Raw genomic sequence first — 72,089 nt, forward strand, 5'->3', positions numbered from 1 at the left:
GAAAAGGTTTGTAAACTTTTGAGTCCAAGTGTTTAGCTCAAGCTTTGTTCATTTGGGTCCATGAGGTCACTGTCACGAATCACATCGAGTAGGAATAGTTAAACTGAAAGCTAAGTCAAAACAAGAACGAGACAGTTTTACGAAAATTGTCAAAAGGGTATTTTTGTCTTTTTGGACATAGGACGAAAAGAATGTCAATAATTTTTTTTGACATTGTCATATGATGACAAATGAAATAAATATTACTCAGCCATATTAGTGTAATTGGGCCTTGAGGATTAATTTCATTTTATAGAATTTTACTTGAAAATTCTTAATGGGCTTTTCTTATGTTGTCATGAACAAATGAAGAAACATCTAGAAGCTCCTTCTAGAAGCTCAAATTTCGTCCAACCCAAGGAAAATAAGGCTGAATTTCGTTCATGCCACAGTGGGAAAGAGAGTTTATTTTGTGCATTGATGTATGAAGATACTTGCCAAAAGAAAAAGGGGAAACAAATTTCCTTAAGAAGGAAAGTGCATTTTCGGCCAACTAAGAGGAAATCAAATGAGGAAACAAATCCTAAGCCTTCATGAGGCATGTTGGACGTGCAAGGCAATAGGAAAAGAGGAAACTACCTTTTGAAGGTAATCCTCCTCCTATAAATAGGAGCCTCATTCCTCACATTTCATTCATCCAAGTTTAAGAGATTTGAGAGACTCTCTCTCTAGAACTTGTGGCCGAAAATCCTCTCTCTCTCTCTCTAGTTTATTTTCGATTTTTCTTGTCTTGGCACCTAGGTCATCACTCGACCTAGTGTTTAGCTCTGCGACTTCAAGACTTGTTCTTAAGTCGTAGTGTTTAAAAGTGCCCACTCACTGATTCCTTTTATTTCGAGTGATTTAGTGATAGAAACTATCGTGGTTGCTCGAGGTGCTGAGGAAAGAAAGAGAGACGTGCTGCGAGGGGAGACGAGCGTTGCAAACTTTCCAAAAGCTTCTTCAAAGTTCAAGCTTCAAGAAAGGTTAGTAAACTTCTAGCTCATATTAGTTTTTAATTACATGTACTTGCTCTTTGTCTAGGTTAGTAAAAACTGTTTTTACTTGTAAAGAAATTTTTTAAAATTCCGCCGCTTCCCGAAGCGTTTAATCTTTTTCTTAAATCCTAGATCAATTCCAACAGATGGCTTCTCTTCTTTCCATTCCCATTCCATTGGGGTCGTGCCTTGGAGCCTTGACTACTGTAATTAGGCAGAGGATTTCCTGATTGGTTTGGTTTTTTGTTGTCAGGTCCTCGGTTCTGGCCTTTCTCCTCTTTTCGAGCCTTGTAAAATTGGGCTTGTTCCTCCTTTACTTGGATCAAGTGATACTCTGCTCGCATGACACGTTCGAGGCAGTCTGCGACTGTGGTAGGTGGTTGACTTCAACTATCAATGGCTAATGCCAATTCTGGTCGGAACATTCCCATCATCCTCCTAACTCTTTCTGTCTCTGTTGGAACCAAGTGAGGACACAGTCTGGCCAATTGGTTGAACTTTCTAACAGCTTCAGTCACAATCATCGTCCTTTGCTTTAGCTCCGCGAATTCCTTCTGCTGAGTATTCATCGCTCGCATGTTTAAATACTTACTGTTGAACTCCTCGATGAAGTCTTCCCAAGACATAGCGCGTGTGTCTCTTCTAGCCGCTACTGTCTCCCACCAGTATCGTGCATCCTTCTTCAAAACAAAAGAGGCGCATATGGCCCTCTCAAATTCCGAGATATTCATGAAGTTGAAGATCTTCTTCATCTCTGACATCCACTCATCAGCCACTAAAGGATCAGTCGTACCTTCAAAATCTGGAGCTCTCATCCTCCTGAACCTTTCGAAAAGATCCTCAGCCACAACAACTTGCCCCATCTGAGGTACGCCCTGAGGAGGTGCTGGTGGTGCTTGTTGATCCTCTTCCATATTTCCATTTACATGGGGAAGGTGGTTCCTCAACTCTTGTATCTCCACTTCTTGGGCTTCGATACGTTGCAGCAATGCAGTAACGAGTACCGCAAGATCTGGTTGGGTCGCTGGCTGAGGTCCGGGGGCTGGACCGTTGGGATTCTCTGCTGCTCCCTGATGTTCGGGAAACGCATCGTCATGATGAGTATCTTGCATTAGGACATCAGCGGCAACTCTGCCTCTTCCTCTACCTCGGCCTCGTGGCCTTCCTCTACCTCGTCCACGAGCAGACTGAACGTTTTCCATCTAAGTAAAAAAAATACGACTAAGATATAAACAAAAAAAAAGTACTAACTTACTTGAGTAGGGGGAAGTCGTACAATCGCTAGCGAAGGGGGTCATAGGTTCGTTGCTCTGATACCAATTGTGACGACCCGACTTTTCGGACCGTCTTACTTATCTTACTTTTTAAAAACTTAAGAAAATTTGAGGTAATTTTTTTTTAAACATAACTTGAAATATAAAGTTTGAAAAACTCATGAGCTAAAAATAAATTTGTCATTTAAAAACTTGATGAACGAAAACAACCAAAAATCAAAGTTGCGTGATCAATATATAAAACCAAAAATACCATTGTAAATAAATACCATAAATAAAGTCGTAACCCTTAACGGAATTGAAAAGCATAACTTAAACCAGGAAAAATAAAACCTTGGGTTTGGATTATTGAAAAAACTGAAAGCAAAGCGGAAGTCTTTTATTTTCGAAAGCGACAACCATAACCCAACCCTCTCGCCATCATTGCCGCTGATCCACCCTCCTCACTTGCTCATAGGTTGTTTACCTACAACACGGACGGATATACATAGGTGAGCTAACGCTCAGCGAGAACAACTATACTCACAAAACAAGAGCAATAAATATGCATAACCAGTTATTAGTATTTCACCTGCTAAAAGGTGACACATTATATTAAAAAGTAAATTCTGACATATTTTAATTCGGGGTCCCCTAGAGTAGTCGTACCAATTTAAGTGTACACTTTGGTAACGAACTATAGGGCTGCAACCTCCTATAGAACGTCTCATCTGTCTGATAAACTTGTGAGGAAATTCTCTAGGTGACCCCTTGATTCGGCTCGAGAAGATCCTCTAGTTATCTCCTTGGATCGAGACGGTACGACCCTCTTATTTACTTGTTAATCTTATTACTTGATTATGTCAAATGCAAAAATAACATAAGTTATTGACATACTTGATAACATGCTTAGAATAAGGACATATTGTAGATAACATGCCTAATTGAATCATAACACATCATAAACACATGAATCATAACATATCAACATATCACACATATCAAAACAATCAACATATAAAGTCACCTAACACAACTAAAACAGATCGCATAGTCACTAATTTTTATTTTCGAACAAATCCGTGTTGTAGTGAGATTATTCTCACCTAGATAACGGAAGTTACGATCGTAGACCGTCGAAGGAATTGGACGCTCTAAAAGGCTTGGAATGTAAACGGGATAAAAGACTACTGGGATCAGCTGAGAAAGGGATTCAAGACATACTTTTGGTTCTGGAAATTTTCATAAACGACTTTTAAAGTGAAATTACCAAAATACCTTTGGCTATTAGGGTTTCAGTGAAAAACTAAAACTCTGAGAAAACTTCTGTAAAAATTCTAGTACATATAAAACATAATTTTGATCACTTTTTGTAAAGGCACCATGGCCAAAATTATTTTTTAACTATTTACTAAAAATAAAAGAAGTGCTAAAATCTAACTTTAAAATTTTTACCAAAAAGTGTCTACGCACCGTTTATAAAATAATTAGAAAATATTCTGTATTTCATAAAAATATTTTTAAATTAAAGGTTTAGATAAAAGACATTTAAACCTAAGTTTTCCAAAAAGAATCAACACAAAACCAAAAGTTTTTGAATCCAGAGTAAACGTTTAAAGTCTGAAAATCGGAAATAGGTCTCAGGTTTGCACACTGATTTGAAAATAATCGGAAAATATTCTGTATTTCATACTTGTTTTGACTTAGCTTCTAGTTTAAGCTTAAAATTTGGGATTTCACACTTGTTTTGACTTAGCTTCTAGTTTAACTATTCCTACTCGATATGATTTGTGATAGTGACCTCATGGATCCAAATGAACAAAGCTTGAGTTAAAATACTTGGACTCAAAAGTTCACAAACCTTTTCCAAGTTTAGCTTAATGTCAATTGACTCCACTAAAGAGTTGACACTGAAAATCTCTCGGTTCAAATGAATTTATTTTCTACTCAAGAATTCAACTTAATTGTGATGAGTGGATCCACTGAATATTATCTATGTTCACCCTTCATGAATATAATCAGCTAGTCGGGATTTACAAAATTACCATTTTACCCTTCTAGCTGTTATTTCCTCAACTATTTTGTCGCTTGTGAATAAGTTAGAAACAATGTATTGACGAGGAGCTAACAAGTCACATTGTTTCATCCAAAAGAGTCATGACTCAATTTGGACACTGGCCAGTTCATTTTTCACATTCCAAGGAACAAAGCATGAGGTGATATACATTGCATTTCAGCAATCTTGTACATGAATTCCATATCTATGAGATCATCACAAAGTTACTCATGACATCTTCATAACTTAGTACTTCACCAATAGGTATTGTTAAAAATCACATAGTGAATCCGAACTCTAACTTTCTCAAATGAGAATACGTAAGCTATGAAATTACATGTCTTATTTCAGGATTGAGGTAAGCATGATGCAATTCATACGTGGTGACTTCGAGACATAAGAGGTTAAATGGTTTGTTCTTATCTTGTCTCTAGAAGTGCACTGGTCAATTCAGTACCTTCGGAAGATAACTAGAAGAACTATAGAGTCTCCAACTCTCAATGTCCTATAACCAGACGTATTGAGATCAATAGTCCTTTGATCCTTAGATTGCGAATATATTGTTTTAAGCAAACCATGAAGAGTTTGTTCATGCAAATCTACATTTGTCTCTTCATATGTCGTTATGTTTGTTTACAAACTAAAGACTAAGGTTTTATCATAAAGCTTCAAATAGACAAGGTAGAATGAATGAACGTTTCAACTTTTATTAATAAATAAGTAGTTACAAGCAAGAGTCTTCGTGAGACTTTATTACATCGGCACCATTGACAACAATGTCAGGGTCGAATGTGCAGAATGCTCTCCCAAATTGGTCAACCTTTCACTTGTGATCCACATATGTGATATTTTAGGTCAAGCTATCAAGGCCTGCCGCCATGGTTTTCTACGACTAAGCCACTGCTAGACTCGTCCCACGCGGCTCGAATATGTCATCATACGAAATCTTATCGATGGCATATTTGAACGAGATTGCGCCAAAAATTGACATAATGCGATGCACACCGTCCCGCGGTGCACCGCGGGCATCCAAGTCGGACACTATGCAACGTGCCATCTTCCTTTGTGTCGCATCCATCTGTGCCACATGTGCCTCGCGCTGCGCTCCGTCAATTCAATGATCACGCGTGACGTGCCCTCTTTTGGCATGCCCGCGTCTCTCAGTGTCGTGGACCAAGCATGGTGCGCTCGCATCCTGCGCGTCGTGCACATTCGATGCGAATGCATCCTCTGGCCCTGAGGCACACGCAAAGATCACATCTGTCCTCGCCTTGCCCTTGCAAAGCCATTGCTCCACGCAACTCGGGTCTTCCTCCACATATAGAGGGATCTGTAATAGTGCGAATAACAAACCGGTCCAGGAAGGGTCATTATCAAAAAGCTCAAGATTTTGAAGCAAGTAAGAGAAATCCACCTCGAGATCAGTGGTCGAGAGGGAGAATTGATTTTTCATTTTGCTCACGTGATGTGAGAGATACAAAATATAGGAGAAAGAGCACGTGTGAATGATGGGAAACAAAGGCGTTGAGCTCTTATTTATAGACACAAAAGGGGCAATAATAGGATTGGCAAAGGTAAAAATCCTACTCCTATTCCCAATAGGAAAAGGATAAAAAAATTAAAAAAAAAAAAAAGAGGAAGAAGCCAAATCAGGCCCCTTCGCCCGCTTACGAACACACGCCTTGGAAAAAAAACCTTCGCGACACCGCGAAGACCGAAAGGAATTCTTTTTTTTCTCGAACCTCCGGCATTGAGGATTTTGAAGTTCATAGCCCGGAGTCTCCCAAACGACGAACTTGGTGGGCTAATATTGCTGGTCGTTCTCAAAAATCTTGAACCATTAAACTCGTCGCGAATTGCGATGAATTATGCATCGAAAATTACAATGGGATGGGTCTGGAAGAAGCCAATTAAAGGCCCAAAGGAGTCGAAAGTCTGTCCGAAACGGGGCCTAACTGAGCGTAGGCTAACATGCGCTGCGGGCGCAATCGAAGTGGCTGTCCGCGATAAGGAGACCATGCCATGCCACACGCACAGCAAGCGGCGCACTACGCAGGCGCAATGCGGCTTGCCCCTCGCGCACGCCTCATATCACGAGGCGAATAGATGGCGCGTTGCGCCCATCACATGCGCGAGCGAGCACTCTCTCTCGCATGCACCGAGGCTCCCCGCCCGCGCTTTGCCTCCGACCAGGAGGGCTTTTTCAGCCATTCTCCTCACTAATATCCCTCCACTCAGAGGGATCCAATAAACTTTTTCTAAACACTCTTAACTCTATTCCAGAGTTTTGAAATGTTGCCGAGAACTCTCCGCACACAATTTGCTCTAATCAAACCACAAATCTCTTATCGGTGCCCCCACCTCAAGCATAGCAATTATACCAATATTGAGCATCGGAGCACGCGTCATATACGTTGCCTCTACGCCCTTCTAGCTTATTTTATGCTTCTTATTATTTTCAAATCTTTGAACGAAGGACTTCTTGATCTAGATGAGTGACACTCATAACTTTGGAGTTCCGCATACTCGGCTCGGGCTCGGTCACTTGGTCCGACCTTGGGTCGAACTGCCAAAGTCTTAAATAGTTGTTTCATTTACTCTTAACTCATTTATAGGTTTTTTTCCGCTTTTTGTTGCTGTTTCTGTTTCTTTTCCAAATCTCTAGGGTTTTGAATCGATCTAATCTATCACTGTATTTTGATTCATAAATTCTTGGTCTATATTGGATTAAATTTTCAAATCTTTAACCATCGAGCTTAGCCATGGAAGTGATCACTTGTCTAAATAGATGCGTCCACCGGCGTCGCTACTCACGGTCGAGGGCGTTGACAAGAATAATAATCCACACGCTTCGTCGAGATGCAATTATACTTTTCTTACACTCATTGCTCACCTATTTTTGTGTTTAGTTTTATGAGTTTGGGGTTTTCACGTCGTTGTTTAAGTTTTGGATATTGTGTTTATTTGTGTTTACGTCTATCTAAATTTGTGTTAATTTCACTAAATTTGTGTTAATGTCGGTAAATTTGTTACGTAAATGTAGACTGAATAAATCTGCAGTCTTTGAGCGTCACCGTGAAGTCTCTTGATCGGTTAGATCGGCAATGAAGATCTCAATATTATTTTCAAAGTTTTAGAGATTTTTGTAATCTATAACAAGAAGAGTTATTTGTTGTCATGCTTTATTATTTTTGTCATTTATTTTTTTTATTTTTGTTAATTATTTTATAGTTAGTAACTATTTATTTAATGAATGGTAGTTTGTCTTTTAATGTTCGTTTATTTTGGTTAATGACTATTATGCAATATAAATCAAAGGTTTGCTATTTATGAAATTTTAAGTATTGCAATTGCTAAATAACTACTATATAAAAAAAATAGCAACACGTTAGTTTGCAAATCTGTGTGGTTTTTATTGAAAAATTTAAAGAATAATATTTTAAACTAGTAACAATTCTAATATAACAATTTATTTAATTTTTTTTTCAAACGATAATAATAGTTAAATGAAGTCTAAATAATCATTATTATTTTTTAAAAATTATATATATATATATATATATATATATATATTATTACTTATGACATTATAGTAATATTTTCATGATAGATATTTTAGATACACAATTCTTACCTCATAAATTTTTGGGAAATTTGCGTCAATGTCACAAATTCGACGGATTTTTGCATTTGTGTCACAAAGTTGTCAAAATTGCATTTGTGTCACGTATTTACATTCGTGTCACATGTATAAATTTGAAATTACTCTCTTTCATCATTTAATTTTTTTATTAATTACTTCATGTCTTCTGAATTTTTACAATATCTCATTAAAAATCACTTCATCTTCTTTTAAAACTTTCTAAAATTTTTGCGTGTGACTTATTTGCAATTGGATTGCCAATTTGTGACATAAGATGCAAATATCACTAAATTATTTATTTTTTTTAATTTTTTTTTTTTAAGATGGGAAAATATGATGGACCGTGAGCTCTATGACCCAATCCATTCACAATACCAAATACAGTTCCTTCTTCGGCACTCTCACTTTTCCCGCCATTTCTTACGATTCTCTCTCTCTCTCTCTCTCTCTCTCTCTCTCTCTCTCTCTATCTATTACTCAATAGGAAAAACCCAAGCTCATTAATTTTCTCTCCGATCAGAAATCTCAAGCTCCTCGATATTAAGCTCTCAATGAAGCTGAAGATTAACAAGGCATCGGATCTCAACTCCATCTCGGTCCTCCCTCCTCACACAAGGTTCGTTTCTCTTGCTTGATTGGTTCATGAGATAAAAATAACACCGATGAGGACTATTTCGAATTTCTTCGTGTACGGTTTACAATTTCTTATGAGAAATTTCGGGATGAATTCAAAGTCAGTGTCTAGGTATTAATTATTCAGATCCGCTCCGTCAGATTTTGACTGAGCTCGTTTTCTTTGTTCAACCGATTGAACTCTCAAAAATGTTTAGGAATGGTTGCTCTTTTACCAACGACGTTTCCTTATCTCGAGAATTTATGATTCAGGACGCTTGAATTTTTTATAATGATGATCAGATTTCGGTGAAGCTAATTTTAATACTTCACCAATTGTTTCTTGGAATTCTTGAAGGAGATCAAATGGTGCATCATATGCTTCCGGCCCAAGAACTTCCCAGCTGAGATCACAAACATCGCAACAATCAATTTCTCAGGGAATCTCCTCTCAACACGGCGGCGCATTTTCTCAGATCTCCCAGAGCTCACTCGACGAGGCTCTGACCAATGATCAGGTCATATATCATTTTCATCTCCTCTTTTAGTTATCAGAGTATATCATTTATTGTGATATCATTTTGAGCTATATTATTTCGAATAGATTATCTGTAGGTTGTTAAATTTTTTTTTTCCTTAATATCTGTCAGGGTAATTACAATTTATGTTTTAATCAATAAAGTAACAAAGAAACACGAACGAGTCACACATATGTAATTGAAAACCATTCTGGTTGTTTGTTCAAACTCACTCACTTGGGAAAATATGTTTTACCCGTCTTATTCTGTGGCCATCACCAGAATCTGTTAGGCTATCTTGAAACAACAGAAAGTATTCGATACATGTTACAGTCTTAATAATTCATAATAAGTCCTGACAGCTAATTTATAATTCTGTTATTTTGTATATTTTTATCTGTAGAGATTTTTTTCTCAAGAACAAGAAAACCCTGCAAAAAAGTCCCTATTCTTGCCCCCGACTAATCATTGCCGCGATGAAAGTCCAAAGCAAATCTCGAGATCTTCCAGCCTAACACGCAAATGGAATTCGGCTTCTCATTCAGATCAAAGATGTAATTTTCATTTCTCTGTGTGAAAAAATAAAATTAGTTTGAATAGTGTCTCTTAGTTCTTGTTAGTGGATTCCTAAAGCAAAATTGCTTCTTACTTCCTTGAGCAGGCCAGGTTAGTGAAGAAATGGAACACCGTATCAGATTGATGGAAACTTCATTAAGTAGGTTTGGAATGGTTCTGGATTCTATCCAGAGCGATGTTATGCAAGTGAACAAAGGCTCAAAGGAAGTTTCAATGGAGGGTGAGTAGTTTTTTTTTTAAATTCTTTATGCCGTATACTTAAAAGGTTAAGAAGCTCGTGATGAAAAGAACAAATGAACATAAAACACGAAAATCAGGTTAAAAGCGTGGCTGGGTAACAAAATTTGAAAGATTGATGCAATGTTTTTTACTAATTTGAATTAGGTTCAGAACATTTCTGGAAAGCATATCTTGTATGTGAATGTCGGAAACAGTTACCCCTCTATTTCAAGAGAAATCAATATCCAATTTTTTTTTCTTTTCTTTTTTTGAAGAAATCAATATCCAAGTTAGTAATGTTGTATTGATTTATTTCATAAAAATTCAGCTGAAGTATTACGCCAAAAATTGACAGTCCAGGAGAACACGTTGCACTTAATGGTAATGTTTTCTGTATAGATTCAGTTTTAGTTCTTTAAAGCTACAACTTCCTTTTGACACGGACTAAAATGGAAATTAGATCAAGGGACAGGAAGAGTTCAAAGCCAGTATTAGTGGAGGCTTTAAATCTTTATCCGAACAAGTGAGCAAGTCCGTACACGCGGACAAGTTACATGAGATTAGTTCAGGGCTATTAGCATTACCAGAGAAGTTACAAGCATTTATACAGAAATCACAGAACGAGTTCTGTAATTCTTTGATCAAGGAAATGCAGGTACGATGATTCTGTGCGGAGTAGCTCAAAGAAAATTCTAATTCTTTAGTTTATACAAGGGATCAACTGCATTGATTTTATAACTATATCAGCATAACAGGGAAAAAAGACAACCTTTGATATTTCCACTCTTGTAACTTGAAATTCAAGTATAATGATTTTTTATACAGTGTTTACTCGTCAAACCTTAACTTTTCCTCTGTAAATGCAGCTACAACAGGCAAAATTATATATACCGAGCATATCCCCTGATCGGAAAAACGAAGTGCTCCACATTCCTCCACCAAGGGTACTTCATTTAATAAACTTGGAACCATTTAGCTTCATTGCAGGTCCTTGTTTTGATATATACTGTCCAAGTAAATTATTTCCCCTGAAATTTGTAGGATACTACTCTCAGTGCTGCTTTGCCAGAAAAAGCATAGCCAATTATGACGTAAGTGAAATTTATATTTTGCAATGGTTACATATTCTCTTTCAGAGGCCCAAAATAATGAGGCAATTCCACGAAGATCTTAAGACCGAGCAAAATTTGTAGTGTAGGTTTCATGTATTCAGTTCTTTTCTGTACCCTGAATCTTGAAATAATTCAGGTAATAGAAAGTGCCCAATGCCCGTATATGTTTTTATATTTATCCAGAGGCATATATAAACACCACATACCTTGGCTTATAATTCTCCAGAATATTTAGGAGAGGTTTTAATTTAAATACTTTTTACTGGTTTCAGTGCGGCAGTGCCTCCAAAGCGTTGTGTTCAACCAGGCATGTTTCCAAAGATAGAAACAGGAGGTTGGAAATCAGTAAAAGTAGAAAAAAATGCTCTCTCTACTAACACAAACACGGTGTCAAACAAGGCGCGCAAACAAAATAGAATTCAGAAAGTAAGTGTTAGTTTTATAGCTCTTCTTTTCCGTTTATGCGTTTCATTCATTTTTATTGCCTTCTGCTTGCTTATTTGGGTTAGTGAAGTTAATTATATACTCTCATCCAAACCACACTCGTTCTTGTGCAGAACACAGAATGCAAAATTCTGATAGACTCTGATGAGGAAAGTGACGAAGGTTTTTCCTTCTTGCTTAAAGGCAATAAAACAGGTACTTGGTTATTGCATCGTCTTTTTCCCCTTGATAACTTCCATTTGAAAGTTGAAATCCTTATTTAAGAAACCTAACTATGGGGGTATTTATGCTATAAGAGCACTAGTTCAAAATTATGCCAAAAGCACGTCTAAGCAGAAATTGTACTATAGACGCTAAGTAAGCCATCTGAATAAGTATCTGTTAGGACTAAATATGAGAGTTGTAATAATTAGTAGATAAGTAAGGGGTGAATATAGAATATATACGGGCTATATTATCTTATTAAAAGGAGGAATTAGTAGGGAATAGCATAAGAAAAATGGAGAAGAAATTCTGATCCTTGGGAGTGTTTGCGGGAATTAGGGATGTTAAAGCGGAACTTCATTACGGAATTGTGTGAGATTGAAATGTATAGTTCTCACAGGAAGGTATGTACTCTTAAATGAGAGTATTATGGCGAAATAGGGAGCCATTTTATTAGTGGAGCGAGTAAAGGAAGACTTTCTATTTGGCACGCACTTTACATTACGATATATGCAGATTTATAGAAGTTTCAAACGTTTCCTTGAAAGGCACAGGGAACTGCTTCGTGGCAGAAGTAAAGGAAGAAACAGAAAGGATTATGAGGAAAGCAAGGAGGCGAAAGAGACAATGCCGTAAGACCATAATTATAAATTGAAGGTAACAATTCCCGGATTTCGTCGGAATCAAAGAGTTAATGCAAAACCTATGTGGAAATAATATGGTAAACTGCCCCAAGTTGTATTTCTTATGTTTTACTTCTGTACGACACGGAAACCATAGTAAATCTCCAATCTTGAGAAAGTCACTTCCGTGCATAATCGTCACTTTCAGGAGATCTATGCTATACCTTATCTTAAATAGTATTGTCCACCTTAATGAGAGAGAGAGAGAGAGAGAGAGAGAGAGAGAGAGAGAGAGAGAGCTATGTCATCTCTTTGGTGCCAAATTAGGTGTGGGATCTCATAATACAAGATAACTTAAGTTTGAAGAGAAAGATATGATGAGTTGTCCCATCCCATCTAATAGAGATTTTTCCAACGAGTTTGCCTGATAATTTGCATACAAGAATAATAATTCAAAAGGTCCTGATTTTACACATCTCAACCTAGTTGTATTGTATGTGTGTGAAATATGTCATATAAAGACCTTTTTTTTTCTCTTTCCTTTCCTGCAACAGTTCCTTCGTTATCACGTTTACCTGTCTGATAATATTGACATTTTGACATCCAAACTTTTGAGAGACGATCCTTTTGCCATGCATACAGGTGCAAATATCTCATTAAAGCATCCGTTGGGCACTTGGGTATACCTCGGTAATGTCCTTAGTATGTTCCATATAGCTCGCACACTGATTCAATACTTTTTAAATTCATTCACCTACTACTTCTGTACGGTTCAAACTAGGAAACAAAAATTTAAATTTAAATAGAATTAATGACATTTTTGCCCCCTCAACTATGTCGTCTTTAACAGGTTGCTCCCTGAACAAAAAAAACTGAATTTTCACCCCTTCGTGATAGTATCAAATTGATCTTTAGTCCTTCTGGTACTTTTTTCGTTAAAATAGACGGAATTTGACCATGTGCCCATCACGTGTTGACTGAAATAAGGGTATCAGTCAAAATTACAAAATAATAAATTAATAAAATTATCAGGAATAATAAATTACAAAATTTTAAGAGTCGGCGATGGTGACTTCAACCTCGACGCAGGGCTCGATGGTGATGGAAGTGATTTGCTTCACAACGTCCGGCGAGCTGAAGAGATCGATCACACGCTTGTGAACTCGGAGCTCAAACACGTCCCACATGTTTGTACCTTCGAAAACGAATACGAATTCAAAAGATTGAACAACAATATTATGTACTTGGAATTATCAAATTGATAATCGATCAATACCTTCACCGCAAGGAATTTTCTGGTGGTGATGTTCAAAACCTTGGTCGGCATTCTCACCGGTCCCTTGACCTTGAGCCTCTTGTCCTTCGCTCCCCGAACCAAATCGCCGTAAACTATCCACACGATACACACTAATTATAACCTAAATCTCAAATGGCCTATTCGATCCGCTATGTTTGATTTGAAGAGGACAAAAATGAGTGTGTGAGAGAGAGAGACCTTTATCGAGATTCTTGACGTTTTTGGAGGAGAGAGTGATTCTGATCCTGTGGACGAGCTCTTGGGGGTCCTCAAGACCTGGCTTCGTCGGCTTCATCGCAGCGTACGCCATGGTTGGACCTTCTGTGCTTTATTTGGCGGCTGAGGGAAGGAAGAGGACGATGAAGAAGCTTTAATACTCGAAGTCGTGATGGGCACGTGGTGGGCACGTGGTCAAATTCCGTCTATTTTAACGAAAAAAGTAACAGAAGGACTAAAGATCAATTTGATACTATCACGAAGGGGTGAAAATGCGGTTTTTTTTTTCAGAGAGCAACATGTTAAAGGCGACATAGTTGAGGGGGCAAAAATGTCATTAATTCATTTAAATATATACAACAAGGTGTTACGTAAATAATTTTTCAATCCTGGCACAGAAATGAAAGTGACATCCGAGCTCACTACACTGATCTCTAGTATCTTCATGTGATAATTTTCCTTCTCACAGTAATTATTTCTTAACAATTTCCACCGGTTGAAAAAGTCTCTAATATTGAAATTATATTAAAGATTCATATTTGCTATTTGTGTTTAAAATTTAAATGTTCCATATAATCAATTACACAAAATATTATGTAAGAACGAAATAAAAAGAAAAGGTTGAATACATGTTTCCAACATCTACGTAAAAAAATAAAAATAAATAAATAAATAAATAAAAAACACACACACACACACACTTTTAGAAGTCTAAAAAGATTGGATGAGATCCGTGGAAAAAAAGTTAGAAGGAAAAATTTATAGATAGTGTTTTAAAATTGTAATATTTCATAAATGGCGGTTTTTTAAACTTTTTCAATAATAGTGTTTTTTTTTTTTTGTGATATTTATTATCCGTATAAATGACAATGTAAAAAAAAAAAAAAAAAAAGTTTAATAATTTTAAACACGGTGTTTTGTGACTAATTGCACAAATAGCCAAAGTTTTAAGTATTCATTACAATAGCAAAAGTCACATAGTAAAAAAAAAATGGCATAGTCATTAAAAATTTTGATTTGTATATAAGAAATTTACCATATTAAAAAAATTTACTTAAACTGAAAAAAAATTATTGAAACACTTAGCATATTATTGTAAATTCTAGCTATATATTTCATTAATTTTAAAAAGATTTTGGCTATTGTAAAAATCTTTTAATTTCAATAGGCTATTTAGCTAAAACCATGGACATCATTCAACTAATCAAGAAAATAGGGTTTCTAAAATTTTTATCGTGAATAATTGTGTTTTTAAAATTGTAAACAATGATTTATTTTGATGTTTAGAGATTTTTTAAGCTAACTTTGTTTACTGTTTGACCTTTATTTAAATTTCTTTTTTCTTTATCATTTTATTTATAAGAAAAACGATTTCAAATAATGGTTTACGATAAAAATAAAAAAAAATAAAAAAATTGTAAGAATTTTAAATACTATTACATTTTAAAATATTATGTTTGTTATTTATGTAGAAGGGATTATTCCTATTCTATGACTTGTACTAAAATCTACTAAACCCAAATAAATCCTAAACTATGACTACATATTTTCACTAACTACAAAAATACCCTTACTTTTAATAACATTTGATTTTCTTTCTTATTTAATTATTTGACTTTCTTTTTTATTTTTGGATTAATGGGTTGGGTTATTCACGTCCCTCTCTCTTCCCTCTCTTTTCCTGCGCATTTCATGTCTATGTGTCTTCTCTCACGTCTCTCTCTTTGCTTCAACTCAAGGAAATAAGGTTTGGGTTCAGCTCTCTTCCACTCTCTATTTTCTTTTTTCAGTTCGTCATCTTTATTTGGGTTCATCTTTGTTTTTTCAGTTTGTCTTTTCAGTTTAGGGTTAGAGATTTTCATGAAAAAAAATTGGTCCTATTAAAAGTGTTTAAGTCGTTGAATTTATGTGGTTTTTGAAGTTAAAAAACAAAGAAAAAAAGATTCTCGGGATTTTGGAAAATTTTGAAATGTTTCTGAAAATTTCTAGGTTTTCGTTAAGATTTATTGACATTGATGTCAATAAATATGCATTTTTATTGACATTAATGTTAATAAATCTTCATCGTTTCTGGGTTTTCGTTGAAGATTTATTGACATTGATGTCAATAAATATGCACTTTTATTGACATTAATGTGAATAAATCTTCAACGTTTCTGGGTTTTCGTTGAAGATTTATTGACATTGATGTCAATAAATATGCATTTTTATTGACATTAATGTAAATAAATCTTCAACGTTTCTGGGTTTTCGTTGAAAATTTATTGACATTGATGTCAATAAATATACATTTTTATTGACATTAATGTCAATAAATCTTCAACGTTTCTGGGTTTTCGTTGAAGATTTATTGAACTTGATGTCAATAAATATGCATTTTTATTGACATTAATGTAAATAAATCTTCAACGTTTCTGGGTTTTCGTTGAAGATTTATTGACATTGATATCAATAAATATGCATTTTTATTGACATTAATGTTAATAAATCTTCAACGATATTGGGAAATTCCTTTGAAGATTCAATGTCAATAAATATGCATTTTTATTGACATTAATGTTAATAAATCTTCAATGATTCTGGGAAATTCCTTTGAAGATTTATTGACATTGATGTCAATAAATATGCATTTTGAAATTGACTGTGAACCTCGGCCATTCACGGAGGAGATTTTTGCGGTAATTATAATGTCAATAAACTGTCTTTCTCGTCGGTCTCAATAAACTATCTTGTTTATTGAAATTGATCTCAATAAATTGTCTTGTTTATTGACACCAATCTCAATAAAACTCACTGATTTATTGAGATCAATGTCAATAAACCAGACATTTTATTGACATCAATGTCAATAAACTGTCTTGTTTATTGAGATTAATCTCAATAAATCAGAGAGTTTATTGAGATTGATGTCAATAAACCAGACAGTTTATTGATATCGATGTCAATAAACCAGACAGTTTATTGATATCGATGTCAATAAACCAGACAGTTTATTGACATTGTTGGTAAATTTATCATGTTCTAAGTTCAATGTCAATAAAATGTCTTGTTTATTGAGATTGATCTCAATAAATCAGAGAGTTTATTGAGATTGATGTCAATAAACCAGAACGTTTATTGATATTGATGTCAATAAACCAGACAGTTTATTGACATTGTTGGTAAATTTATCATGTTCTAAATATTTTTTGTCATTTAGGGATGGAGCCGATAGTAATAAATGTGTACTTTTAGATAGTAATTATATTAGTATATTGAAATATAATATTGTGTATTATGTTAACAGCGGAGACTGTGGGATGTTTATCATTAAGACCGCAGAGTTCTTGATGCACAGGTTTCCGTTGATGGATTTGAAGCAAGAGAACATGGCCATGTACCGCCAGAAGCTAGTCATCGACCTTTATAGGTACGGCAGATTGAAGCAAGAGCATAGATGCACGTCCGATATTGATGACTGACATTATGAGATGTTTAGTTTTTATTGACATTATGAGATGTTTAGTTTTTATTGACATTATGAGATGTTTAGTTTTTATTGACATTATGTCGTACTATGAGATGTTTAGTTTTTATTGACATTATGTGGTACTATGAGATGTTTAGTTTTAGTGACATTATGTGATACTAGTCTTTATTGACATTATGAGATGTTTAGTTTTTACTGACATTATGTGGTTCTATGAGATGTTTAGTTTTTATTGAGGATTTCTTTCGGCTTACAATTCATTTGCCGATGGTTTATTGACTTTAAAGTCAATAAATCAAAGTATTTTTTGACATCATAGTCAATAAAACCCAGGGATTATTGACATTAAAGTCAATAAATCACAGTGTTTATTGACATTAAAGTCAACACATACTCTGATTTTAGGTACTTGAATATAACTAAAATTTGATTTAAAATAAGTGAAAAGTTGGGAGAAACACATACCTCCTGATTTGAAAAACCTCGGTATTCTTTAATATCAATAAAAATGCATATTTATTGACATCAATGTCAATAAATCTTCAAAGCAATTTCCCAGAATCGTTGAAGATTTATTGACATTAATGTAAAAAAAATGCATATTTATTGACATCAATGTCAATAAATCTTCAACGAAAACCCAGAAACGTTGAAGATTTATTGACATTAATGTAAAAAAAATGCATATTTATTGACATCAATGTCAATAAATCTTCAACGATTCTGGGAAATTCCTTTGAAGATTTATTGACATTGATGTCAATAAATATGCATTTTTATTGACATCAATGTTAATAAATCTTCAACGAAAACCCAGAAATTTTCAAAAACTTTTCAAAATTCTCTAGAATCCCGAGAATCGTTTTTTCTTTGTTTTTTAACTTTAAAAACCACAGAAATTCTACGCGGAATCCATGGCGGGCTGTTACAACGGACACTTCGAGGTCGCCGCCACCGGGATGGCCATGGGCCGCTCTCCGGCGGCCATGACCGTCGTTCCCAGGAGCTTCAGCGTCAGAGATTCCGATGACCGTCGTTCGTAGGAGCTTCAACGTCATTCCCAGGAGCTTCAGCGTCGGAGATCCCCAGGAACTTCAGCGTCGGAGATTCCGATGACCGTCGTTCCCAGGAGCTTCAACGGTGGACTAATTTTGTAATGATGTTTGTTTTCATAATATAAACTAAATAATTGTTTTTGTTTTATTAATTAACTAATAAAAATAAACTAAATATGAAGGATAAATACGTAATTACTCATTTCATTAAGTCATAGTTTAAGATTTATTTGGGTTTAGTAGATTTTGGTCCAAAATCATGGTACAAGTCATAGAATAGCAATAATTCCAACCATAACAACATCTTGGGACCGTTGGCTCCGTATATTGGGCCCAAACCTGTTTGTGGGTGCCCATTTTTTTGCTTTTCAAGCAAAATGGGTCCGGAGTGGAGGCCCATTTGTTATTTACTGAAATGGCCATGGGTAGGAGTAAATTTATGAGTTTGGACAGATTACTTTCTTTTTTAAAAAATGGCACATCTAAGACTTTGACTTTGATGTTGACTTAGTAAAAGTCTTTAATGCCCTTTTTTATACTTTCTCCTAATTTTTTTTTCTCTCTCTCTCTCTCTTTCTTTCTCTCCTCCTCGTTCTCTCTCTTCATTATTATTCGCTGATTCTCTTCCCAGATCTGAAAAAAAAATGGTTTTGTTAACACCATCGCCCTATCTTTCTGAATCTCCACTAGGTGGACCTCACCGACGTTGACTTCGAGAAGACCGCGAGGAGAACGATCCCGGCGAGGTCGGGCCGGGCTGTGATGGCGCTAACGCGGGACCGGTGACTCTTGATGAATCGATCGCAGATGACAATGGGATTTGTGTCGGCAAATCCCATCGTCGATGGTGTCGGGATCGGTCGAGTTTGGGGTCGAAGGGGATTTTTATTTTGGTGGTGGTGTCGAAAGGGGTGGTGAGAGAGAAACTGTCGAGCAAGGATGAAGCGCGGGATTTCATCATAGGTATTGTATTAACGCTCGTCTTTTCGAAAAATGACTTAAACTTGGTGGGGGAGTGATCAAGTGTGTATGAATTGCAGGATATTCCGGTGCTCAAGCGGACGTCGTCGATCTGTGCTTGTGACCAACCTCAAAACTGGCAAAAGGAGAGGCGACTAGGAAAGAGCAGAGGTATTACATTATTTAGAAGAAGAAAAAAAGAATAGTGGTCAAAGATTCACTCCTGAACAGTTTTTAGTCAACTTTTTTTTTTTTCAATTCAGGATTTTGTAGTGTAACGTGTGCAGGTTTATTTCCATGACATACCCGACGAAGTTATCAATAGCCTGGTGAGTTTCGGAATGAAGTTCCCTAACAGCTCTTAATTTATGTATCTATACATATAGTGAATTTTCATATTGAAGAGGCGATCACGCTGAATGTCGTCGGAGGTTTAATGCTCGAACATCCATTCACACAAATCCCCTTCACGCTGAATTTCTAGATTGTGATGGAAAGGCTATGGCTTTTGGTTTCGAGGAGTTTTGCCAACTCCAGTGTCGCGGGAAGATGGCCTCTAGCAGCGCAGGGGACCAGCTCTGCTTTCATTTTTTTTGGGATTTGGTCTTTGCTGTACGTAGGTGTTGTTTAAAGAGGAAGAAAAGTGTAAAAAGAAATTGGTATTTCTTGCTGAACACAGAGAACGGATGATGGTATTTCCACTTTTTCTATTTTTTCATGTTTATGTCGAAACGAAAATACTGGAAATAGTTACACAAGGTTCTTGAGACTTACTGCATTTTTCTTGAAATAGTTACACATATTTGTTGTGACATAATATATTATCCTGAAAATAGTTACACATATTTGTTGAGTTAATATATTTTTCTAGAAATAGTTACAGATACTTGTCCTTAAATAAAAACTATAGTAACACATATTTGTCCCGAAATAGTTACCTAATTACAAATACTTGTCCCAAAATACAAACTATAATATAGTCTCGGCTTTCACCAACGGCCTTTTTGCTCTATTCCGGGGTCTTTCAACCAGGATTTGCTCAACCAAGGCACGTCGCCTAGTCCAATCGTAATCATCTTTTTCTTGCAGTTGATCCCACTCTTTGTATGTTTTTTTCGACTAGCTGACAAAAGTGACTATCCGCAATTGTGTATCTATACTTCACCAGTATTGCTTTTTTCCTCAGGTAGTAGAAAGCCATATTCAAGTGCTGCAAAAGAACGTAAGTAACAAAAACAATGTCATTACTTATTCATAGGTCACTAAATCAATGTAATTAGTTATTCATAGGTAATTAAATCAATGTATTTAGTTATTCATCGGTGTCAAGTAATCTCCGAAGCCTTTGTTCTTGGCGATAGCATCGCCAACGACGAGAACCTGATGGCTGGTGTTCGAAGTGAAGAGCGTCGCCGAATCCACGACGGCATGCGGCAGGTCTCTTCTTCCGAAACCTATTCGCTCTTGCCTAGCCATGGCGGGGGGTCTCACGGCCGCCGCAGTGGCATCGAAGAGTGAGTCGGGTCTCGGAGCTCATTTGTATGACTATGTTTGAAATTGAACTAATGAAGTGTGTGCATATATACAGGTTGGTATGGAATTCTGGGAAACATGAGCTCATAGAGCTACAAGTGAGTAACTAATTCAGTGAAATTAACTACGTAATTATAACATTAGTCACAAACTTGTAATTATTTCATAGAATTATTATAAAATTGTGTTCTACAAGATTTGGACATCGGTCGAGTGGCTTACTAGTTTTGTAAGTTTAAAAGCTGTAACTAAATTCGAATAATTATCCATTATATTATGCTTCACCTAAAATAGTTAAAACTGAGTAGTTAATTTAGAGTAGTTACACGTCAGTAACTAGTTCACATAGTTTAGTTACTAATTCAGCCTTACATCATGCTTATATCCTAACAATTTTGTTACGTACGCGTGCAACATATGAATCTGGTTTTTCTAGTATCTCAAGATAATAAAAAAGAAGGTTTTTTTGCACATCGTTTCACAATGGCGGACTCTTACGAATATAGAAAAGAAAAAGATGAAGGTGAGTTAGTTACTTACTAGTCACATAGTTGTAACTAAAGATTGTTAATTAGTTACAAGTGTGTAACTAATTAAGGTGAATTAGTTACGTACTAGTCACTAAATAAAGTGAATTAGTTACTTTAAAGTCACTAAATAAGATGAATTAGTAATGTACTAGTCACTAAATCAGGTAATTAGTTACTTAATAGTCACTAAATAAGGTAAATTAGTTACATGTCATTCAAGGCTTGTATGCAATATATGGGGAAATATATTAATAATATGAAGAAACATTCCTACCTTGTAACTTGACTGGTCTTTTATAATTAGCTTCCAATGATCAGATAAAAAGAAATAGTCTGATTATGCAAGGAATTATTGATTCTAGAGTCTGATTATGCAGATAAAAAGAAATAGTCTGATTATGCAGCCAAATTATTGATTCTAGAGTTAGTCTGCACTAAATAAGTATAAACATTATGTCTACTATAACCTATTGTTGTCGCACGAAAATGAACAACTATTTAAAACCTCGGGCGGTTCGATCCAAGGCCGGACCAAGTGATCGCACCCGGGCCAAGAGTGTGAACTCGAAAGTCTCGAGCTAGGTTTTCTCCGATCAACCCGCCTCTCGGGAGAGGTAGGGGGTGAGGAGGAGGAGTGACCGTGCCTTGGGTGTCGGCTGCCTACGTACCCGTGTGTGGGATCAGGTCAGAACGTAGTTCAAGCGTGTGAGACGCAGTATGAGGCGCGGAGCCTTGGTGGAGAGGCGTGCTCAACGAAGGAGACGAGGCGCGGAGGAGTCCTCGGCGACGTCTCAGAACTTCGGAGATCGCGTATGCGAGAGAGAATGTGTGGTTTCTCTCTTTTGGAGACGTGGAAGACTCTAAGTCAAGAGTTCCTTGTTGTGGCGGAGATTCCGGACGTGTAGGCGATTCCTAGTTGGAAATGCCGGACGCGTAGGCGATTTTTCGTCAGAAATGGTGGACGCGTCTAGGGTGCTAGACGCGTAGGCGATTTTCAGTCGAAAACCGTTAGAGCGCTCGTGGGCTAAAGATTAATCGTTCGATCAAGAGAGGCGGCACTCGGGAGTCCCCGGAAACCGCTTCAGAATCTCTGAGAACGAGAAATCGAGGAGAATCCGCTTCAGGCCAAGGATGGCATCCAGAGAAGCAGAGAGAAGTCTCAAGTTCCTTGAGAAAAAATGGGATGGGATTTCCCCTCAATGAGAGAGGGTATTTATAGGTGTTTGGGGGCCTTAGAAGGCTTCTTTTTCGTCCATGTGAGACTAGGAACGCATGTGGCATCAAGCGGAGGCGCACGGTGCGCGCGGCGCACAAAGAGCGGCGCACAACGCGCGGCGCGCGGGTCATCTGGCGCGGCGCGCGGGTGCGCGGCGCATGGAGCGCGCGGCGCGGGCGCGTCTTGGCACGGCGCGCGCTTGCCTGGCGCGGCGCGCTGCCTTGATGGCGCGGCGCGCTGCTTGCTACGCGGCTGGCCGGCGCAGCTTGCTGTGCGCGCGGCGAATGGCTCGTCTTGCTGGACTCTTGCGGGCCTTTAGGGTTCTTCGAATACCATTCTTGCCATGCGAAATATGAAGGTTTCTACTCGACGAGAGTGGCTCGACTCGAGGAACGACTCGAGGCTCGACTAGAGGAGAACGACTCGAGGCTCGACTCGAGGAACAACTCAAGGCTCGACTCGAGGAGCGACTCGAGGCTCGACTCGAGGAACGACTCGAGGCTCGACTCGAGGAGAACGACTCGAGGCTTGACTCGAGGAACGACTCAAGGCTCGACTCGAGGAACGACTCGAGGCTCGACTTGAGGCGAACGACTCGAGGCTCGACTCGAGGAACGTGAGGATTTGGCATGAGGACTTGTCAGTCGACTCGTGACAGAAGGCTTGCCGCTCTTCAGGACCTCCGGCCTGACCATCGGCCCTTTGAACGACGTGTCTTCTTGGCGTCTCGGGTTTTCTGAAAACGACCGACAACATTAGCCCCCCAAGTTTATCGCTCGGGAGGCCCCGGGCGGTGAACTTTTAGTTGTTTCCGCCGGGTGTTTGAGGAAAATTTATCTCCCAGGGCTTCGCTGTCGCGAAGCTTTTGTGAACATAGAGAATATTCTTGCGAATGCTAGTGCTCTTTCTCGCTTTCCCGTCTCTCTCGACACGAGTGTGTGATCGACACGTGGAGGAGGGTCCAAGCGGATAGGAGACGTAGCTCGACGTGGGCGAGGCAGACGCGTTTGCGTCTATCGCTCTAGCCCCAGAGCAAAGGGGACATGCGTGGGCTAGCGGGACACGCATTTGTGTAGAGGCGGGTCTCTGCTTTGGCTAACCTGTTCTTCAGGTTGCCCCAGCTGTTTGTTCGAGGAGCGGGACTCGACTCGAGGAGAACGACTCAAGGCTCGACTCGAGGAGCGAAGCTCGACTTGAGGAGACTGACTCAAGGCTCGACTCGAGGAGCGAAGCTCGACTCGAGGAGACTGGCTGGACTTTAAGGAATATGACTCTACTCGAGGAGCGATGCTCGACTCGAGGAGTATGACTCGATTCGAGGATCAAGACTCGACTCGGGGAGAATGGCTTGATGAGTGATGCTCGACTCGAGAGGGATGATTCGAGGAGAATGACTCGACTCGAGGAGCACGGCTTGACTCGAGGAGGGTGTGACTCGACTTGAGGAGGACGTCTTGACTCGAGGAGCAGTGCTCGACTCAAGGAGAATGATTTGACTCAAGGAGCGAGACTCGACTCAAGGAGCGTGACTTGACTTTGAGGAGCGATGCTCGACTTGAGGAGAATGGTTCGATTTCAGGAGCAAGACTCGACTCGAGGAGAATGACTCAACTCGAGGGGCAAGGCTTGACTCGAGGAGAATGGCTCGACTCAAGGAGCGAAGCTCGACTTCGAGGAGAATGACTCGACTCAAGGAGCGAAGCTCGACTTTGAGGTGAATGACTCGACTCAAGGAGCGAAGCTCAACTCGAGGAGAATGACTCGACCCGAGGAGCGAAGCTCGACTCGAGGAGAATGACTTGACTCGAGGAGCGAAGCTCAACTCGGGGAGACTGACTCGACTCGAGGAGAAAAACTCGACTCGAGGAGGATGACTCGACTCGAGGAGCGAACCTCAACTCGGGGAGACTGACTCGACTCGAGGAGCGAAACTCGACTCGAGGAGGATGACTCGACTCGAGGAGCGAAGCTCGACTCGAGAAGAATGACTTGACTCGAGGAGCGAAGCTCAACTCGAGGAGACTGACTCGACTCGAGGAGCGAAACTCGGCTTGAGGAGGATGACTCGACTCGAGGAGCGAAGCTCAACTCGGGGAGACTGACTCGACTCGAGGAGCGAAACTCGACTCGAGGAGGATGACTCGACTCGAGGAGCGAAGCTCGACTCGAGAAGAATGACTTGACTCGAGGAGCGAAGCTCAACTCGAGGAGACTGACTCGACTCGAGCAGCGAAGCTCGAATCGAGGAGGATGACTCGACTCGAGGAGCGAAGCTCGACTCGAGGAGGATGACTCGACTCGAGGAGCGAAGCTCGACTCGAGGAGAATGACTTGACTCGAGGAGCGAAGCTCAACTCGAGGAGACTGACTCGACTCGAGGAGCGAAGCTCGACTCGAGGAGAATGACTTAACTCGAGGAGCGAAGCTCAACTCGAGGAGACTGACTCGACTCGAGAAGCGAAGCTCGACTCGAGGAGGACGACTCGACTCGAGGAGCGAGGCTCGACTCGAGGAGAACGACTTGACTCGAGGAGCGAAGCTCAACTCGAGTAGACTGACTCGACTCGAGAAGCGAAGCTCGACTCGAGGAGGACGACTCGACTCGAGGAGCGAGGCTCGACTCGAGGAGAATGACTTGACTCGAGGAGCGAAGCTCAACTCAAGGAGCGAAGCTTGACTTCAAGGAGAATGACTCGACTCAAGGAGCGAAGCTCGACTTTGAGGTGAATGACTCGACTCAAGGAGCGAAGCTCGACTCGAGGAGAATGACTCGACCCGAGGAGCGAAGCTCGACTCGAGGAGAACGACTTGACTCGAGGAGCGAAGCTCAACTCGGGGAGACTGACTCGACTCGAGGAGCAAAACTCGACTCGAGGAGGATGACTCAACTCGAGGAGCAAAGCTCAACTCGGGGAGACTGACTCGACTCGAGGAGCGAAACTCGACTCGAGGAGGATGACTCGACTCGAGGAGCAAAGCTCGTCTCGAGAAGAATGACTTGACTCGAGGAGCGAAGCTCAACTCGAGGAGACTGACTCTACTCGAGGAGCGAAACTCGGCTTGAGGAGGATGACTCGACTCGAGGAGCGAAGCTCAACTCGGGGAGACTGACTCGACTCGAGGAGCGAAACTCGACTCGAGGAGGATGACTCGACTCGAGGAGCGAAGCTCAACTCGAGAAGAATGACTTGACTCGAGGAGCGAAGCTCAACTCGAGGAGACTGACTCGACTCGAGAAGCGAAGCTCGACTCGAGGAGGATGACTCGACTCGAGGAGCGAAGCTTGACTCGAGGAGGATGACTCGACTCGAGGAGCGAAGCTCGACTCGAGGAGAATGACTTGACTCGAGGAGCGAAGCTCAACTCGAGGAGACTAACTCGACTCGAGGAGCGAAGCTCGACTCGAGGAGAATGACTTGACTCGAGGAGCGAAGCTCAACTCGAGGAGACTGACTCGACTCGAGAAGCGAAGCTCGACTCGAGGAGGACGACTCGACTCGAGGAGCGAGGCTCGACTCGAGGAGAACGACTTGACTCGAGGAGCGAAGCTCAACTCGAGGAGACTGACTCGACTCGAGGAGGATGACTCAACTCGAGGAGCGAAGCTCGACTCTAGGAGGATGACTCGACTCGAGGAGCGAAGCTCGGCTTGAGGAGGATGACTCGACTCGAGGAGCGAAGCTCAACTTGAGGAGACTGACTCGACTCGAGAAGCGAAGCTCGACTTGAGGAGGATGACTCGACTCGAGGAGCGAAGCTCGACTCGAGGAGAATGACTTGACTCGAGGAGCGAAGCTCAACTCGATGAGACTGACTCGACTCGAGGAGCGAAGCTCGACTCGAGGAGAATGACTTGACTCGAGGAGTGAAGCTCAACTCGAGGAGACTGACTCGACTCGAGAAGCGAAGCTCGACTCGAGGAGGATGACTCGACTCGAGGAGCGAAGTCTCAGCTAGTTCAGGCCGAGCGAGGTTCTTGCTCGGAGGCGGGGTTCGCGAGTTTTTGCGAGCAGCTTCAATTAACTCGCATGGCGAAGACAGCATGAACTGCGCCTTGTACGGCGGTTCAGGTGCGTTGCGATTTAGTCATCATATTCAACGCTTTGTGGCGACTCTTAGCGCGTCGTGAGAAGCGGTTTTGTGCGTCGTTTAGGCGCCTTAGGCATATTGCGAGGGATGGCCTAGATGCACCATGCAGGCTTCTTAGGTGTGCCGTATAGGCGTTTTAGATGAGCCATGTAGGCATCTTGGTTACGCCATGTAGGCGTTTTAGGTGTGCTATGGTTGTGCCATGTAGGCGTCTTACGTGCGCCATGTAGGCGTCTTAAGTGCGCCATGTAGGCATCTTAGGTTGCGCCATGTAGGCGTCTTAAGCGCGCCATGTAGGCGTCTTAGGTTACGCCATGTAGGCGTCTTACGGGTTGCGCCTTTACGCGTCTTACGGGCTGCGCCTTTACGCGTCTTACGTGCGCCATGTAGGCGTCTTAGGTTGCGCCATGTAGGCGTCTTAGGTTGCGCCATGTAGGCGTCTTACGGGCTGCGCCTTTACGCGTCTTACGTGCGCCATGTACGCGTCTTAGGTTGCGCCATGTAGGCATCTTACGGGCTGCGCCTTTATGTTGTCAATGGTGCCCACAAGAAGAGTAGTAGTTTCTATTTATGTACATTTGATGTCATATAGTCTTACGAAGACTCTTGCTTGTAATTGCTTATTCAATAATATAAAGTTGAAACGTTCATTCAATCTTCCTTGTTTGAAGCTTTATGATAAAACCTTAGTCTTTTAGTCCATAAACAAACTTAACAACTTACGAAGAGACAAATGTAGATTTGCATGAACAAACTCTTCGTAGTTTGCTTAAAACGATATATTCGCAATCTAAGGGTCAAAGGACTATTGACCTCAGTATGATTGTTAGAAGAATCTATGATGTCTGGTTATGAGGCATTGAGAGTTGGAGACTCTATAGTTCTTCTAGGTATCTTCCGAAGGTACTGAATTGACCAGTGCACTTCTAGAGACAATATAAGAACAAACCATTTAACCTCTTATGTCTCGAAGTCACTATGTATGAATTGCATCATGCTTACCTTAATCCTGAAATGAGACATGCCATTTCACACCTTAGTATTCTCATTTGAGAAAGTCAAAGTTCGGACTCACTATGTGATTCCGAACAAGGCCTATTGGTGAAGTACTAAGTTGTGAGTCTATCATGAGTAACTTTGTGAAGTTCTCATAGATATGGAATTCATGTACAAGATTGCTGAAATGCAATGTATGTCACCTCATGCTTTGTTCCTTGGAGTGTGAATAAATGAACTGGCCAGTGTCCAAATTGAGTCCTGACTCTTTTGGATGAAACAATGTGACTTGTTAGCTCCTCGTCAATACATTGTTTCTAACTTATTCACAAGCGACAAAGGAGTTGAGGAAATAACAGCTAGAAGGGTAAAATGGTAATTTAGTAAATCCCGACTAGCTGATGACATTCATGAAGGGTAAACATAGATAATATTCAGTGGATCCGCTCATCATAATTAGGTCAAATTCTTGAGTAGAAAATAAATTCATTTGAACCGAGAGATTTTCAGTGTCAGCTCTTTAGTGGAGTCAGTTGGCATTAAGCTAAACTTGGAAAAGGTTTGTGAACTTTTGAGTCCAAGTGTTTAGCTCAAGCTTTGTTCATTTGGGTCCATGAGGTCACTGTCACGAATCACATCGATAGGAATAGTTAAACTGGAAGCTGAGTCAAAACGAGAACGAAAATAGTCAAAAGGGTATTTTTGTCTTTTGAGACATATGATGAAACGAATGTCAATAAATTTTTTGACAAGTTCATTTGATGACTTAATGTCACTCGGCCATAACTTGATTATTGGGCCTTGTGAATTAATTTCGTTTGATAAGAATTTTATTGAAAATTCTTAATGGGTTTTTCTCATGTTGTCATGAACAAATGAAGAAGCTTCTAGAAGCTCCTTCTAGATGAGAATAGGCGCCCATAATACCCAAGGAAAGAGAGTTTATTTTGTGCATAAATGTATTTAGATACTTGCCAAAAGAAAAAGAGGAAACAAATTTGCATGTAGATGCACAAGGAATTTCGGCCAAGAGAGTAATGGGCAAGGCAAGGAACAAAAAAGGAAACAAATCCAAGCCTCTAGGAGGCAGCCTTGGGCGCCCAACATGGAATGGGAAATAAGGGATTTTTGCTCATGAATATGTGATATTCTATAGAAGAGGAAAGTACCTTATTGAAGGTAAAACCTCTCCTATTAATAGGAGCCCCATTCCTCACATTTCATTCATCCTAAGTTTAAGAGATTGAGAGACTCTCTCTCTAGAACTTGGCCGAAAATCCTCTCTCTCTCTCTCTAGTTTATTTTCGATTTTTTTCTTGTCTTGGCACCTAGGTCCTCACTTGACCTAGTGTTTAGCTCTGCGACTTCGAGACTCGTTCTTTAGTCGTAGCGTTTAAAAGTGCCCACTCACTGATTCCTACTTTTCGAGTGATTTAGTGATAGAAACTTTCGTGGTTGCTCGAGGTGCCGAGGAAAGAAAGAGAGACGTACTGCGAGGGGAGACGAGCGTTGCGAACTTTCCAAAAGCTTCTTCAAAGTTCAGGCTTCAAGAAAGGTTAGTAAACTCTTAACTCATATTGGTTTTTAATTACATGTACTTGCACTTGTCTAGGTTAGTAAAAACTGTTTTACTTGTAAAAGAAATTTTTTAAAATTCCGCCGCTTACCGAAGCGTTAATTATTTTCTCAAACCCTAGATCGATTCCAACAACTCGGGACTCAACTCGAGGAGTGACCTCAACTCGAGGAGTCACGCGTAGAGTTGGCACGAGCACTTATTAGTCGACTCGTGGACTTAGGACTCAACTCGAGGAGTGACCTCAACTCGAGGAGTCACGCGTAGAGTCGGGACAAGGACTTACGAGTCGACTCGTGGACTCAAGACTCAGCTCGAGGAGTGACCTCAACTCGAGGAGTCACGCGTAGAGTCGGCACGAGGACATATCAGTCGACTCATAGACTTGGGACTCAACTCGAGGAGTCACGCGTAGAGTCGGCACGAGCACTTATTAGTCGACTCGTGGACTAAGGACTCAACTCGAAGAGTCACACGTAGAGTCGGCACGAGGACTAAACAGTCGACTCGTAGACTCAGGACTCAACTCGAGGAGTGACCTCAACTCAACGAGTCACGCGTAGAGTCGGCACGAGGAATTACCAGTCGACTCGTGGACTCAGGACTCAACTCGAGGAGTGACCTCAACTCAAGGAGTCATGCGTAGAGTCGGCACAAGGACTTATTAGTCGACTCGTGGACTCAGAACTCAACTCGAGGAGTGATGCATAGAGTCTGCAAGAGGACTTATCAGTCGACTCGTGGACTCAGGACTCAACTCGAGGAGTGACTTCAACTCGAGGAGTCATGCGTAGGGTCGGCACGAGGACTTATTAGTCCACTCATGGACTCAGGACTCAACTCGAGGAGTCATGCGTAGAGTCGGCACGAAGACTTATCAGTCGACTCGTGGACTCAGGACTCAACTCGAGGTGTGACCTTAACTACAGGAGTCATGCGTAGAGTCGGCACGAGGACTAATCAGTCGACTCGGGGACTCAGGACTCAACTCGAGGAGTGACCTCAACTCGAGGAATCAAACGTAGAGTCGGCCCAAGGACTTACCAGTCGACTCGTGGACTCAGACCTCAACTCGAGGAGTCACACGTAGAGTCGGCCCAAGGACTTACCAGTCGACTCGTGGACTCAGACCTCAACTCGAGGAGTGATGCATAGAGTCTGCACGAGGACTTATCAGTCGACTCGTGGACTCAGGACTCAACTCGAGGAGTGACCTCAACTCGAGGAGTCATGCGTAGGGTCGGCACGAGGACTTATTAGTCCACTCGTGGACTCAGGACTCAACTCGAGGAGTCATGCGTAGAGTCGGCACGAAGACTTATCAGTCGACTCGTGGACTCAGGACTCAACTCGAGGTGTGACCTTAACTACAGGAGTCATGCGTAGAGTTGGCACGAGGACTAATCAGTCGACTCGGGGACTCAGGACTCAACTCGAGGACTCACGCGTAGAGTCGGCACGAGCACTCATTAGTCGACTCGTGGACTTAGGACTCAACTCGAGGAGTGACCGCAACTGGAGGAGTCATGTGTAGAGTCGGCACGAATACTTATTAGTCCACTCGTGGACCCAGGACTCAACTCAAGGAGTCATGCGTAGAGTCGGCACGAAGACTTATCAGTCGACTCGTGGACACAAGACTCAACTCGAGGTGTGACCTTAACTAGAGGATTCATGCGTAGAGTCGGGACGAGGACTTATCAGTCGACTCGTGGACTCGGGACTCAACTCGAGGAGTGACCTAAACTCGAGGAGTCACGCGTAGAGTTGGCACGAGCACTTATTAGTCGACTCGTGGACTTAGGACTTAACTCGAGGAGTGACCTCAACTCGAGGAGTCACGCGTAGAGTCGGGACAAGGACTTACCAGTTGACTCGTGAATTCAAGACTCAACTCAAGGAGTGACCTCAACTCGAGTAGTCACGCGTAGAATCGGCATGAGGACTTATCACACGACTCATGGACTTGGGACTTAACTCGAGGAGTGACGCGTAGAGTCGGCACCGGCGCTTATTAGTCGACTCATGGACTTAGGACTCACCTCGAAGAGTCACACGTAGAGTCGGCACGAGGACTAAACAGTCGACTCGGGGACTCAGGACTCAACTCGGGGAGTGACCTCAACTCAAGGAGTCACGCGTAGAGTCGGCACGAGGACATACCAGTCGACTCGTTGACTCACGACTCAACTCGAGGAGTGACCTCAACTCGAGGAGTCATGCGTAGAGTCAGCACGAGGACTTATCAATCGACTCAAGGAGTCAGGACTCAACTCGAGGAGTGACCTCAACTCGAGGAGTCGGCACAAGGACTTACCAGTCGACTCGTGGACTCAGGACTCAACTCGAGGAGTCATGCGTAGAGTCGGCACGAAGACTTATCAGTCGACTCGTGGACTCACGACTCAACTCGAGGAGTCATGCGTAGAGTCGGCACGAAGACTTATTAGTCAACTCGTGGACTCAGGACTCAACTCGAGGTTTGACCTTAACTCGAGGAGTCATGCGTAGAGTTGGCACGAGGACTTATCAGTCGACTCATGGACTCAGGACTCAACTCGAGGAGTCATGTGTAGAGTCGGCACGAGGACTTATTAGTCGACTCGTGGAATCGGGACTCAACTCGAGGAGTCACGCGCAGAGTCGGCACGAGGACTTATCACTCGACTCATGGACTTGGGACTAAACTCGAGGAGTGACGCGTAGAGTCGGCACCGGCACTTATTAGTCGACTCGTCGACTTAGGACTCACCTCGAAGAGTCACACGTAGAGTCGGCACGAGGACTAAACAATCGACTCATGCACTCACGACTCAACTCGAGGAGTGACCTCAACTCGAGGAGTCAAACGTAGAGTCGGCCCAAGGACTTACCAGTCGACTCGTGGACTCTGACCTCAACTCGAGGAGTGACCTCAACTCGAGGAGTCACACGTAGAGTCGGCCCAAGGACTTACCAGTCGACTCATGGACTCAGACCTCAACTCGGGGAGTGATGCATAGAGTCTGCACGAGGACTTATCAGTCGACTCGTGGACTCAGGACTCAACTCGAGGAGTGACCTCAACTCGAGGAGTCATGCGTAGGGTCGGCACGAGGACTTATTAGTCCACTCGTGGACTCAGGACTCAACTCGAGGAGTCATGCGTAGAGTCGGCACGAAGACTTATCAATCGACTCGTGGACTCAGGACTCAACTCGAGGTGTGACCTTAACTACAGGAGTCATGCGTAGAGTCGGCACGAGGACTAATCAGTCGACTCGGGTACTCAGGACTCAACTCGAGGACTCACGCGTAGAGTCGGCACGAGCACTCATTAGTCGACTCGTGGACTTAGGACTCAACTCGAGGAGTGACCTCAACTGGAGGAGTCATGTGTAGAGTCGGCACGAATACTTATTAGTCCACTCGTGGACTCAGGACTCAACTCGAGGAGTCATGCGTAGAGTCGGCACGAAGACTTATCAGTCGACTCGTGGACTCAAGACTCAACTCGAGGTGTGACCTTAACTAGAGGATTCATGCGTAGAGTCGGCACGAGGACTTATCAGTCGACTCGTGGACTCGGGACTCAACTCGAGGAGTGACCTAAACTCGAGGAGTCACGCGTAGAGTTGACACGAGCACTTATTAGTCGACTTGTGGACTTAGGACTCAACTCTAGGAGTGACCTCAACTCGAGGAGTCACGCGTAGAGTCGGGACAAGGACTTACCAGTCGACTCGTGAATTCAAGACTCAACTCAAGGAGTGACCTCAACTCGAGTAGTCACGCGTAGAATCGGCATGAGGACTTATCACTCGACTCATGGACTTGGGACTTAACTCGAGGAGTGACGCGTAGAGTCGGCACCGGCACTTATTAGTCGACTTGTGGACTTAGGACTCACCTCGAAGAGTCACACGTAGAGTCGGCACGAGGACTAAACAGTCGACTCGGGGACACAGGACTCAACTCGGGGAGTGACCTCAACTCAAGGAGTCACGCGTAGAGTGGGCACGAGGACATACCAGTCGACTCGTTGACTCACGACTCAACTCGAGGAGTGACCTCAACTCGAGGAGTCATGCGTAGAGTCAGCACGAGGACTTATCAATCGACTCAAGGAGTCAGGACTCAACTATAGGAGTGACCTCAACTCGAGGAGTCGGCACAAGGACTTACCAGTCGACTCGTGGACTCAGGACTCAACTCGAGGAGTCATGCGTAGAGTCGGCATGAAGACTTATCAGTCGACTCCTGGACTCAGGACTCAACTCGAGGAGCCATGCGTAGAGTCGGCACGAAGACTTATTAGTCAACTCGTGGACTCAGGACTCAACTCGAGGTTTGACCTTAACTCGAGGAGTCATGCGTAGAGTTGGCATGAGGACTTATCAGTCGACTCGTGGACTCAGGACTCAACTCGAGGAGTCATGTGTAGAGTCGGCACGAGGACTTATTAGTTGACTCGTGGAATCGGGACTCAACTCGAGGAGTCACGCGCAGAGTCGGCACGAGGACTTATCACTCGACTCATGGACTTGGGACTAAACTCGAGGAGTGACGCGTAGAGTCGGCACCGGCACTTATTAGTCGACTCGTCGACTTAGGACTCACCTCGAAGAGTCACACGTAGAGTCGGCACGAGGACTAAACAATCGACTCATGGACTCACGACTCAACTCAAGGAGTGACCTTAACTCGAGGAGTCATGCGTAGAGTCGGCACGAGGACTTATTAGTCGACTCGAGGACTCAGGACTCAACTCGAGGCGTGACCTCAAATCGAGGAGTCATGCGTAGAGTCGGCACGAGGACTTATCAGTCGACTCAAGGACTAAGGACTCAACTCGAGGAGTGACTTCAACTCGAGGAGTAACGCATAGAGTCGGCACAAGGACTTACCAGTCGACTTGTGGACTCAGGACTCAACTCGAGAAGTGACCTCAACTCGAGGAGTCATGCGTAGAGTCGGCACAAGGACTTATCAGTCCACTCGTGGACTCAGGACTCAACTCGAGGAGTCATCCGTAGAGTCGGCACGAAGACTTATCAGTCAACTCGTGGACTCAGGACTCAACACGAGGTGTGACCTTAACTCGAGGAGTCATGCGTAGAGTCAGCGCGAGGACTTATCAGTCGACTTGTGGAATCAGGACTCAACTCTAGGAGTCATGCGTAGAGTCGGCACGAGGACTTATCAGTCGACTCGTGGAATCGGGACTCAACTCGAGGAGTGACCTAGACTCTAAGAGTAACGCGTAGAGTCGGCAGAAGCACTTATTAGTCGACTCGTGGACTTAGGACTCAACTCGAGGAGTGACCTCAACTCGAGGAGTCACGCGTAGAGTCGGCACAAGGACTTACCAGTCGACTCCTGGACTCAGGACTCAACTCGAGGAGTGACCTCAACTCGAGGAGTCACGCGTAGAGTCGGCACGAGCACTTAACAGTCGACTCGTGGACTCACGACTTAACTCAAGGAGTGACCTTAACTCGAGGAGTCATGCGTAGAGTCAGCATGAGGACTTATTAGTCGACTCGTGGCCTCAGGACTCAACTCGAGGAGTGACCTAAACTCGAGGAGGGATGCGTAGAGTCGGCACGAGGACTTATCAGTCAACTCGTGGACTCAGGACTCAACTCGAGGAGTGACCTCAACTCGAGGAGTCATGCGTAGAGTCGGCACGAGGACTTATCATTCCACTCGTGGACACAGGACTCAACTCGAGGAGTCATGCTTAGAGTCGGCACGAGGACTTATCATTGGACTCGTGGAATGGGGACTGAACTCGAGGAGTGACCTCAACTCGAGGAGTCACGCGTAGAGTCGGCAAAAGCACTTATTAGTCGACTCGTGGACATAGGACTCAACTCGAGGAGTGACCTTAACTCGAGGAGTCACGTGTACAGTCGGCACAAGGACTTACCAGTCGACTCGTGGACTCAGGACTCAACTCGAGGAGTGACCTCAACTCGAGGAGTCACGCGTAGAGTCGGCATGAGTACTTATCACTCGACTCGTGGACTCACGACTTAACTCAAGGAGTGACCTTAACTCGAGGAGTCATGCGTAGAGTCGGCACGAGGACTTATTAGTCGACTCGTGGACTCAGGACTCAACTCGAGGAGTGACCTCAACTCGAGGAGTCATGCGTAGAGTCGGCACGAGGACTTATCAGTCCACTCGTGGACTCAGGACCCAACTCGAGGAGTGACCTCAACTAGAGGAGTCATGCGTAGAGTCGGCACGAGGACTTATCAGTCGACTCGAGGATTCAGTGTTGTCAATGGTGCCCACAAGAAGAGTTGTAATCTTTATATTGTACATTTGATGTAATAAAGTCTCTTGAAGACTTTTGCTTGTAATTGCTTATTCATTAATAAAAAGTTGAAACGTTCATTCAATCTTCCTTGTCTGAAGCTTTATGATAAAACATTAGTCTTTAGTCCATAAACAAACCTAACAACTTACGAAGAGACAAATGTAGATTTGCATGAACAAACTCTTCGTAGTTTGCTTAAAACGATATATTCGCAATCTAAGGGTCAAAGGACTATTGACCCCAGTATGATTGTTAGAAGAATCTATGATGTCTTGTTATGAGGCATTGAGAGTTGGAGACTCTATAGTTCTTCTAGGTATCTTCCGAAGGTACTGAATTGACCAGTGCACTTCTGGAGACAAGATAAGAACAAACCATTTAACCTCTTATGTCTCGAAGTCACTACGTATGAATTGCATCTTGCTTACCTTAATCCTGAAATGAGACATGTCATTTCACACCTTAGTATTCTCATTTGAGAAAGTCAGAGTTCGGACTCACTATGTGATTCCGAACAGGGCCTATTGGTGAAAGTACTAAGTTGTGAGAATGGCATTAGTAACTTTGTGAAGTTCTCATAGATATGGAATTCATGTACAAGATTGCTGAAATGCAATGTATATCACCTCATGCTTTGTTCCTTGGAGTGTGAATAAATGAACTGGCCAGTGTCCAAATTGAGTCTTGACTCTTTTGGATGAAACAATGTGACTTGTTAGCTCCTCGTCAATACATTGTTTCTAACTTATTCACAAGCAACAAAGGAGTTGAGGAAATAACAGCTAGAAGGGTAAAATGGTAATTTTGTAAATCCCGACTAGCTGATGATATTAATGAAGGGTAAACACTAATAATATTCTGTGGATCCACTCATTACAATTAGGTTGAATTCTTGAGTAGAAAATAAATTCATTTGAACCGAGAGATTTTCAGTGTCAACTCTTTAGTGGAGTCAGTTGACATTAAGCTAAACTTGGAAAAGGTTTGTGAACTTTTGAGTCCAAGTATTTTAGCTCAAGCTTTGTTCATTTGGATCCATGAGGTCACTGTCACGAATCACATCGATTAGGAATAGTTAAAGTGGAAGCTAAGTCAAAACAAGAACGAAAATTGTCAAAAGGGTATTTTTGTCTTTTCAGACATAGCATGAAATGAATGTCAATAAATTTTTTGACAAGGTCATTTGATGACTTAATGTCACTCGGCCATAATAAGATTAATTGGGCGTTGTGGATTAATTTCATTTCATAAGAATTTTATTGAAAATTCTTAATGGGCCTTTTTCATGTTGTCATGAACAAGTGGAAAAGCTTCTAGAAGGCCTTTCTAGAGTGTAATAGGCGCCCATAATACCCAAAGGAAGAGAGAATACTTTGTGCATGAATGTATGAAGATACTTGCCAAAAGAAAAAGAGGAAACAAATTTCCCCTAAGGGGAAACCAAGGTAGGCGCCCAAATGGATCAAGAGAGAAGCAAATAAAAGAGGAAACAAATCCAAGGATGTGCTTGGATCCTCTTGGCCGTGTGCCTCATAGAAGAAAAAGGGAAATTGGCTCATTAATATGTGATATTCTATAGAAGAGGAAACTACCTTATTGAAGGTAAGACCTCTCCTATAAATAGGAGCCTCATTCCACACTTTTCATTCATCACAAGTTTTAGAGATTGAGAGCTTCTCTCTCTAGCTTGGCCGCCCCTCTCCTCTCTCTCTCTAGTAAATTTCATTTTAATATTTTGGCACCTAGGTCCTCATTTGACCTAGTGTTTAGCTCTGCGACTTCAAGACTCGTTCTTAAGTCGTAGTGTTTAAAAGTGCCCACTCACTAATTCCTTTTATTTCGAGTGATTTAGTGATTGAAACTTTCGTGGTTGCTCGAGTCGCCGAGGAAAGAAAGAGAGACGTGCTGCGAGGGGAGACGAATGTTATCAACCTTTTGAAGGCTCATCAACGTTCAAGCGTCTAAAAAGGTTAGTAAACTTCTATGCTCATAATAGTTTTTATTTACATGTGCTTGCTCTTTGTCTAGGTTAGTAAAAACCGTTTTTACTTTAAAAGAAATTTTTTAAAATTCCGCCGCTTTGCGAAGCGTTAAAACTTTTTTTTAAACCTGTTGTCGCAGTTTTTCGGACAACTATTTAGGAGCCAAAGACGGTTAGACCCAAGGCCGGACCAAGTGGTCTCGTCTTGACTCGAGCGTGTCGGACTCGGTATCCCGAGTCGTCCCTTAGCTGTGGATGTCCCTTGAGTTCGTCAAAGTACCTGAAAAGGAGTAGAGAACACGTGAACTACAAAGGGGAAACAGGGGGGTGCCCCTGTTTACCTCTCCGACGCTCAACATTAGTGTGATTGAGGTGGAGTATAGAGGTTTTAGGGGTGTTTAGAGGCCAAAGCTTGAGAGAAACGAGCGAGGTACGAGTTCGGCAGCGTTTCGGTGCTCAAGAATGGATTTCCTGGGTCAAGGGAAGGACCCTTGTATTTATAGGCAGCCAAGGGGTGGTTTGAAGACCCCTTGGCCGAGTGAGCAAGGTTGGGCCGGCCTTGGAGGAGGGCCGGCCTTGGAGTGCCGGCCGTGGAGGGCCGGCCATGGAGGGAGGCCGGCCTTGGAGTGCCGGCCTTGGAGTGCCGGCCGAGGAGTGCCGGCCTTGGAGCGCCGGCCGAGGAGGGCCGGCCTTGGAGCGCCGGCCGAGGAGGGCCGGCCTTGGAGCACCGGCCGAGGAGGGCCGGCCTTGGAGCGCCGGCCATGGAGGGCCGGCCATGGAGGGCCGGCCATGGAGGAAGGCCGGCCTTGGAGTGCCGGCCGAGGAGGGCCGGCCTTGGAGCGCCGGCCATGGAGGGCCGGACATGGAGGGCCGGCCATGGAGGAAGGCCGGCCTTGGAGTGCCGGCCGGGGAGGGCCGGCCTTGGCGCACCGGCCGAGGAGGGCCGGCCTTGGAGCGCCGGCCGGGGAGGGCCGGCCTTGGAGCGCCGGCCGAGGAGGGCCGGCCTTGGCGCGCCGGCCGGGGAGGGCCGGCCTTGGAGCGCCGGCCGAGGAGGGCCGGCCTTGGAGAGCCGGCCTTGGCCAGCGCCGGCCTTGGGCCGGTCATACGCCGGGCGGCCGCCGGCCGGGAGCTGGCCGGACGGCACTTGGCCGGCCGGGAGCCGCTGTGCGGGCCTCGCACCGGTCGCGTGGATCTAAGCGATGCCTTAGTTCTCGTCGGTCCGAGACGGACCGACAACATTAGCCCCCCGAGTTTCCGGTCGAGCGTAGATCGAGTGGAAACTCAAAATCTACGCCTTTATACGGATGCGGGATGAACGCTCTCGGGTTCGTGTCATTAGGAGCCAAAGACGGTTAGACCCAAGGCCGGACCAAGTGGTCTCGTCTTGACTCGAGCGTGTCGGACTCGGTATCCCGAGTCGTCCCTTAGCTGTGGATGTCCCTTGAGTTCGTCAAAGTACCTGAAAAGGAGTAGAGAACACGTGAACTACAAAGGGGAAACAGGGGGGTGCCCCTGTTTACCTCTCCGACGCTCAACATTAGTGTGATTGAGGTGGAGTATAGAGGTTTTAGGGGTGTTTAGAGGCCAAAGCTTGAGAGAAACGAGCGAGGTACGAGTTCGGCAGCGTTTCGGTGCTCAAGAATGGATTTCCTGGGTCAAGGGAAGGACCCTTGTATTTATAGGCAGCCAAGGGGTGGTTTGAAGACCCCTTGGCCGAGTGAGCAAGGTTGGGCCGGCCTTGGAGGAGGGCCGGCCTTGGAGTGCCGGCCGTGGAGGGCCGGCCATGGAGGGAGGCCGGCCTTGGAGTGCCGGCCTTGGAGTGCCGGCCGAGGAGTGCCGGCCTTGGAGCGCCGGCCGAGGAGGGCCGGCCTTGGAGCGCCGGCCGAGGAGGGCCGGCCTTGGAGCACCGGCCGAGGAGGGCCGGCCTTGGAGCGCCGGCCATGGAGGGCCGGCCATGGAGGGCCGGCCATGGAGGAAGGCCGGCCTTGGAGTGCCGGCCGAGGAGGGCCGGCCTTGGAGCGCCGGCCATGGAGGGCCGGACATGGAGGGCCGGCCATGGAGGAAGGCCGGCCTTGGAGTGCCGGCCGGGGAGGGCCGGCCTTGGCGCACCGGCCGAGGAGGGCCGGCCTTGGAGCGCCGGCCGGGGAGGGCCGGCCTTGGAGCGCCGGCCGAGGAGGGCCGGCCTTGGCGCGCCGGCCGGGGAGGGCCGGCCTTGGAGCGCCGGCCGAGGAGGGCCGGCCTTGGAGAGCCGGCCTTGGCCAGCGCCGGCCTTGGGCCGGTCATACGCCGGGCGGCCGCCGGCCGGGAGCTGGCCGGACGGCACTTGGCCGGCCGGGAGCCGCTGTGCGGGCCTCGCACCGGTCGCGTGGATCTAAGCGATGCCTTAGTTCTCGTCGGTCCGAGACGGACCGACAACATTAGCCCCCCGAGTTTCCGGTCGAGCGTAGATCGAGTGGAAACTCAAAATCTACGCCTTTATACGGATGCGGGATGAACGCTCTCGGGTTCGTGTCATGAGGAATGGCCTTCGCGCGTCGCGAGGGACGGCCTTTGCGCGTCGCGAGGGACGGCCTTTGTGCGTCTCAAGGGACGGCCTTTGTTTCGGGTTGATCGTGCGTGGCTTATTTTCTCGATCTGCCAATGAGGGCGTGATCGATTGGCACGACTTTATTGTGTCGTGCGCGTCTTATTTTCTCGACTTGCCAACGAAGGCATAACCGATTTGCACGTCTTTGTTGTTTTGTGCGCGTCTTACTTTTCTCGATTTGCCAACGAAGGCATAACCGATTAGCACGTCTTCGTCGTTTAGTGCGCGTCTTACTTTTCTCGATTTGCCAACGAAGGCATAATCGATTAGCACGTCTTTGTTGTATTGTGCGCGTCTTATGTTCTCGATTTGCCAACGAAGGCATAATCGATTAGCACGTCTTCGTCGTTTAGTGCGCGTCTTACTTTTCTCGATTTGCCAACGAAGGCATAATCGATTAGCACGTCTTTTTTGTTTTGTGCGCGTCTTACTTTTCTCGATTTGCCAACGAAGGCATAATCGATTAGCACGTCTTTGTTGTATTGTGCGCGTCTTATGTTCTCGATTTGCCAACGAAGGCATAATCGATTAGCACGTCTTCGTCGTTTAGTGCGCGTCTTACTTTTCTCGATTTGCCAACGAAGGCATAATTGATTAGCACGTCTTTTTTGTTTTGTGCGCGTCTTACTTTTCTCGATTTGCCAACGAAGGCATAATCGATTTGCACGTCTTCTTGGTTTTGTGCGCGTCTTGTTTTCTCGATTTGCCAACGAAGGCATAATCGATTCGCGCGTCTTTTTTTGTTTCCTTCTTTTTTTTTTTTTTTTTTTGTTGAGCATTGTTTCCCATTAGCCCCCCGAGTTTCTCGTGTACTCGTAGAGGAGACTAGAAATTATAATGCAGCAAGATAAAGACTTCGAGGTGAAATGTGATACAATTATCATGCACAAATAGTCAAAAATTACATCCCTGGGCCATTGGCCTTATTGAAATTCGAGATTGTCTTAAAATAAAATGACATAATGAGAAAAGGGGACGGGCTTAGCCCACGACATGCAGCTGTGAGCTCTCCGGTTGTTCAATCGCTGCCTGGTTCATGACAGCCACCGTCGCCGGACCCTTCCTTCCCCGCCGTGGGCGGCCTTCGTACACCGTGGCCGCCCCGACCGTTCTTAGGACATACTCTTTTAATTTCCCGACTTGAATCAGGGCCTCGATCTGACGCCTAAGATGATAGCACTCGAACGTCAGATGCCCGTGATCCTGGTGGTACTCACAGAACTTGTTCCGATCCCTCTTCGCGGGATCCTTCGCTAGAGGAGCCGGACTTCCTAGCTCGTCGCGGTGCAGAGCTAGGATCCGCTCTTGCGGAGTGTTCAGCGGGGTGTACGTTGATAACGCTTGGAAGTTATCAACGTGCGATGATCTTGGACCGGAGAGGGGGCGATTGTTAGGGGCCCGGCCTCCCTTGCTCCTCTTGTTTTGAGGGTCGGGGCGATCTTCATCCCGTTCTTCGCGGTGGCGACTACCTTGTCCTCCTGACTTCCGGCCATCGCGGCCGTCGAGATAGTCCTCGATTCCCATATGTGTGCGGGCTCTCGTCATCAGCTCCGCCATATCTCGCGGGACTTGCCCGACAATGGACTTGAGGAAGTCGCTCGTGCGAACTCCCTCGGTAATCGCCGTGATGGCGTCCCTGTCGTCGAAGCCCTCGACTTTGTGAGACTCCTCGGTGAAGCGGGCGAGGTATTGTCTCAAAGTCTCATCTCTCCCCTGTCGAATGGAGAGGAGGTGGGTCTTCGATTTCTTTTGTGCCACAAGCGTGGCAAAGCGAGCGAGGAAAGCCTCTCGCAAGGCCCGGAAGGACGGGATGCTTCCAGGCCTCAAACTTTGGAACCACTCAAAGCCTGACCCTGTGAGGGTCAGGCTGAAGGCTTGGCAGAGGGTGGCGTCCGTCTGCCCTTGCATCGTCATCCACGTCTCATAGTGTTGGACGTGGTAGTGGGGGTCCGTACGTCCATCATAGGGGGGAATGGATGGTAACTTAAAGTTCCCCACGCATGGCTGCGTGAGGACTTGTGCGGCGAAGGGAGAGTATGATTCCTCGATCCCTCCGTACGGCCTTTGCCTCCCTGATTCCCTCATCTCGATGATTTGGTTTTGGAGGCTCTGGATCATTGTGACCATATCAAGCCCGTTGGCAGGGCCAATTGTCGGGGCCACGGGGGTCACCGGTTGGCGTTCATTGGACGCTTGGTCCACGACATTGGCCTGAGGTCGGCCAAGCGTTGCGGCGGGGAGCGCGTCCCTTCGAGAATTTAGCCTTTGGCGGAGATCCTCCCCTCGGGAGTTTCTCTGCGCCGTCAAGCGCTCTCTAAGGTCCACGCTTGGTGCGTGACGAGGCGAGGTCGCCCTCGGCCGGGTCGTCCGGCGAGCGCTTCGGCTATCGGCTCCATCGTCGACCAGAGTCGCTCTCTCCTCGGCGAGGGGCCGTGTCCGGCCACCTCTTGAAACCGAGGGGGCGAGTCCCCGGGACTGTGACCGTGCCTGTTGTCGCGCCGGGCACAAAGGATCGGCCAACGCACCGTTGGCCCTCTCGGATCGCGTTTGAGTGAGGCTAGGGGTGGCCTCGTCGGTCCTCGACTCCTCCACGTACTCGGGGTCAGAGTAATCTTGAGCAGATCGATCCTCGACGTCGTAGCCGAGGAGACCGGCGACGAGGGAGCTGTCAACGCCGGGACGGTCAAGGAGCTCCGCGAGCCGCCGGGCCGTGTCCTCTCGGAGCTCGGCCTCGGGGTCGTTCACCGGGTCTTGGGGCTGGCTCTCGCTATCGCGAGGTTGCCCTTCAAGACGGTGCGCGAGGTTTCGGAGACCGTACCTCGAGCTCGTCGCTCGGGTTCCCGCGGAGGTAGTGGGTAGATGACTCATCTCTCGAGAGTCGTGAGAACAAAGGGAGAAAACTGGTAGAGGGAATGCGTCGTCAAGGTCGAGAGATCCCCTCCTTCTAGCGCCAAAATGTTGTCGCAGTTTTTCGGACAACTATTTAGGAGCCAAAGACGGTTAGACCCAAGGCCGGACCAAGTGGTCTCGTCTTGACTCGAGCGTGTCGGACTCGGTATCCCGAGTCGTCCCTTAGCTGTGGATGTCCCTTGAGTTCGTCAAAGTACCTGAAAAGGAGTAGAGAACACGTGAACTACAAAGGGGAAACAGGGGGGGTGCCCCTGTTTACCTCTCCGACGCTCAACATTAGTGTGATTGAGGTGGAGTATAGAGGTTTTAGGGGTGTTTAGAGGCCAAAGCTTGAGAGAAACGAGCGAGGTACGAGTTCGGCAGCGTTTCGGTGCTCAAGAATGGATTTCCTGGGTCAAGGGAAGGACCCTTGTATTTATAGGCAGCCAAGGGGTGGTTTGAAGACCCCTTGGCCGAGTGAGCAAGGTTGGGCCGGCCTTGGAGGAGGGCCGGCCTTGGAGTGCCGGCCGTGGAGGGCCGGCCATGGAGGGAGGCCGGCCTTGGAGTGCCGGCCTTGGAGTGCCGGCCGAGGAGTGCCGGCCTTGGAGCGCCGGCCGAGGAGGGCCGGCCTTGGAGCGCCGGCCGAGGAGGGCCGGCCTTGGAGCGCCGGCCGAGGAGGGCCGGCCTTGGAGCGCCGGCCATGGAGGGCCGGCCATGGAGGGCCGGCCATGGAGGAAGGCCGGCCTTGGAGTGCCGGCCGAGGAGGGCCGGCCTTGGAGCGCCGGCCATGGAGGGCCGGCCATGGAGGGCCGGCCATGGAGGAAGGCCGGCCTTGGAGTGCCGGCCGGGGAGGGCCGGCCTTGGCGCACCGGCCGAGGAGGGTCGGCCTTGGAGCGCCGGCCGGGGAGGGCCGGCCTTGGAGCGCCGGCCGAGGAGGGCCGGCCTTGGCGCGCCGGCCGGGGAGGGCCGGCCTTGGAGCGCCGGCCGAGGAGGGCCGGCCTTGGAGAGCCGGCCTTGGCCAGCGCCGGCCTTGGGCCGGTCATACGCCGGGCGGCCGCCGGCCGGGAGCTGGCCGGACGGCACTTGGCCGGCCGGGAGCCGCTGTGCGGGCCTCGCACCGGTCGCGTGGATCTAAGCGATGCCTTAGTTCTCGTCGGTCCGAGACGGACCGACAACATTAGCCCCCCGAGTTTCCGGTCGAGCGTAGATCGAGTGGAAACTCAAAATCTACGCCTTTATACGGATGCGGGATGAACGCTCTCGGGTTCGTGTCATGAGGAATGGCCTTCGCGCGTCGCGAGGGACGGCCTTTGCGCGTCGCGAGGGACGGCCTTGCGATGGTCAAAGATTAGCATGTACATGTATTTAAAAATTCCAACAAATGGTATCAGAGCGATGGTCAAAGATTAGCATGTACATGTATTTAAAAATATGAGCTTGAAAATCGTTTTCGAAAGTTTACTAATTTTGTGACAAGTTAGAATTGTTATCTTAGATTTTTTTTTAATTTATTGCTCATGTCTTTAAATTAAAAATCATGTTGGTTTTCTATGAGTTTGGGATGATATTAAAACACATTAGAATCAGTTCTAAAAGTTTTTAATTTTTTATATTGAAAAACGTGTTTTAAAGGTTTGAGAAATTTCGAGTAAAATTTTGTGACTAGTTTTCTTGTCTTACTAGTTTCTTATTTTTACTTGAATCGTTTTATGCTTGTTGTTATTTCTTTTATGCCTTGTTATTACCTTGCTAATAAAACACAAATAAAAGCTTTAACAACCTTCATAAAACGTTCCGTTACGCTCGATTCTTTTTCGCACCTAAAAAGGATCAAGCTTTAATTATTTCTTTTTCTTCGAGCTGGAGTAAAACCCGCAGTAAATGTGGCATAACTCTCTGTTCAGAAATCTAAATTTAATGATTCTTGAATCAAATTAAATCTCTGTCTGTCCTCTGTCCAATGCCACTGGTTTCAGGTCAAAAGGACATCGGAGCCGCCAGTTGTGACGATTTTACTCCGAGGTGCGCGGCTGTTCCGAAACTCCAGTTTTTTAGAATTCCGGATTTTCAGCCCCACTACCATGAGTTATAGAACTCTAATGAGAAAAATTTCTTGAGAAAAAATGTTTTCCATAAGATTATAAACATGATGTGTAAGATTAAAATGTTTTAATTTTTGAAAGTTTAATTGAAATTGAATTTTTACAAAACTAGTTTGAATTTTGAAAAACCGTTTTCACTTTCAAACTTGAAAAATATTTTGTCATCCAAATCAAATAAGTTTTCAAAATGTTTTAAAAACTATATCTATATCACATATGTTCAAAATCTATATGCTCTTGAAAATTTGAGTGGGAGGTCCCTTTGTAGACAAGCCGAAAAATAAAAAGATGTGTAATCTCAAACTTTCAAGTGTTCGAGTGAGTTGAAGTTCACACTTCCCTCACGCACTTTCCCGAAATAGAAAATAGGAAAAAATCGAGTATGTACCTTGTGCCTTTATGTACTAATACTGCTCTGAACATGAATATCTAGGATTCTCTTCTAGTTGTCCGCTCTATCGCTCTCCTACTAGGAAATCTGTTTCCGAACTTATAAGAGTCGATGAACCAACTCCAAAAACTAAGTGGGAGGGTTATACTTGTTGTTTGTAACCCACGATCCCCAACACTATTGAAAGAAGCATTTAATGTGGGACTAAGAGCTGCTCTTGCGACCCTCACTTAAATGGGAGTACTCCAAGGCGTTTTTGCTTCGATCATTGCTCAATAAGCTACGTCCGATAGTGAGACGATGATGACAAGGCCTCCCCTTGGGGGATTGTTTTTCAAAGTTGACCTTTTGGACTAAGTGGTTGGTTGCACACTTAGGCTCAATCCCTAGTAATCCTCCCTTGAGGCTCTGCGAAAGGATGTGAGTGATCAAACCAATTTAAAAGGTGGCTAGTCAAAATTGGTGTATTGACATCTTGGCTAAGCATTAATGATGTGTCATTTACTTACAAATGGAGATGTTTTGCGGTCTTCTCTTGAGGGAGTTGTTGTCAATGGTGCCCACAAGAAGAGTAGTAGTGTCTATTTGTGTACATTTGATGTAATATAGTCTTACGAAGACTCTTGCTTGTAATTGCTTATTCATTAATAAAAAGTTGAAACGTTCATTCAATCTTCCTTGTCTGAAGCTTTATGATAAAACCCTAGTCTTTTAGTCCATAAACAAACCTAACAACTTACGAAGAGACAAATGTAGATTTGCATGAACAAACTCTTCGTAGTTTGTTTAAAACGATATATTCGCAATCTTAGGGTCAAAGGACTATTGACCTCAGTATGATTGTTAGAAGAATCTATGATGTCTGGTTATGAGGCATTGAGAGTTGGAGACTCTATAGTTCTTCTAGGTATCTTTCGAAGGTACTGAATTGACCAGTGCACTTCTAGAGACAAGATAAGAACAAACCATTTAACCTCTTATGTCTCGAAGTCACTATGTATGAATTGCATCATGCTTACCTTAATCCTGAAATGAGACATGCCATTTCACAGCTTACGTATTCTCATTTGAGAAAGTCAGAGTTCGGACTCACTATGTGATTCCGAACAGGGCCTATTGGTGAAGTACTAAGTTGTGAGAATGTCATGAGTAACTTTGTGAAGTTCTCATAGATATGGAATTCATGTACAAGATTGCTGAAATGCAATGTATGTCACCTCATGCTTTGTTCCTTGGAGTGTGAATAAATGAACTGGCCAGTGTCCAAATTGAGTCCTGACTCTTTTGGATGAAACAATGTGACTTGTTAGCTCCTCGTCAATATATTGTTTCTAACTTATTCACAAGCGACAAAGGAGTTGAGGAAATAACAGCTAGAAGGGTAAAATGGTAATTTAGTAAATCCCGACTAGCTGATGACATTCATGAAGGGTAAACATAGATAATATTCAGTGGATCCGCTCATCATAATTAGGTCGAATTCTTGAGTAGAAAATAAATTCATTTGAACCGAGAGATTTTCAGTGTCAACTCTTTAGTGGAGTCAGTTGGCATTAAGCTAAACTTGGAAAAGGTTTGTGAACTTTTGAGTCCAAGTGTTTAGCTCAAGCTTTGTTCATTTGGGTCCATGAGGTCACTATCATGAATCACATCGATAGGAATAGTTAAACTGGAAGCTAAGTCAAAACGAGAACGAAAATTGTCAAAAGGGTATTTTTGTCTTTTGAGACAAAGGATGAAATGAATGTCAATAAATTTTTTGACAAGTTCATTTGATGACTTAATGTCACTCGGCCATGACTTGATCATTGGGCCTCGTGAATTAATTTCATTTCATGAGAGTTTTATTGAAAATTCTTAATGGGCCTTTTTCATGTTCTCATGAATAAATGAAGAAGCTTCTAGAAGCTCCTTCTAGAGACATGTTGGGCGCCTACCCTATAGAGAAATAGGAGAGTTTATTTTGTGCATAAATGTATTTAGATACTTGCCAAAAGAAAAAGAGGAAACAAATTTGCATAAGGATGCATAAGGGAATCGGCCAAGGTGAGAGAAAAGGCAAACCATGAACAAAATTGGAAACAAATCAAGGCTTCTAGAAGCCCTTGTTTGGCCGAGTTTCTCAAGTGGGAAATAAGGGTTATTTTGCTCATGAATATGTGATATTCTATAAAAGAGGAAACTACCTTATTGAAGGTGAGACCTCTCCTATAAATAGGAGCCTCATTTCCTCACATTTCATTCATCCAAGTTTAAGAGATTTGAGAGACTCTCTCTCTAGAACTTGGCCGAACTCCTCTCTCTGTCTCTTTCTAGTTTATTTTCGATTTTTCTTGTTTTGGCAACTTGGTCCTCACTCGACCTAGTGTTTAGCTCTGCGACTTCAAGACTCGTTCTTAAGTCGTAGTGTTTAAAAGTGCCCACTCACTAATTCCTTTTCTCTCGAGTGATTTAGTGATAGAAACTTTCGTGCACTAGTACAATTGATAGCATCAGGTGCGACAAAAGTCGCACCTGAAAGCATACATGTCGCACCTGAAAGTATCATCAGGTGCGACTTTAGATGCGACAAAGTCGCATCTGAAAGTGCGCACCTGATGATATTAGGTGCGACTAGTCGCACATGAAAGTCATCACTATCAGGTGCGACATTTTAGGTGCGACAAGTCGCACCAAACGTCGCACCTAAATATCCCTCAAAATAAGAAATTAAAGCGTGAATTATAGTATCAGATGCGACTAGTCGCATCTGATACTTTCGCGGGAAGAGTATCAGATGCGACTAGTCGCATCTGATAGTAATTCCCCGCGAAATATTTGGCGGGTGTTAGTACAATCCGATGCGACTAGTCGCATCCGATACTCTTCCCGCGAAAGTATCAGATGCGACTAGTCGCATCCGATTGTCTGTAGTTATTTTTTTTAAAATGCTGATTCTATTAGAATCAGCCATTTAAATATATAAAAATTATAATTTAAAAAATTAATTAAATAATTTTTTTTGTTATATTAAATAAATAATTTGAATAATATTAATTAGAATAAGTATATAAATAATAATATTAAATTCATAAAATTTGATAATTTACATTCAATAAATTAAAAAAATTACAATTTATTCTTTTTGTTTCCCTTTTTCATTCGAAGTCTGCCAATTCTGGAATGCACGGCCTCCTCTTCCGCCAGATCTTGCTCGTGCGCCTTGGCGGCCTGATGCGCTGCCGCTCGAACGATGTCGCTGAAATTCTACCGAACCTGGCGTCTGATCAGCATTTGGCATGGAAGCGGATGGCGGCGTCTGAACATTCGGCATTGAAGCGGATGCCGGCGTCTGAACATTCGGCATTGAAGCTGATGGCGGCTTCGTGGCAGGGTGCATCATCGCGGGGGATGTCTGCATGGGAGACGGATGCTGCTGTGTGTAGGCAAAGAACTGTCGCTGAAACGCCTCCATCTGAGCTTGTTGTGCGGCCAACGCTGCTTGTAGCTCGCTAATCACTGGATCTGGAACGCGCGTCGATGAAGAACCTGAGGACGAGCTGTCGTCCTGAGCCTGAGCCAAGAGATACGAGGATCTCGGGATCGAGGGACCTATCCCGACATACCAATCTCGACGTTGCCCGAGAACAGTATCCATCGCAAACTGCTCCGCCTGGTCTATGTCAAACATTTGGCCTGACTCCGCTGCTTGTCGCTGCATATCCTCGACTTGAGTCATAATTCGCGCCTTCAAACATATGTTAAAAAAATTATTAAGATTATCGAAACTTGATTATTAAGTAATTAACACAAGTAACTTACAAATGCTTGTTGCGCCCAAGCTGTCGTCCAATTGCCTTGATCGTCTTGATGTTTTTTCTCCCACGTGTTTAACGCCGAGGCCAAAGTCCCATCTTCCCTACTCTGCAGTTCTTATGAAAATATGAGTAATGTATTTATTGCAAAAAAAAAATTACAAAATTAGAATAAACTTACGTTCAAATGTCGATGAGCCAAAAAAGAAATCGACCCTTGTGTGGACTTCGTTTTCTTGTTCTTGGAATTGTCTCTGTTGCGAGTAGACTTTTTCTGCACATATTAAATTGCGTTATAATTCGATTTCATAGAAGATAACATAATTTTTAGAATTATACATTACCTTCCAATCGTCAGTTGCGAACTCCTCTATCACCTTCTCCCAATCGTCTTTTTGATATCCTTTTGGGATTTCTTTCTTGGCGACATTCATTTGCCCACAACATTTTCCTAAGAAAGTCCCTGATAATCTAGACTTTTGGTTGCGCCTCATACGCTTTGCATCGCGAATGATAGTCTGGTCAATCTGATGACGATAGCAATCCGCCGGAAGCAGCTCATCGGTCTCATCATCCTTGTACACGAAAGTGTACTCGGAATGAAGTGCGCTCAGAATATTGCCCAACATCTGGGGCGTCACTTCGTTCCAATCACGAAGTGTGACCGGGATATGGACTTTCACCAAAGCGCCGACGCGGTTGTTGAATACTCCTACCTTTTTTATTGTTTTTCTTACGTCCTGGTAGAAAGTTTGGTTGATTGGGTCGTACCTAACAACTTTCGCACCGGGTACCCCATGCGCTGCTTTTGCCGAAGTAGACCCGGTTGTTGGTCCCCTTGTTTTCTTAGGACCTTGGGAACCCGGTGTCTCTAGCGGAGACTCATCTCCATGTTGGAATCGATCTAGGGTTTAAGAAAAAGATTAAACGCTTCGCAAAGCGGCGGAATTTTAAAAATTTTCTTTTTAAGTAAAACTAGTTTTTACTAACCTAGACAAGAGCATATGCATGTAAATAAAAACTAATATGAGCTTTAAAAGTTACTAACCTTTTTGATGCTTGAACGTTGATGAGCCTTTGGAAGGTTGGCAACGTTCGTCTCCCCTCGCAGCACGTCTCTCTTTTCTTTCCTCGGCACCTCGAGCAACCACGAAAGTTTCTATCACTAAATCACTCGAAAAGAAGGAATTAGTGAGTGGGCACTTTTAAACACTACGACTTGAGAACGAGTCTCGAAGTCGCAGAGCTAAAGACTAGGTCGAGTGAGGACCTAGGTGCCAAGACAAGAGAAAACCGAAAATAAACTAGAGAGAGAGAGAAGAGGACTTCGGCCAAGTTCTAGAGAGAGAGTCTCTCAAATCTCTTAAACTTGGATGAATGAATTGTGAGGAAATGGGGCTCCTATTTATAGGAGAGGTCTCACCTTCAATAAGGTAGTTTCCTCTTCTATAGAATATCACATATTCATGAGCAAAAATCCTTCATTTCCCATTCCTTGTTGGGCGCCCAAGGCTGCCTCCTAGAGGCAAGGATTTGTTTCCTTTTTTGTTCCTTGGCTTTCCCTTTTCTCACTTGGCCGAATTTCCCATTGCATGTGTGGGAAATTTGTTTCCTCTTTTTCTTTTGGCAAGTATCTAAATACATTTATGCACAAAATAAACTCTCTTTCCTTGGGTATTATGGGCGCCCATTTCACTTCTAGAAGGAGCTTCTAGAAGCTTCTTCATTTATTCATGAGAACATGAAAAAGGCCCATTAAGAGTTTTCAATAAAATTCTTATGAAATGAAATTAATTCACAAGGCCCAATTAATCATATTATGGCCGAGTGACATTAAGTCATCAAATGAACTTGTCAAAATTTATTGACATCCATTTCATCCTTATGTCTCAAAAGACAAAAATACCCTTTTAACTATTTTCGTTCTTGTTTTGGCTTAGCTTCCAGTTTAACTATTCCTATCGATGTGATTCGTGACAGTGACCTCATGGACCCAAATGAACAAAGCTTTAGCTAAACACTTGGACTCAAAAGTTCACAAACCTTTTCCAAGTTTAGCTTAATGCCAACTGACTCCACTAAAGAGCTGACACTGAAAATCTCTCGGTTCAAATGAATTTATTTTCTACTCAAGAATTCGACCTAATTATGATGAGCGGATCCACTGAATATTATCTATGTTTACCCTTCATGAATGTCATCAGCTAGTCGGGATTTACTAAATTACCATTTTACCCTTCTAGCTGTTATTTCCTCAACTCCTTTGTCGCTTGTGAATAAGTTAGAAACAATGTATTGACGAGGAGCTAACAAGTCACATTGTTTCATCCAAAAGAGTCAAGACTCAATTTGGACACTGGCCAGTTCATTTATTCACACTCCAAGGAACAAAGCATGAGGTGACATACATTGCATTTCAGCAATCTTGTACATGAATTCCATATCTATGAGAACTTCACAAAGTTACTCATGACAGACTCACAACTTAGTACTTCACCAATAGGCCTTGTTCGGAATCACATAGTGAGTCCGAACTTTGACTTTCTCAAATGAGAATACTAAGGTGTGAAATGGCATGTCTCATTTCAGGATTAAGGTAAGCATGATGCAATTCATACATAGTGACTTCGAGACATAAGAGGTTAAATGGTTTGTTCTTATCTTGTCTCTAGAAGTGCACTGGTCAATTCAGTACCTTCGGAAGATACCTAGAAGAACTATAGAGTTCCTAACTCTCAATGCCTCATAACCAGACATCATAGATTCTTCTAACAATCATACTGAGGTCAATAGTCCTTTGACCCTAAGATTGCGAATATATCGTTTTAAGCAAACTACGAAGAGTTTGTTCATGCAAATCTACATTTGTCTCTTCGTAAGTTGTTAAGTTTGTTTATGGACTAAAAGACTATGGTTTTATCATAAAGCTTCAGACAAGGAAGATTGAATGAACGTTTCAACTTTATTAATGAATGAATAGGCAATTACAAGCAAGAGTCTTCATGAGACTTTATTACATCAAATGTTCAAAATAAAGACTACAACTCTTCTTGTGGGCACTATTGACAACAAACTCCCACTTGACTCAAAGAAGGTGTGTGTAGTCCTTCATGCCTAATCCCTCACGATGTTGGTCGAAGACCTTGTTCGCTAGGGCCTTGGTGAATGGATCTGCGAGGTTGTCCACCGTTGAGATCTTCTTCACTTCCACGTCTCCGCGCTGCACGATCTCTCGAATCAAATGGTATTTCCTCTCAATATGCTTAGAGCGCTTATGGCTTCTAGGTTCCTTTGAGTTAGCGACAGCCCCACTATTATCACAATAAAGGGTCATGGGCTCGTCGACGTTTGGAACAACTTCCAAATACTTAAGGAACTTTCTAAGCCATACAGCCTCTTTGGATGCTTCACAAGCAGCCACATATTCTGCTTCCATTGTGGAGTCAGCAATGCAAGATTGCTTAATACTTCTCCACACAACAGCTCCACCATTAAGGATGAACACAGATCCCGAAGTGGATTTCCTGGAATCCTTATCCGCTTGAAAATCGGAGTCGGTATATCCCGTCATAGTCAGGTCAGTACCTGAGTATGTAAGCATCAAGTTCCTAGTTCTTCGAAGATACTTAAGAACATGCTTAACAGCAATCCAGTGCTCGGGTCCAGGGTTGGATTGGAAACGACTAACTACGCCAACGGCGAAACATATATCAGGTCGGGTGCAAAGCATAGCATACATGAGGCTTCCTACGGCAGAGGCGTAAGGAATTTTCCTCATGTCTTCAATCTCTTGTGCAGTCTTGGGAGACTGGTCCTTAGAGAGTGAAACTCCATGCCTAAAGGGTGTTTGACCCCTCTTGCAGTCTTGCATCGAGAAGCGATCCATCACCTTATCAATATAAGATGCTTGAGAGAGCGACAGGGTCCGGTTTTTCCTATCTCGAAAGATTTGGATTCCCAGAATGTATGCGGCTTCTCCTAGATCCTTCATATCGAATTGCTTTGCTAGCCAGACCTTAACCTCAGATAACTTACCCACGTCATTACCAATGAGTAGTATATCATCGACATATAGTACCAGAAACACAACTTTGCCTTCGTGTATTAACTTGTAAACACAAGGCTCATCTATTGACTGTTCAAAGCCGAAGCTCTTTACAGTTTCATCGAATCTAATGTTCCATGACCTAGATGCTTGCTTTAGTCCATAAATGGATTTAAGCAACTCACAAACCTTGGTCTCTTGACCTTTATCCACGAAACCGTCTGGTTGAGCCATGTAAATGCGCTCGTCAAGATTGCCATTCAGAAAAGCTGTCTTGACATCCATTTGCCAGATCTCATAGTCGAGAGCTGCAGCTATGGATAGGAGTATGCGGATGGATTTAAGCATCGCGACTGGCGAGAAGGTTTCTTCATAGTCAATCCCTTCTTGTTGGGTATAACCCTTCGCCACAAGTCGTGCTTTGAACGTCTCAACGTTCCCATCAGGACCCCTTTTCTTCTTGTATATCCACTTACACCCTACGGGTTTAATCCCTTCAGGAAGGTCTACAAGTTTCCAGACTTTGTTGACATACATCGAGTGCATCTCAACTTTCATGGCGTCAAGCCAAAGGTTTGATTCAGAACAAGCCATTGCTTGGCTATAGGAAACAGGATCATCCATGTCAGAGACGGCTACAAGAGAGTCTCCATAAGACATGTACCTGTCAGGCTTTTGAGTAGCCCTCCCACTACGTCGAAGTACTACTTGACGAGATTCTGATGAGTTAGGTTGTGTTTCAGTTGGGGTAAGAACAGTTCTTACAGATGAGGTAGAAGCTTCCTCACCCAACTTTTCTTCAAGCACAATTTTGCTTCTAGGTTTCGCATCCTTCATAAAGTCCTCCTCGAGGAAACGAGCATTCGTGCTAACGAAAGTCTTATCGTCCTCGGGACTATAGAAAGTAAAACCTTTGGTTTCCTTCGGATATCCTACAAACAGGCACAATTCTGACCTACTAGCCAACTTGCTAGTCTTTTGCCTTAGCACGTGTGCAGGGCAACCCCAAATTCGGATGCAGCCAAGATTCACTTTACGGCCAGTCCATCGTTCATAAGGAGTACCAGGAACCGTTTTGGACGGAACTTGGTTCAGAATATAAGCGGCTGTTTCGAGGGCATATCCCCAAAAGGAAAGCGGGAGTGATGAGTAACTCATCATTGATCTAACCATCTCCATAAGAGTTCGGTTTCTTCTCTCTGACACTCCGTTTTGTTGAGGTGTGCCAGGCGCGGTAAGCTGAGAAGCGATACCTTCTTCTTTAAGAAAGTCATCGAACTCTCCAGACATATACTCACCACCTCGATCAGATCGAAGGGTTTTGATCACTTTGCCAGTTTGCTTTTCCACTAAAGCCCTAAAGACCTTAAATACGTTAAAGGTCTCGGATTTGTGTTTAAGCAAATAGACAAACCCATATCTTGAGTAATCATCAGTGAAGGTAACGAAGTATTCGTATCCTCCACGTGCCTGTTGGTTGAGTGGACCACATACGTCAGAATGTATTAGTTCCAGCAACTCAGTGGCTCTTCGACCCTTATCGGAGAAAGGTCGCTTAGTCATTTTTCCTTCTATGCAGGATTCACAAGTAGGTAGTGAACCTATTGCAGAGGCTTGGAGTGGACCATCCCTCACAAGTCTCTTAATCCTATCTAGACTGATATGACCAAGTCTTAAGTGCCAGAGGTATGTTGATTTTGTTAGATCGGAGGATTCAGAAAGTTTGATCCTCTTTGGCTCCCTAATTAGATCGTTATCTATTTCGGTGTCTAAGAGAGAAGGTTGAGTGGGATAGATGTAAAAAAGACCATTCTTCATACATGCATCAGTGACGAAAGAATTAGAAAAAGAAATACGAATTCCATTCTTTATAAACTTTAAATAATAATCTTGCTCGAAAAGTTGAGCAACAGATACTAGGTTTTTCCCAAAGGAAGGAACATAATAAACATTATTCAAATTTAAAGTTCGATCTTCAAAAGATAGCGTCACGGATCCCACAGCCTTCGCAGACACCACGCTCTCATCACCCCACTTGAAGCAGAAGTCGCCATCCTCTAAGCTTTTGCTTTTCCTAAAACCAGTCAAGGAGCAGCAAATATGGTTAGTAGCAGCGGAGTCAATAATCCACGATGATACATTATCAGCTACTAAACAGGCTTAAGTACAATACCTTTAGCTTTGGTTTTGAGGTAGGCGGGACAGTTCCTACGCCAGTGACCAGGCTCGTTGCAGTGGTGGCACTTGTCTTTAGACTTGTCCACCTTCGGAGCCTTTGGCGCCTTCTTCTTCGTTTGAACCTTAGGTTGGTTCTTTTTCTCGGCGTTGCGAGGTCTCTTCTTAGATCCAGAGGTGGAGGCAGTAGCATGTACTTCTCCTTGAGCCCTCTTTTTCTTAGTGAGTGCCTCAGCGGTTTGAAGTTCCTTCATGAGCTCGGTAACAGTGTACTCCAGCTTGTTCATGGAATAGTTCAATTTGAAGGTATCAAAGGTTTCGGGGAGAGTTTCCAAGATCATATCTATTTTGGTCTCCCCATCAATCTCAGATCCAAGAATCTCCATCTCGTTGAGATAGCTAATGATCAGCATCATATGATCTCTAACGGGAGTTCCAGCCTTCATACGACAGTTCATGAATTGTCGGACCGCTTGTTGCCTAGCTTGACGTCCTTGCCCTCCAAACATCTCATGGAGATTGTAGAGCATATCGGTGGCAGTTTCGAAATCACGATGTTGTTGTTGCAACACATTGTTCATCGATGCCAAAATATAGCATCTCGCAATCTCATCGGATCGAAGCCAGGCCGCCAGGACGTCTTTCTCCTCTTGCGTCGAATCATCATTCGTTTGAGGACAGGGGGTGGTGAGAACCCATTTGTGCTTGTCGACAGTAAGGACTATGTCGAGGTTACGTTTCCAGTCGACGTAATTGTCGCCTTCGAGTTTATTCGAGGAAAGAATTGTTGAGAGAGGGTTGAGAGACATATTGCCTATAACAGTTGAAACAAGTTTATGATTAGTCTTTGGTTTAGGATTTAAGTTTTATTAAGACTTTTGTAAAACCCAAAGGTGTTATAAACCAAACGATAATTTACTCCCTCAAGAGAAGGCCGCAAAAAATCTCCTTTTATAAGTAAATGACACATCATTAATGCTAAGCCAAGATGTCAGTACATCATTTCGACTAGCCACCTTGTAAATTGGTTTGATCACTCATATCCTTTCGCAGAGCCTTAAGGAAGGATACTAGGGATTGAGCCTAAGTGTGCAACCAACCACTTAGTCCAAAAGATCAGCTTTGAAAAACAATCCCCCAAGGGGAGGCCTTGCCATCATTGCATCACTCTCGGACGTAGCTCATTGAGCAATGATCGAAGCAATAACGCCTTGGAGTACTCACATTTAAGTGAGGGTCGCAAGAGCGGCTCTTAGTCCCACGTTATTGCATCTTTCACTAGTGTTGGGGATCGCGGGTTACAAACAACGAGTATAACCCTCCCACTTAGTTTTTGGAGTTGGTTCATCGACTCTTTTAAGTTCGGAAACAGATTTCCTAGTTAGAGAGCGACGGAGCGGACAACTAGAAGAGAATCCTAGATCGACATGTTCAGAGCAGTATTAGTGCATAAAGGCACAAGGGACATACTCGATCTTTTCCTATTTTCTATTTCGGGAAAGTGCGTGAGGGAAGTGTGAACTTCAACTCACTCGAACACTTGAAAGTTTGAGATTACACATCTTTTTATTTTTCGGTTTTGTCTACAAAGAGACCTCCCACTCAAAATTTCAAGAGCATATAGATTTTGAACATATGTGATATAGATATAGTTTTGAAAACATTTTGAAAATTTATTTGATTTGGATGACAAAATATTTTCAAGTTTGAAAGTGAAAACGGTTTTTCAAAATTCAAACTAGTTTTGTAAAAATTCAATTTCAATTAATCTTTCAAAAAACAAAACTTTTAATCTTTACACATCATGTTTATAATCATATGAAAAACATTTTTGCTCAAGAAAGTTTTCTCATTAGAGTTCTATAACTCATGGTAGTGGGGTTTGAAAATCCGGATTTCTAAAAAAACTGGAGTTTCAGACAGCCGCGCACCTCGGAGTAAAATCGCCATAACTGGCGGCTCCGATGTCCTTTTGAGCCGAAACCGGTGGCATTGGACAGAGGACAGACAGAGCTTTAATTTGATTCAAGAATCATTAAATTTCGATTTCTGAGCAGAGAGTTATGCCGCTTTTAATGCGGGTTTACATTCCAGCTCGAAGAAAAAGAAATAAATTAAAGCTTTGTCCTTTTAGGTGCGAAAAAGAATCGAGTGTAACGGAACGTTTTATGAGGTTGTTTAAAGCTTTTATTTGTGTTTTATTAGCAGGGTAACAACATAGAATAAAAGAAATAACAACATGCATAAAACGATTCAAGTAAATAAACGGAACTAGTAAGAAAATAAAACTAGTCACAAAATTTACTCGAAAATTCTCAAACCTTTAAAACACGTTTTTCAATATAAAAAATTAAAAACTTATAGAACTGATTCTAATGTGTTTTAACATCATCCCAAACTCATAGAAAATCAACATGCTTTTTAATTTAAAGACAAGAGCAATAAATTAAAAAAAATCTAAGATTACAATTCTAACTTGTCACAAAATTAGTAAACTTTCGAAAACGATTTTCAAGCTCATAATTTAAAAAACATGCACATGCATTCCTTTGACCATAGCTCTGATACCATTTGTTGGAATCGATCTAGGGTTTAAGAAAAAGATTAAACGCTTCGCAAAGCGGCGGAATTTTAAAAATTTTCTTTTTAAGTAAAACTAGTTTTTACTAACCTAGACAAGAGCATATGCATGTAAATAAAAACTAATATGAGCTTTAAAAGTTACTAACCTTTTTGATGCTTGAACGTTGATGAGCCTTTGGAAGGTTGGCAACGTTCGTCTCCCCTCGCAGCACGTCTCTCTTTTCTTTCCTCGGCACCTCGAGCAACCACGAAAGTTTCTATCACTAAATCACTCGAAAAGAAGGAATTAGTGAGTGGGCACTTTTAAACACTACGACTTGAGAACGAGTCTCGAAGTCGCAGAGCTAAAGACTAGGTCGAGTGAGGACCTAGGTGCCAAGACAAGAGAAAACCGAAAATAAACTAGAGAGAGAGAGAAGAGGACTTCGGCCAAGTTCTAGAGAGAGAGTCTCTCAAATCTCTTAAACTTGGATGAATGAATTGTGAGGAAATGGGGCTCCTATTTATAGGAGAGGTCTCACCTTCAATAAGGTAGTTTCCTCTTCTATAGAATATCACATATTCATGAGCAAAAATCCTTCATTTCCCATTCCTTGTTGGGCGCCCAAGGCTGCCTCCTAGAGGCAAGGATTTGTTTCCTTTTTTGTTCCTTGGCTTTCCCTTTTCTCACTTGGCCGAATTTCCCATTGCATGTGTGGGAAATTTGTTTCCTCTTTTTCTTTTGGCAAGTATCTAAATACATTTATGCACAAAATAAACTCTCTTTCCTTGGGTATTATGGGCGCCCATTTCACTTCTAGAAGGAGCTTCTAGAAGCTTCTTCATTTATTCATGAGAACATGAAAAAGGCCCATTAAGAGTTTTCAATAAAATTCTTATGAAATGAAATTAATTCACAAGGCCCAATTAATCATATTATGGCCGAGTGACATTAAGTCATCAAATGAACTTGTCAAAATTTATTGACATCCATTTCATCCTTATGTCTCAAAAGACAAAAATACCCTTTTAACTATTTTCGTTCTTGTTTTGGCTTAGCTTCCAGTTTAACTATTCCTATCGATGTGATTCGTGACAGTGACCTCATGGACCCAAATGAACAAAGCTTTAGCTAAACACTTGGACTCAAAAGTTCACAAACCTTTTCCAAGTTTAGCTTAATGCCAACTGACTCCACTAAAGAGCTGACACTGAAAATCTCTCGGTTCAAATGAATTTATTTTCTACTCAAGAATTCGACCTAATTATGATGAGCGGATCCACTGAATATTATCTATGTTTACCCTTCATGAATGTCATCAGCTAGTCGGGATTTACTAAATTACCATTTTACCCTTCTAGCTGTTATTTCCTCAACTCCTTTGTCGCTTGTGAATAAGTTAGAAACAATGTATTGACGAGGAGCTAACAAGTCACATTGTTTCATCCAAAAGAGTCAAGACTCAATTTGGACACTGGCCAGTTCATTTATTCACACTCCAAGGAACAAAGCATGAGGTGACATACATTGCATTTCAGCAATCTTGTACATGAATTCCATATCTATGAGAACTTCACAAAGTTACTCATGACAGACTCACAACTTAGTACTTCACCAATAGGCCTTGTTCGGAATCACATAGTGAGTCCGAACTTTGACTTTCTCAAATGAGAATACTAAGGTGTGAAATGGCATGTCTCATTTCAGGATTAAGGTAAGCATGATGCAATTCATACATAGTGACTTCGAGACATAAGAGGTTAAATGGTTTGTTCTTATCTTGTCTCTAGAAGTGCACTGGTCAATTCAGTACCTTCGGAAGATACCTAGAAGAACTATAGAGTTCCTAACTCTCAATGCCTCATAACCAGACATCATAGATTCTTCTAACAATCATACTGAGGTCAATAGTCCTTTGACCCTAAGATTGCGAATATATCGTTTTAAGCAAACTACGAAGAGTTTGTTCATGCAAATCTACATTTGTCTCTTCGTAAGTTGTTAAGTTTGTTTATGGACTAAAAGACTATGGTTTTATCATAAAGCTTCAGACAAGGAAGATTGAATGAACGTTTCAACTTTATTAATGAATGAATAGGCAATTACAAGCAAGAGTCTTCATGAGACTTTATTACATCAAATGTTCAAAATAAAGACTACAACTCTTCTTGTGGGCACTATTGACAACACTCCACCTGCTCCTGAACGGTGTAGCGGAGACTCATCTCCACCTGCTCCACCTGCATCTGACATCCTGTAAGATGTGAACAATATTAGTAAATAAATATTAGTTTTCTGTTTAAAAAAAACGTGGACGGCACCACGGATTTTATTATTAACAAACCTCACATATGGCGGAGGAAAACCGTGGTTACATTATATAGTAAATAAACATACAAAAAAGATATTAATCATTCATCATCATCTATGCCTATAATGTTAATATCATCTTCTATATCGACATCAACATCTTCTCCCTCAAAAACGACATGTCTCTCATTTTCATCATCGTCTTCTTCATCATCGTCAACGACAGTCACTAACTCAGCTTCATCGATTTCGTGTCGATGATTCAAACGCTCGATGTTTGACAACTCTATAGTCAATGGGATCGAGGCTGAGTTGGAGGGGTCAACTTCAGGAATGTCCCAAATCCCTCGATGATTGCATTCCTGGACGATTTCCCAGTCGCCGCCTTTAATAAGATCTTCGATGTAAAAAACTTGTTTCACTTGAGTCGCGAGTACGTACGGCTCCTCTTTAAACCACTGTTTCGCAGTATAAGCACTCGTTTCTCCAGTAGTCTTATCGGTGTGCACTAGTCGGTTTGCATGATACTTGTCACCGTACCAAATGCATTTGAACAATACAACACTACAGTTATGCCTATAGTTCACGACGATGACGTCTTCCATTCGACCATAGTAAGTGAAATTATCCACAAGTACACATACACCGCTATTTTGAGTGACTCGTTGATTATCGCGACGACGAGTGATGAACTTCACGCCATTTACAAAGCAGCTCGGATATTGATAGGCGACTTGAAGGGAACCGATAGAAAGCGAATAGAGCTCGTCAGACACGTCAGAACCACTAGCTTTCATATCAAAAATCTGATTACGAAAGAAAGCATTGATTAGCACTTGTGCGTTTATCAAAAAATTGCATTGATATTGTGTTATTACCTTCTTCTCAAACCAAATTTTGAACCTCTTTCTATGCTCCGCTTCAATATCGCGAACTCCGGATTCGCTCAAGAGATCCAAATGCTCGCTGTTATTAAAAACATTACTTCAATAGCAATATATAAAAAAGAATGAATTGAAACACATTCCCAACGATAACTTACGTCAAATATGGATCCACTTCAGGACAGTTGGTATAGATGTACCACTCCGCGTTCTCTTTCTGTTCATCGTCTAATACTATCGGTTTCATCATCCCATAAGGCACACACATCTCGGATCGAAAAACAGAGAGCTCTTGCACTTGAACTTCATCTACACTTTTTTTATCTTCAAGATACCTTGCAACGAACGTCAGAGCTTCTTCTACAACATAAGCTTCCGCAATAGAGCCTTCTGGTCTAGCTCTATTTTTGACAAAATGTTTTAATGTCCCAAGGTATCTCTCAAATGGGTACATCCACCGCATATGCACCGGGCCGCCATACAACGCTTCATCTGGTAGATGAATCGCCACGTGAATCATGATCGTGAAAAAAGCTGGTGGAAATATCATCTCAAGCTTACACAAGATCTCGATGATAGACTCTTGCGCATTTTCAAGATCTTCTACTCTCAAGGTTCTCGAACTTATCAGCTTGAAAAAGTTGCAAAGCTCGGAGATCGTCTGATGTATTTCTTTTGGCACAAAAGGACGAATACCAACAGCCAACAACCTCTGCAAGATCACGTGGCAATCATGCGACTTCAAACCTGTGAGTTTTCCATCAGCAGTCACATTTTTCTTCAAATTCCCAGCAACCCCATCTGGAAATTTGACAGATTGGAGGAACTCGGTAAATCGCTGCCTCTGAACAAGGGTTAGGGTGTAAGATGCTCGCGGTTTATACCATGAATCCCCTTGTTTTTTCAAGTGGAGAGCGGTCTTGATGCCCAAGTCCATCAAATCAAACCTCGCCTTATCTGTGTCGTAGTTCTTCTTTTCTAAGCTGAGCAAGGTTCCGAGAAGATTCTCGCACACGTTCTTCTCTATGTGCATGAAGTCCATGTTATGCTTCAACTCCAAATCTGACCAGTACGGCAACTCGTAAAAGATGCTTTTCTTGGCCCAATTTAGTTCGCACTCGGCTCGCTTTCGTTTTCTGCCCACAGAGCCAGCATGTTTGCCAGTTGTCGTGCAAGAGACACTAGCCAACTGAGCGAGTATGTCTTGCGGAGTCAACTTCTCGGGTTTACTGCGTTTCTCGTGGCGATCCGTACTTTTTCTCAATCGGTGACGCATACGCAAGAATCGACGATGGTCGTAGTAGACGATCCTGTTTCTGACTTTCAAAGACGGCGTGTCAAGGTTGCACGTCGGGCAAGCGAGATACCCTTGGCCACTCCATCCCGATAAATAGGATCGAGCTGGAAAATCGTTAATCGTCCAAAGTAGCGCGGCACGCAATCGAAACACTTCATCGTTGGCGCCATCTCGAACGCGGAATCCGGTCTCCCACAGTTCTTTCAACTCTTCGACAATTGGCTGCAAAAACACGTCCATGTCCTTTCCTGGTGAGTGAGGCCCCGGGATCAAAAGCGTCAGCATCAAGTACTCTTTCTTCATGCATAACCAAGGCGGCAAGTTGTACGCAGTTAGTACCACAGGCCACATGCTGTACGATAAACTCATTTCTCCGAACGGATTGAATCCATCCGCAGCTAGTCCAAGCCGCACGTTTCGAGGCTCTGCAGCAAAGCCTGGGTATCTCTCGTCCAGGTTTTTCCACGTCGTACCATCCGCAAGATGTCGTAGAACACCAACTTCCCTGACGCGATCTCTTTCGTGCCACTGCATCAAAAGCAACGTGTGTCGAGACGCGTACAACCGCTTCAATCGATCTTTCAAGGGAAAATATCGCAAAATCTTTTGCGGTATCATTTTCCCAGTTGGCTTCCATCTGCTCTCGTTGCATACTGGGCACACGTCGACTTCCGCGAGATCTTTTCGAAATAGGACACAATCGTTAATACACGCATCGATCATCTCGTATCCCATGCCAAAACGCTTCAGCTTCGCCTTTGCCTCGTAATGCTTCTCCGGAATTCGATTACCAGCTGGATGAGACTTCTTCAAGAGCTGAAAGAGTTCTGTAAAAGACTTGTTCGTCCAATGGTTCGTGACTTTGAGGTGCATCAACGAAACCAAGAACGACAAAGAAGAAAACTCTTTGCATCCAGGGTACAATTCTGCTTCCAACTCGGCGAAGAGGTCTTCCACTTGCTCCTCTGCACGCACCTCGCTCTGGGTCGGCTCCGTAGCATCGTCGAAATCCTCGTGATCCCTGATATCCTCCACAGCACCGTGCAATCCTCCTATTCCTCTCTGATCTGTTCCTCCGATGGAATCTTCTTCATGAGGAAGTACGACACGCTCGAGCTCGCTGTGATGATACCATTTTGTGTAGCCTGGGGTAAACCCCTTGTTCAGCAAATGATTCCTGACAACCCCGATGTCGTGCCATCTCACGTTGTTGCAAGGTTTGCAAGGACACCGATATTTGCCAATTTCGTTCGGGAATCTTCTTGCAGCGCGAATAAACTCGTTAACACTGGTTTTGTACTGCAATGTCACCCGATTATTCTCCGTGATCCAATCTCTACTTGGATTGGACATTTCGCTGAATGAGAGGGAGAAATGAAAGTTTGGAAGAGTTATTGATAAAGGACGACGGAGATCAAAATGAAAGAGAGATTATGAATTCTATGTTATTTTGAGCTCGGATTGAATAAGTTGGGAGGTTTTAAACTAATTAATTCGAAACTCTACCGAAATTTCGGCAGAGTTTCCCCTATTATACTGGCAAACCAAAAACCTGCAAAATTATTTAAAAACATACACAAACCATCCAGAACTATCCTATAAATTAGCTCAGCCCTAAACCGAACCTCCGTGGTTCGATCACAACATTTATAAATGAAAAATCGAAATAAACAAAATATCACAAACTATCAAACATGTCACAAACTATCAAAGCATGTCACAAAACTATTTTTCTTATTTAAATTACAATTTAATTACATGTTAAATCAACTACGTAAACTTATCACAAATTAATTAACTAATTATAAACTAAGCAACATAAATGTATTTATTAAACTAATTACAATTTCTAGGTAATAATTTACTTACAATTAATCTAAATTAATTAAAAGCAAAAAATTTAAAAATGTCACAAACTATATTTCAAAACATGTCAAAAAACAACTAAAACTTAATTTTAACCTAATATAAACTAATCAAATTATTAAACTTAATTATCAAAATCAAACTTATTTTAACCATATATCATATTAATACTAACTAATTTACAATAAATTATCAAAATTAATTATCAAATTACTAAACATGTTAAATTAATTATCAAATTAATACTAATTAAGTTACACATTATTATTAACTTACATAATTCACATTAATTAACTAACCTAACATATTATATATAGACACTAACCTAACATATTATATATATACACTAACCTAACTAACTAATATATACACTAATATATATATACACTAACCTAGGACGGCCGGCCGGGGACTCGGGGACAGCGGCTCGGAGGCTGGGACTCGGGGACAGAGGCTCGGTGTGGCTGGGACTCGGAGGCAGCGGGGTTGGGGCTGAGCGCACGGTGAGGTCTGGAGGCACGAGACGACGGCTGTGAGTTTAAACCGAGTTAGAGAGAGCGAGGCAGAGAGGGAGCGAGGCAGAGAGGGAGTGAGAGAGAGAAATACCGAGTGAGAGAGAGAGTCGGTGGTGACTCGGAGGCAGCGGGGCCGGGGCTGAGCGCACGGCGAGGTCCGGAGGCACGAGACGACGTACGGCTGTGAGTTTAAACCGAGCTGTGAGAGAGCGAGGCAGAGAGGGAGCGAGGCAGAGAGGGAGTGAGAGAGAGAAATACCGAGTGAGAGAGAGAGGCAGTGGTGACTGGCGAGGTCCGGTGGCCGGATGAGGCGGAGGTCCGGTGGCCGGGTACGGGTACGTGGCGTGGTGGTCGGCGAAGGAAGAGGCCGAGAAGAGAGGGACGGAGGAGATGGAGCAGCGACAGCGGCGGAGCTCGGTGTGGCTGGGACTCGGAGGCAGCGGAACTTGAGACTCGGCGGCGCAGCTCGGTGTGGCTGGGACTCGGCAGAGCTCGGTGTGGTGGTCCGGTGGTGGTCGGCGAAGTGTTCTTAGGCGAAGGATTAGTCGGAGAAGAGAGGGACGGAGGAGATGGATGTGGGCTAATGAGTTTACAACCGGAGAAGAAGAGAAGTTCGCAGGGAGAGAGAGCGTTTTTTTTTTTACAGAGTTTGAGCGGCTGGAGAAGAAAGGATCGCGACCTGGGTTTTTAAACAAAACCCTAATAATCAGGTGCGACAGAATCGCACCTGATAATACTATCAGATGCGACTAGTCGCATCTGATGAGTCATCAGGTGCGACTAGTCGCACCTGATTATAAAAATAAAAAATAAAAATTTCATTCGCCACGTCAGACTAATGAAATAAAAGAGGGGGAGATGAGGCCCGCTCAAAATTTTCAAACTATCTGATGCGACATAGTCGCACCTGAAAGTTTCAACATATTTTCAGGTGCGACTAGTCGCATCGGATTGTCAAAATCAAAAGACAATTTGAGCGAATTTTTTCGGCTTCTGAACGACTATCAGATGCGACTAGTCGCACCTGAAAGTCATTTAGATGCGACTTTTAGGTGCGACTAGTCGCATCTGATAGTCTTGCGCATCAGAAAATCAATTTTGTAGTAGTGGTGGTTGCTCGAGGTGCCGAGGAAAGAAAGAGGGATGTGCTGCGAGGGGAGACGAGCGTTGTAACTTTCTAAGAGCTTCTCAAAGATCAAGCTTCAAGAAAGGTTAGTAAACTTCTAGCTCAAATTAGTTTTTAATTACATGTACTTGCACTTGTCTAGGTTAGTAAAAACTGTTTTACTTGTAAAAGAAAATTTTTAAAATTCCGCCGCTTACCGAAGCGTTAATTATTTTCCTAAACCCTAGATCGATTCCAACAAATGGTATCAGAGCTATGGTCAAAGATTAGCATGTACCTGTTTTTAAAATTATGAGCTTGAAAATCGTTTTCGAAAGTTTACTAATTTTGTGACAAGTTAGAATTGTTATCTTAGATTTTTTTATAATTTATTGCTCATGTCTTTAAATTAAAAACCATGTTATTTTTCTATGATTTTGGGATGTTTTTAAAACACATTAGAATCAGTTCTAAAAGTTTTTAATTTTTTATATTGAAAAACGTGTTTTAAAGGTTTGAGAAATTTCGAGTATAATTTTGTGACTAGTTATATTGTCTTGCTAGTTTCTTTTATTTACTTGAATCGTTTTATGCATGTTGTTATTTCTTTTATGCCTTGTTATTACCTTGCTAATAAAACACAAATAAAAGCTTTAACAACCCTCATAAAACGTTCCGTTACACTCTATTCTTTTTCGCACCTAAAAAGGACCAAGCTTTAATTATTTCTTTTTCTTCGAGCTGGAGTAAACCCGCATTAAAAGTGGCATAACTCTCTGCTCAGAAATCGAAATTTAATGATTCTTAAATAAAATTAAAGCTCTGTCTGTCCTCTATCCAATACCACCGGTGTCGGCTCAAAAGGACATTGGAGCCGCCAGATATGGCGATTTTACTCCGAGGTGCGCGGCTGTTCTGAAACTCCAGTTTTTTAGAAATCCGGATTTTCAAACCCCACTACCATGAGTTATAGAACTCTAATGAGAAAATTTTCTTGAGCAAAAATGTTTTTTATAAGATTATAAACATGATGTGTAAGATTAAAAAGTTTTGATTTTTGAAAGATTAATTGAAATTGAGTTTTTACAAAACTAGTTTGAATTTTGAAAAACCGTTTTCACTTTCAAACTTGAAAATATTTTGTCATCCAAATCAAATAAGTTTTCAAAATGTTTTCAAAACTATATCTATATCACATATGTTCAAAATCTATATGCTCTTGAAAATTTGAGTGGGAGGTCTCTTTGTAGACAAGCCGAAAAATAAAAAGATGTGTAATCTCAAACTTTCAAGTGTTCGAATGAGTTGAAGTTCACACTTCCCTCATGCACTTTCCCGAAATAGAAAATAGGAAAAGATCGAGTATGTACCTTGTGCCTTTATGCACTAATACTACTCTGAACATGTCGATCTAGGATTCTCTTCTAGTTGTCCGCTCTATCGCTCTCTAACTAGGAAATCCGTTTCCGAACTTATAAGAGTCGATGAACCAACTCCAAAAACTAAGTGGGAGGGTTATAGTTGTTGTTTGTAACCCACGATCCCCAACACTAATGAAAAGTGCAAGTGTCGCCGGACTAAGAGTCACCCTCGTGGCCCTCTCTTAAATGAGAGTACTTAAGGGCGCTTTGCTCTGATCATTGCTCAATGAGCTACGTTCGAGAGTGAGACGATGATGGCAAGGCCTCCCCTAGGGGGATTGTTTTTCAAAGTTGATCTGTTGGACTAAGTGGTTGGTTGCACACTTAGGCTCAATCCCTAGTAATCCTCCCTCGAGGCCGTGCAAAAGGATGTGAGTGATCAAACCAATTTACAAGGTGGCTAGTCAAAATAGATGTATTGACATCTTGGCTTAGCATTAATGATGTGTCATTTACTTATAAAAGGAGATTTTTTGCGGCCTTCTCTTGAGGGAGTAAATTATCGTTTGGTTTATAACACCTTTGGATTTTATAAAAGTCTTAATAAAACTTAAATCCTAAACCAAAGACTAATCATAAACTTGTTTCAACTTAATTAAGCAATATGTCTCTCAACCTTCTCTCGTTCATCCTTTCCTCGAACAAACTCGAAACCATGAACTACGTTAATTCGAAACATAACCTCGACATAATCCTTACCAAGCACAAATGGGTACTCACCACCCCGTGTCCTCCTCTGACGAATAATGATTCAACTCTAGAGGACAAAGACGCCTTGGCGGCCTGGCTCTGCTTCGATGAGATTGTGAGGTGCTGTATCTTAGCATCAATGAACAATGTGTTGCAACTACAACATCGTGACTTCGAGACTGCCGCCGACATGCCCAATAGTCTCCTTGAGATGTTTGGAGGGCAAAGGCGTCAAACAAGGCTACAAGCAGTCCGACAGTTTATGAACTGTCGAATGAAGGATAGGACTCCTGTTAGAGACTTTATGATACTGATCATTAGTTATCTAAATAAAATGGAAATCCTAGGATCTGAGATTGATGGGAAGAATGTCATAGATATGATCTTAGAAACTCTCCCCGCATCTCTTGATACCTTCAAGATGAACTACTCCATAAACAAGCTAGAGTACACTGTTACCAAGCTTATGATGGAACTTCACACTGCTATAGGTCTCACTAAGAGAAAGAGGAATAAAGGAGAGGCACATGCTGCTGAGCACAAAGCCTCCGCCTCTGGAACTAAGAAGAGACCTCACAAGGCCGATAAAAAGAACTGTCCTGCCTATCTCAAAGCAAAGGAACATAGTATTGTACTAGTTACCGAAGCATGCTTAGTAGCTGATAATGTATCAACGTGGATTCTTGACTCCGCTGCTACTAACCATATTTGTTGTTCCTTGAATGGTTTCAAGAAAACCAAAAGCTTAGAGGAAGGCGAGTTCTGTTTCAAATGGGGTGATGGGAGCCCGGTGTCTGCGAAGGCTGTGGGATCCGTGACGCTGTCTTTTGAAGACCGCACTTTAAACTTGAATAATGTTTATTTTGTTCCTAACTTTGGGAAGAACTTAATATCTGTTGCTCATCTTCTTGAGCAAGATTATTGTTTAAAGTTCATTAAGAATGGAATTTGTATTTCGTTTCCTGATAATTCTTTTGTCACTGATGCATGTATAAAGAATTCTCTTTTTTACATCTATCCCACTCAACCTTCCCTTTTAGACACTGAAGTAGATAATGATCTAATTAGGGAGCCAAAGAGGATCAAACTTTCTGAATCCACCGATCTAACAAAATCAACACACCTATGGCATTTAAGACTTGGTCATATCAGTCTAGAAAGGATTAAGAGACTTGTGAGGGATGGTCCACTCCAAGCCTCTGCAATAGGTTCAATGCCTACTTGTGAATCCTGCATAGAAGGAAAAATGACTAAGCGACCTTTCTCCGATAAGGGTCGAAGAGCCACTAAGTTGCTGGAACTAGTACATTCTGATGTATGTGGTCCGCTCAGCCAACAGGCACGTGGAGGATACGAATACTTCGTTACCTTCACCGATGATTACTCACGATATGGGTTTGTCTATTTGCTCAAACACAAATCCGAGACCTTTAACGTATTTAAGGTCTTTAGGGCTTTAGTGGAAAAGCAAACTGGCAAAGTGATCAAAACCCTTCGATCTGATCGAGGTGGTGAGTATATGTCTGGAGAGTTCGATGACTTTCTTAAAGAAGAAGGTATCGCTTCTCAGCTTACCGCACCTGGCACACCTCAACAAAATGGAGTGTCAGAGAGAAGGAACCGAACTCTAATGGAGATGGTTAGATCAATGATGAGTTAATCATCACTCCCTCCTTCCTTTTGGGGATATGCCCTCGAAACAACCGCTTATATTCTGAACCAAGTTCCGTCTAAGACGGTTCCTGGTACTCCTTATGAAAGATGGACTGGCCGTAAAGTAAGTTTGGGCCACATCCGAATTTGGTGTTGCCCTGCACATGTGCTAAGGCAAAAGACTAGCAAGTTGGCTAGTAGGTCAGAATTGTGCCTGTTTGTGGGATATCCAAAGGAAACCAAAGGTTTCATTTTCTATAGTCCCGAGGACGATAAGACTTTCGTTAGCACGAATGCTCGTTTCCTTGAGGAGGACTTCATGAAGGATGCGAAACCTAGAAGCAAAATTGTGCTTGAAGAAAAGTTGGGTGAGGAAGCTTCTACCTCATCTGTAAGAACTGTTCTTACCCCAACTGAAACACAACCCAACTCATCAGAATCTCGTCAAGTAGTACTTCGACGTAGTGGGAGGGCTGTTCAAAAGCCTGACAGGTACATGTCTTATGGAGACTCTCTCGTAGCCGTCTCCGACATGGATGACCCTGTTTCCTATAGCCAAGCAATGGCTTGTTCTGAATCAAACCTTTGGCTTGACGCCATGAAAGTTGAAATGCACTCGATGTATGTCAACAAAGTCTGGAAACTTGTAGACCTTCCTGAAGGGATTAAACCCGTAGGGTGTAAGTGGATATACAAGAAGAAAATGGGTCCTGATGGGAACGTCGAGACGTTCAAAGCACGACTTGTGGCGAAGGGTTATACCCAACAAGAATGGATTAAATATGAAGAAACCTTCTCGCCAGTCGCGATGCTTAAATACATCCGCATACTCCTATCCATAGCTGCAGCTCTCAACTATGAGATCTGGCAAATGGATGTCAAGACAGCATTCCTGAATGGCAATCTTGACGAGCGCATTTATATGGCTCAACCAGACGGTTTCGTGGAAGAAGGTCAAGAGACCAAGGTGTGTGAGTTGCTTAAGTCCATTTATGGATTAAAGCAAGCATCTAGGTCATGGAATATTAGATTCGATGAAACTGTAAAGAGCTTCGGCTTTGAACAGTCAATAGATGAGCCTTGTGTTTACAAGTTAATACACGAAGGCAAAGTTGTGTTTCTGGTACTATATGTCGATGATATACTACTCATTGGTAATGACGTGGGTAAGTTATCTGAGGTTAAGGTCTGGCTGGCAAAGCAATTCGATATGAAGGATCTAGGAGAAGCCGCATACATTCTGGGGATCCAAATCTTTCGAGATAGGAAAAACCGGACCCTGTCGCTCTCTCAAGCATCTTATATTGATAAGGTGATGGATCGCTTCTCGATGCAAGACTCCAAGAAGGGTCAAACACCCTTTAGGCATGGAGTTTCACTCTCCAAAGACCAGTCTCCCAAGACTGCACAAGAGATTGAAGACATGAGGAAGATTCCTTACGCCTCTGCTGTAGGAAGCCTTATGTATGCTATGCTTTGCACTAGACCTGACATCTGTTTCGCCGTAGGCGTAGTTAGCCGTTTCCAATCGAACCCTGGACCCGAGCACTGGATTGCTGTTAAGCATGTTCTTAAGTATCTTCGAAGAACTAGGAACTTGATGCTTACATACTTAGGTACTGACCTGACTATGACGGGATATACCGACTCCGATTTTCAAGCGGATAAGGATTCCAGGAAATCCACTTCGGGATCTGTGTTCATCCTTAATGGTGGAGCTGTTGTGTGGAGGAGTATTAAGCAATCTTGCATTGCTGACTTCACAATGGAAGCAGAATATGTGGCTGCTTGTGAAGCATCCAAAGAGGCTGTATGGCTTAGAAAATTCTTTAAGTTTTTGGAAGTTGTTCCAAACGTCGACGAGCCCATGACCCTTTATTGTGATAATAGTGGGGCTGTCGCTAACTCAAAGGAACCTAGAAGCCATAAGCGCTCTAAGCATATTGAGAGGAAATACCATTTGATTCGAGAGATCGCGCAACACGGAGACGTGGAGGTGAAGTAGATCTCTGGCAGATCCATTCACCAAGGCCCTAGCGAACCTGGTCTTCGACCAACATCGAGAGGGATTAGGCATAAAGGACTACTCACATCTTCTTTGAGTCAAGTGGGAGTTTGTTGTCAATGGTGCCCACAAGAAGAGTAGTAGTGTCTATTTGTGTACATTTGATGTAATATAGTCTTACGAAGACTCTTGCTTGTAATTGCTTATTCATTAATAAAAAGTTGAAACGTTCATTCAATCTTCCTTGTCTGAAGCTTTATGATAAAACCCTAGTCTTTTAGTCCATAAACAAACCT

General features: G+C 43.0%; 2 protein-coding genes across 2 annotated transcripts; one reads left to right on the forward strand and one right to left on the reverse strand.

Annotated features, from left to right (window-relative positions):
• Positions 1-8,396: 8,396 nt before the first annotated feature.
• On the forward strand, positions 8,397-12,732 carry PRD3 (putative recombination initiation defects 3). Its single transcript, XM_089610790.1, has 12 exons — positions 8,397-8,584; positions 8,939-9,098; positions 9,502-9,652; positions 9,760-9,894; positions 10,222-10,274; positions 10,354-10,548; positions 10,760-10,837; positions 10,935-10,967; positions 11,142-11,164; positions 11,278-11,431; positions 11,563-11,644; positions 12,208-12,732. The coding sequence occupies exons 1-12, from the start codon at positions 8,520-8,522 to the stop codon at positions 12,306-12,308; spliced, it is 1,230 nt and encodes a 409-aa protein (XP_089466916.1). The 5' UTR covers positions 8,397-8,519; the 3' UTR covers positions 12,309-12,732.
• Positions 12,733-20,995: 8,263 nt separating this feature from the next.
• LOC149401576 (uncharacterized) lies at positions 20,996-49,911 on the reverse strand. Its single transcript, XM_089610792.1, has 5 exons — positions 49,609-49,911; positions 49,446-49,538; positions 49,272-49,373; positions 48,808-49,197; positions 20,996-21,091 (listed from the first exon to the last, which is right to left on the reverse strand). The coding sequence occupies exons 1-5, from the start codon at positions 49,891-49,893 to the stop codon at positions 20,996-20,998; spliced, it is 966 nt and encodes a 321-aa protein (XP_089466918.1). The 5' UTR covers positions 49,894-49,911.
• Between the last annotated feature and the right edge of the window lie 22,178 nt (positions 49,912-72,089).

The sequence above is a fragment of the Urtica dioica genome, chromosome 4, assembly GCF_054948205.1.
Source record: "Urtica dioica subsp. dioica isolate 48M chromosome 4, U.dioica_male_clone48M_v1_H2, whole genome shotgun sequence".
Lineage (NCBI taxonomy): Eukaryota > Viridiplantae > Streptophyta > Magnoliopsida > Rosales > Urticaceae > Urtica > Urtica dioica.

Excerpts from the sequence above, each read along its gene's own strand:
- PRD3 (XM_089610790.1), top strand. The coding sequence starts at position 8,520 with ATGAAGCTGAAGATTAACAAGGCATCGGATCTCAACTCCATCTCGGTC. Across the intron at positions 10,275-10,353 it reads AGAACACGTTGCACTTAATG|ATCAAGGGACAGGAAGAGTT; the intron begins GTAATGTTTTCT and ends AATGGAAATTAG. Across the intron at positions 10,838-10,934 it reads TCCACATTCCTCCACCAAGG|GATACTACTCTCAGTGCTGC; the intron begins GTACTTCATTTA and ends TGAAATTTGTAG.
- LOC149401576 (XM_089610792.1), bottom strand. The coding sequence starts at position 49,893 with ATGTTGGGCAATATTCTGAGCGCACTTCATTCCGAGTACACTTTCGTG. Across the intron at positions 49,539-49,608 it reads TCGCAACTGACGATTGGAAG|AAAAAGTCTACTCGCAACAG; the intron begins GTAATGTATAAT and ends TAATATGTGCAG. Across the intron at positions 21,092-48,807 it reads CATCAGCTTCAATGCCGAAT|GTGAAGCATAATATAATGGA; the intron begins GTTCAGACGCCG and ends TAACTATTTTAG.